The following is a 72,089-nucleotide window of genomic DNA, read 5'->3' on the forward strand; positions in this document are numbered from 1 at the left end:
CAGCGGCCTTTTCTTTCCAGGTTAACTCCCACTGCTGGGCAAGAGAACACATTTGCAACGGCTTCGCTCTGCTTTGTCATCCTGCTCCAGAAATCTACCTCCTCCAAGGATCTGCTTGTGCACATACTTCCTCTTATGCAATAACCAAAATCTTAAGCACAAGAAGTCCTGCTCCGACTTCTTCAGTGACGGCCTGTGATGTGGACGTGGGAGACGAGAGAAACCCTCTCCTCCCTAAGCCGTGTTTGGTCTTATCACTGCAACAGAAACCGAAGTAAGATGGTCAGCAAGATCCCCCTGTTTGCTTCTAGAACTTTCAGTTCTCTTTTATCGGTGGTGAGGAGGTCCCAGTACAAAGCCCAGGATGGCCACTTTGAGCTGAGGATCCCTCTGCCTTTGGCTCGCAAGGCTGGGATTACAGAAATTTTCCTCTGTGCGTTTACAAACTCTCCTGGGTCTATCCATGTGGCTAAAAGCATCTGGGTGTTGATGTGTGCGCCTGCCTGTTATCTGGTTACTACCGGATGTATCCTTTGTTGAAAAGACTCTTTCCCTCTGAATTACCTTGGTATCTTTGTTAAAAATCAGCTTACCACATGGCTAGGGTTTCCTTCTGAATTCTCTACTGAAGACACCAGTCAGTGTCTTTATCAGTACCACACTGGCTGGCAGCAGCTTTCAAAGTTTTGAGACCCAGTAAATAAAATAGTTCCTCCAACCATTTTCTGGCTATTTTGGCCAAAACATTTTCATATGCACTTCATAACTACCTTTTTAATGTTAACCAGAATTTCTAAGTATTTTGTGCTTAATTGATAAATTTGAGAAGCCTTTAATATTTTCCAGTATAAGCTCTCTGTTCATGTAATTTGTGTGATGGTAGGACTTAAATCTAGAGCGGCTATAATCAACCCGAAATCCTTACTTTTTATTTATTATCTTTCACAGCCTGCTGTGGAAACCCAGTGTGTCTTCAGTTCAACTTATTCCCAAGATCTAACGTGCTTGGACGCTATTAACAAATAGCGTTATTTGAATTTTTCTTTTTTGTTTTGTTGTTTTTCGAGACAGGGTTTCTCTGCTCAACAGTCTAATCACCCTAGCTGTCCTGGAACTCACTCTGTAGACCAGGCTGGCCTCAAACTCAAGAGATCTGCCTTCTCTGCCTCCCGATTGCTGTGATTAAAGGTGTGCACCACCACTGTCCAGTGAAATTTTATTTTTCTAATTAACCTTTCAAAATTACTTAATTAAAAAAAACTGTTTTTAATCCTAATAGTTAGCTGTGTAGATCTTGAATTTTTCGACATAATTAAGTCATCTTCAAAGGGTTAGCTAGCTGACTAACCACTTTTGCCCAATTGGTGAGCTTGTTTCAGTGAGAGGTTCTGTCTCAGAAAAGGCAGAGCGCAACTGAGGAAGACATCTGGGGCCAACCTCCGGCCTCCACATGCACACATGTGCACATGTACCTGCACACATTGAGCACGCACGCAAGGAACACTATTCTATCTCCATGGGCCCTTTGCAGTCACAGGGTCTGTGAATTGTGCGGGCTGTAGGGCCACATTCTTGCTCTCCCAGCTACTCAGAGACTGAAACAAAAAGGATGATAAATCCTTTTTAAGGCCTGCCTGGGCTATGACAACGTAAGCACCTTAGTGAGATCCTGTCAATCAAATAAAACAAAAGCCTGGCATGGTGGTGCACACCATTAATCAATCCCAGTACCCGGGAGGCAGTGGTAGGTAGGTCTCTGTGAACTCAAGGCCAGCCTGGTCTATAGGAGCTGCAGGGCAGCCAGGGCTGCTACACAGAGAAACCCTATCTCGAAAAAACTGAGAATAAATAAAAAGGGGGTTGAAGACATTGCTCAAGGAAAAGAACTTGCCTAGTATGTAGGAAGGCCTAGGTTCGAGTCCGAGACCACGACAGAAGTAAAGGGCAGTGGCGGACTACAGCTAAGGACTGAGTGGATCCTCTGTGCCTCCACATGGAACACGTGGAGTTACTGCTTATTTCACTGAAACCTGACAAGACTTGCAAGCTGGAGATGTGCAGCTAATAACCTAGGTATTTCAGCACTCACTGTGACACCTTTGTTCTGGTCTTTTGTGTTGTCTACGTGCGTTCTGTTTTATTTCGGAAGCATGCTTTTATCTCCAGTATTTCCCCTGAGCTCTGTCAGCTCTCATGCACTTGCCTCTGTGGCTTCCCCACTCCTCCTTTACATCTGACTTTAGTGTGATGCTCTTCTGTCTTTGCTTCTTAAAACTCCTTCAGCATGTTTTCAAATGCTAGACTGAACCGTACGGTGGTACGGGTACCTGTGGACTAGCTACTGGGGAGACGAATCTGGGCAGCATAGGAACACATTCCTCAAAGACCAGATTACTGTTTGTTCTGCTTCACTGGTCAGCTTCCGCGATGTTCTCATAGTCTGTAGGTTTGTTATAAGAACCTGTGTTTTTTGCGAGCATGCTGGAAGTTGTAGTCTGTTTAACTGAAGACAGTTCCCTTTTTTTTCCCTCAAGCTTCCCGGGCAGGGTGGCGGGGAGTGTGGGCCTGGGCCAAAACTGTTTCTTGACATCACAGTTTTTTCTCTCCTCACTACAGTGCTTTCTTTGTCACTGTGAATTTGGGTTTATTTGGACACTTCTCTCATCAGCACCAGACCCTTTCCTTTACCTGATGAGATGGTTCTCTGCCCAAAGCCTCCCTCCCAGTCATCCAGACATCCCAGCACCACTGTTCCATTCTGCAGATCCCTCTGCTGACTGCCAAGACTGAAGGCCAGGCAATCTTTCCTGACTGACTGGCTATTGAATCCCCCTCATCAGAGATCAATGCCACCATCAGAGGCTCTTAGGACCATCAACTTTCTGTTACCTTCTCTCTGCTGCTCCTCCATGGCTGTTTCCACGTGATCTTGCTGATGGACTTAATAGAAACGACTCAAACGCCAGGATTCAGGAATAATCTACTATAGGTTTTAGAGAGGGTGTAGTGGCAAACTCTCTTGCTTTGCTCTCCGGGTTGCTACATGACGACTTGAGGAGATTAAAAAGTCACCTGCTGCTGCTTCCATCTTGCCCCTGAGCATTTTCTAAACTTTAAAGTGATGTATAATTTTCTTTTTACATTATAACATATTACTATAACTATACTTGTTATAGACAAGACAGTTTATGCTATAGTAATGATTAAATTTTAAGTTTCAGGGACCTGTCTTTCCTGCTTACTCCTGTGACAGTCTCATGCCTCAATCAATTTTCTGGGTGGCTTTCCTTCAGCAGAAATGTCTGTGCCCAGGCTACTTGACTCAGTAAAGACCCTGTTTATAACCAAATGAAGACAAAATCATGCTCAAACATGGCGCTTCGGTGCTGGCTCTGGAATTTACGTAGCGCTCTACATCTCGCTGGCCAGAACTGAATCACCTGTTCCGCACTAACTGCAAAGAGGATGTGAAGGCAGAACAGCACTAAGAATCTCTGCCCACATCTGGACAGCTGCCCAAGCGACCTAAGGAAGGCAGCTGGCTACATGAAACCTTCAAGCTGCAGTCTGTCACGTGTTGGTATGGACCCTGAGGATGTCACTTCATCAAAGTGGTCTTTGTTTTCCTCACTAGCACAGTACTGACTTAAGGACAATCATATCATTTTCATGAACAAGTCTAAAAAAATTTTTTTTCGAGACAGCGTTTCTCTGTAGCTTTGGAGCCTGTCCTGGAACTAGTTCTGTAGACCAGGCTGGCCTCGAACTCACAGAGATCTGCCTGCCTCTGCCTCCTGAGTGCTGGGATTAAAGGCGTGCACCACCACCACCTGGCTCAAATTTACAAGTTCCAGTTACACACACCACTACTTCTACCTTTTGGCACAACGAAGGGTTAAACCCTATACCTGGTGTGAAAAGTAATGCTTTGCAGTATGTAGTTCAGGTGTCCAATCCAGCATGTGCATGGCCCTGGATTCCACCTTCAGAATCACACGAGAAGATTCAAAGAAACAAAGCGTACTGTTGTAATTGAAGTGGGATTCCCCTCTGTATGCTGTAAACCACTGGTTAATGAATAAAGCTGCTTTGGTCTACTGGCAGGGTGGAATAAAAAAAGATGAGAAATACAAGCAGAGAGAGAGGAGAAAGTAGGTGGAATCAGGAAGATGCCATTTAGCCACTGAAGGAGGCAGATGCCCGGGAAGCTTACTGGTAAACCATGAGTCTTATGGTAAAATATAAAATAATAGGAATGGGTTAATTTAAGATGTAAGAGCTAGCTAGAAATATGCTAAAGTCATTGGCCAACCAGAGCTACAATTAATATAGTTTTTGTGTGATTATTTTGGGTCTGGGCAGTCAGGAAACAAACGAGTAGTCTCTGCCTACAGTAATTTAATGACAGTGTTCCCCCACAGGCTCATGTGCTTCACTGTTTTATCCCCAACTGGGAGTGGGTCTTGAGGATTGTCACTTGGATAGGTCTTGAGGTTTTTTAACTACTCAGTCCCCTTGTTGTCCAGTTTCTGCCTCCTTACTGTGGGTACAGTGTGACCAGGTGCCTCACTTTCTTGCTTCCATTCTTCCCCACAATGATGGATTGAGTACCCTGGAATGGTATGTCAAAACAAGCCTTTTCACTCTTAGTAACTTCCTGTCAGGTGTCTGACCAGAGCAACACAAGGGCACTAATACGTATGCCACAGTTTACAGCATAACTACAAGTATCCTAGAAATATAATACACAGGAGCAATGTAGCCTCAAGACAATGATTTTTATTCCTTTTGCTTATCATATTTGACAATATAAATATACTCATTTAAAAAATCCCATATTTAAATAACAATTAAGTTCATGAATGTTTACAAAACACAGCCTAACTACTTTCACTTGTAATCTTTAAATATCTCGACACTTCTAACATGGTCAGACATTTAAAAATATTGTTGAACTATTAATTTTAGACTATAAAACAGTAGCAATTTACTAAGTTCTTTGTTATAAAAATTAATATAGCAATTCTCAAAACTGAAAAAAAACTGAAAAAAAAAATCATTTTGTGAAAGCCATACCACAGCACAGGCAACTATGCCATGTCTTGCACACGACATCTTAGAAAGGCACATTTTAATGACTAACAGGTGGTGCCCTAATTTGATATTCCACTCAAGTTTCCATTACCTCAAACCTGAGCTAATGGAAGGTCGGAAGAGGTAGGAGGACACAGGCTTCCAACTGACCACTCGGGCAGTGGTGCGCTCACTCATCACTTCCCGAGACTAAAGATGTGAAGAGGACTCTGAATTTGCTAATTTAACCACCTAGATACACTTTTCATACAAGAATAGCTCATTAAAAATCCTAAGACAATCAATTTACAAATGAAAGGTTTTGAGCCTGAAGCAAGACACCAATGCTTTCTTTTCTGTAGTCACGTTTTCCTTTTGGGCTCATTTCCAGGTACATGCCTTGGTGACTAAACAGCGCTACAAAATCCAAAGAGCACACAGATGCTCAAGATGCAATGAAGAACAAAGGTTTAAATCAGTGTGAATGGTCCGAGTTACCTTCCTTTCTAATTCAGATGAGTCTACTGTTGCCAAGGCTTTCTGACCCTGGCCCCCAATTGAAATTCAGTATACACTTCAGGGTATGGTTTACTTTGCAGGGATGTTCAACACTAACTGAAGTACTAAACTGATTAAGATAGTATTCTGAAGTACTACTTTTCAATTATTTGATCCCATATGAGAAAAAAAAGGGAATTTTTTAAAGGCAATGTTGTAATTTTAAAATACTAGAGATCTACCTTAATTTCACATTATTTCATTTAACTCTCAGTTATCTCCTTTTTTAAAAAGGAGGGGAGATGTCCTTAGATTTTTCTCCCTCACTACGACAGAATAGTTCACTAGCAAATATATCAAAGTACAAGAATAATACGGCCGCCTGTCTGTCAGGGCCCAGCAATGGCCACCTTTGGGCACGTACTCCAGTTTTAAAACAGCAGCTTTCAAATGAAGCTTCATTCTTACTGCGTCCCTACTGACTGCTCTGTTAAGAGTCTACAAGAGCAGTTTCCAGCTTGGCCACCCTCAAAGACCTTTTGGAATGAATGGAAGAAGAGTCTTCTCATACTTAAAAAGTATATAATATGTTACGGTACTATCTTTCTCTTCTAATTGGAATTCTATGAACCAATTATAGTCATGCTAGCATGTGTAAACCACAAAATTACTTTTTAAAGTAATAAAAACAAAATACATTTTTCTATAAAAATACAATATAGGAGATATATCACTTCTTCCCTGAAATAGAAATTTAATATTTGGACAAAAAATCGTAAACTTTAGATTACATTCAAAGTATAGTATTATTTTGTATATATTTAAAGACGAATTATTTGAGGTTTTGGCAACTAGTGCTCTCAGCAGCAGATTTACATCAGTGTAATATTTTATCAGCACAGTAACACCACACAACTGTTCCCCTTACATCTGCTACCATGATGAGAAGAATGGCTTCCTGCAGTGGACCGTCTGGGTGAAGGAACTGCCGAGGTGTACAACCCGTCCCTGGCCGCCAGTCTTACTGCACTCCACGATCACGCACGGCATCTGCACCAGCTGCACCGGACTCTTGCCACCTCTCAGTGCCTGAGTGAGATTTAAGATCTGTGGAAAGACGAGAGACTCCCATCAGTTTGGAGTAAGTACTGTAAGTATGTACCATATATATGCATTTAACTACACATGGATGCCCAAGATAAGAATTTAAGCGGTTTTGAGCAGCTGGGAAACTACTGCAGACGTCCAGCAGCAGTGAGATCAGAGGTTTCATACGTCCCACTGATGGAGAACTTAAAGGCGGCTTCAAACGTCTGCCTAAACTCCTAACTTCTGTAATCCTTTCCGGGTGGAATTCACACGCTAGCTTTGGAGGTCTCCCAGTTAGATCTGATTTCATAATATTTACCATCACACTACTGTGTATAATTCAATAGTCAGTGCAAAAACCAGACTCATCTTCGATACAACACAGTAGCAAATGGCTGTATTGTATTAAATATATGCTCTTAGGAAGAGGACACTAGTTTGGAGTCACTAAAGGCGGTTTTCATCTCAAATCTTCCTTTTGGAACACAGCTGAACCAGATGGTAGTGCTGTGAGTGAAGAGGACCTTCAGGTCCACACCCACAGACCTAGGGCCTTTATCTCAGGCCCAAGTGCTCAGTGGAGAGTAAGACTGAAATGAAATTACGTGGTCTCTCACTCAGCACCCAACCTTGCTGATGTAACTGCTCTAGAAAAGCCAAGTCTGTTCCAGGTGGAAAATTACCTCCTGGCAGAAGAATCTGATATGGAAATGTTTGTGCAAGTGTTCTGAGGAAGAAAAGGTAGGACACTCAGAAAATAGTCATCAAAAGGGGGACAAAGGGGGCTGAGGATGTGGTTCAGTGGGAGAATGTTTGCCTACATGCATTGTGCAACCCGATTCCACATGGAGTGCTTTCAAGGGGCAGGAGGCAAGCATTTAGGCTGGGCAAACAACTGGTTAAACAAACAGCACACAAGCGGGAAATAGCTAATTTACAGGGAGAGAGAGGTGAACTACTACTAAACCAACACCAGGTATCATCTGAGCTGTCCAGGCTCAGCATTACAGGTAGCACGAGGAGCGACACTTCGTGTCGCAGACATTCTTAATAAACAATATCAGTGACCTACCTGGCCTCTCATCACAGACATCTGACTTTCAAAAGCAGCTCTGTCAAATCCTTTGTCAGTCTGTTGCAGAAAGTAGGGAAGGGGGAGAAGGTTAATACAGTTCCAAACACCAACAGCTTTAAAACAAATACCAAATATTAAAACAAACTCTTCTATGTAGAAAAAAAAAGGCCATAAGAAAGTTTTCCAGTTGAAAACAAATGAGAAAAGAGTAATCTTTTGTTTTTTGAGACTGAGTTTGAGTTTCTCTGTATGTAGCCCCAGCTGCCCTGGAACTCACTCTGTAGAACAGAAAGGATTTAATATGAACAAATGGGTTTATGCTTTTTATAATAATTAAATGCTAACAAGCCCGAAAACATACATTACAATTTAAAAAGTAATTTTGTAAAAATCCAGCTTTGAAAAAGTCTTGATTTACTAGTGAATAGTAAACATAATTTTACAGATGTATGAATTATAAAAACACAATTGCTAATTCTAATTCCTCTCTGATATGTTAGGTTGTGCTGTAAGCAACACAAGTAGTATCTGCAAATGAAGCTTAATACAGCGTATTTTTAAAAATTGCATTTTCTTTGACAATCAAAACTAAGTAAAAGTAGTATATGGATAAATGTTTGCTTAATTTTTTCCTCTAAGAACTAAGTATACATCTGTACTTCTGTAGCCAAGAGTAAGTTATTAGCACGCAATGAAAATAATGCTAGGGCTGATGACTCAGTGATTAAGAGTCCTGGGTGTGCCTGCAGTTTGATTCCTAGCACCAACTATCCCAGGGGATCTGACACCTCTTCTGGCCTCCTCTGGTCTCCATAGGCACCACACACAAGACTTGTATGCAGACAAAACACCCACACACTGACAAAATTTTTTTTTTTTTTGAGACAGGGTTTCTCTATGTAGCTTTGAAGCTTGTCCTGGCACTAGCTCTGTAGATCATGCTGGCCTTGAAGTCACAGAGATCCTTCTGCCTCTGCTTCTCAAAGTGCTGGGATTAAAGGCATGCACCACCACTGCCTGGTCTAAATAAATACCTCTTAAACACTGGTATATGTTTATATTCCAAATCTGGGCAATGAATTTGACTTTTCTCAACATTAATTTCACCAAGAATTAAATGATAAAAATAGCACTGTAGGAATGTTATAAGTTTAAACTTAAATACGAATAAGAAAGCATAGTGTTTATTATGAACAAAAGGCTTATGTGTGCCCAATGTGATGAAATCTCATCTCTGCTATTACGGCATTTGGACATGAGGTCTCTGAGTGGTAATCAAGTCATGAAGGTGGACCTCCTAGGAATGGGGCTAGTTCCCTTGGAAGCAGCAGTTCCAGAGCTAGCTTGCTTTTACAACACGTGAGAATGCAATAAATGAGAAGTCAATGCTAGCTGGAAGAAAGGCGCCCAGAAGCTGACCATGCCCCCCAGCCTGACCTCCGGCTCCAGCCCCTAGAACTGTGAGGAAGGCGTGGGCACTGCATGCGTGGCCCCGCCTGTGGCTGCTTCTCAGAGCAGCCTGACCTACAGTCCTAACATTCATTCGAAACCTCAGTGGTCAAACGCTTGTCAGCATGCTCAGGATCCCCAGTTCAGTCCTTAGCACCACAGAAATAAAAGTGAAAAGTAAAATTCAATGTGGAAAACAGTAATTGTATGCCCAGGAAGTCAGAACACCCTCCAAATTAAACCTTTACCTTGAAGAGTTCATAAAGATCTTCACACAAATCTTGTACAAAGTTCATGTCAGAGATATAGGGTAGAATCAAGTTTCGGGTTTCTTCAGAAAAAGGAACTTTGGCTTGAGGAAGCCAAGCCCAGTGAAACGGGTCTAGTGGAAAACAGATGTTAATGAGTAATGTGTAACAGCTTGTTCAGGCTCACATTTATCCCAGTCTTTCCTACAATTCCCAGCTTTTCCAATAAAGAAAAATGAAATTCGTAAAATACAATCATCCTTTACAACACAAGCTGTTCGGATTCCAGACTCAGATGGCCAGTCAGAATGACAAGGTACAGGATGGTCTTGTCTGAAGGTGTTCCATTTCTGGGTTTCACACAGTAAAGAGATGGGACTTGATAATGAGTTTAATTCAAACAGTCCTATCTCAAAAACCTGTACAAATAAGAAAGCATCATATTTGGGGCTATGAAACTGGTGGGAACCTGTAATCATTCACACACCCAGATCAAGTCCCATGGATCACAGCTCCTGCCTTCTCAGCTAAAAACGACCAGGAATTGAGGAACTTATAGTTAGAGGAAGCTCTAAAACTTTAAATAATTAAGAGGTAAATAAATGGCTTTAAAGGATAAAAAAGCATTCATGAGTCTGAGACTGGGAAGCAGTTTAGCAATAGACTAGGAAAACTCGTAGACCAGTGGAATCTTCTGGAAAGGGAAGAGGCATAGGTAGATTTCAGAATCACCAACTGGATACCTCTGCTTGTCCAGGGAATGTGAAATGCCCCTCAGAGTCCTGTCTGAACACCAGGCATGTGCTGGTGATGTCTGAGAAGCTGTGAAACCTTCTAGACATGGGGCTTATGAAGCTGATGTAGGGCTACAGGACTGGGACAAGGGAATTATAGTCTGCAGCTTTTTGATGGGTTAAAATGTGAAGCATCTGTTCCCCTCCCCCACAGAAGCCTCTAACTATATAGCCTATCTAGCCTGGAACAGTCATATAGACCAGGTTAGCCTTGAACTCAGAAATCTGCTTGCTTCTGCCTAAGAGTGCTGTGATTACAGGAGGACCGCCTCACAGGGACTGGCCGGCCTCATGCTTTTAACGTTTCCTCCACCATCCATTCCCTGTTAGGGATGAACTGAATCCCCTTAACTATGAGCCAGAATAGATTCCTCCCCCTTAGACGGTTTCAATAAGGCATCTGGTCATAGCAATGAGGAAAGTCAACTGCCCTTAGATTCATCCCTTATTTCTATCTTTGGCTTTCTTAGTACAGAGTGAGACTTAAACTGTGAGTTTTGCACATATGGCCCACATTCCTTTAAGCCGTTTCTTCTCTCCATTCTCTTAACAATTTCATTTAAAAAGCTCTTATTCTTTGTCTATTTCTCCTTCTAATACCTGTCCTTCAACTTCCACCATCACCATTCACCTCCACCACCTCCACGTTCCTGAGCCTGCCTAAGGGACTCTCACAGCCCAAAGGAGTCAGAGTGCTTAACCAGAGAGAAGCCATGTCTCGTCTCTTTTGTGAAGTTCTTCCATTGTGGCTTTGTGGACACTATTTTCTCAAAGTTTTTTTTTTTTCTGTCTTGGAAGGAAGGTATTCCCCATCTCTGCTGGCTTTCTCTCCCTATTTTAATGCTACTATTCCCTAAGACTCTATTAGTCCTTTTTCCCTTCATCCACTAGGTACTCAACAAACTTTATTGAGTATTTCTTTTCCTGGCATTGTGTTAGGCAACGGTGTTTGCTCTTCATGACTTCCCTGGATGACAGTAAATAAAGCCAGAGCTTCCACTATAAAGACAACAGTTAAAGCATCCCCACACCCTTAACACCAATTCTTCTGCAAACTCCAGACCCTTGATCCCCAACCACACATTTGGCAAAACTTCCCTGATGTTTTATAGGAAATTTACAAACCTACTACTTTAAAAAAGTAATTTGCATATAGGTTTCAAATGGTTAGTGGGAAAAATAAAATGCAACCAAGGCATTTCAAATCAGTTTCACAAAACACAGGAAAAGAAAAAAAAAGAAACAAATTAGAATTTATGGTAAATTAAAAAAAAAGTAAGAAAAGTCCAAATTTACTGACACTTTAAGCTACCCACTGAAAGACTCAGACTGGGTTAAAAGAAACCATCTGTTGCGTTATGTTATATAACTAAAACAAAACGGTAGAAGTTAAAAAGTATAGAATAAATACCAAGTAAATGCTAACAAAATGAAAGGCAGTACAGCAACACTACAACAGAAAAAAAAATAAAAGCAAAAAACAGAACAATAAAGTGTATTACATCTCACACAAAAGAACCCAGGAATATTAAACCCTGGGCCCTTTGCATATGAAACACGAAGTCACAAGATGGAAGAAGAAATTGATTTTTAAGACCTCTCAAAAGTTAACAGATTAAGTGGTTAAAGCCAAATGGAGGGCATTCTAGGACAATAACTAACAAGTTTTAATGAAAAAAATAAATAAAATGTTGTACCCAAACATATTCTTTCAAATATAGCCCTTTAAAGGAATCATGTTTATAATAACCAAGAAATTAAAAGTGAGAAAATATTCATATAGGTCATATTTATACATCATAGTACAGTACACTGGAAAACAGTACTAATAAACACATGCCAAGAATCTACTTATTCAGAATGTTTTATTTTGTTTTCAAGACAGAGTTTTTCTGTGTAGCTGTGGCTGGCCTTGAATTCAGAGATCTGTCTCCCTCTGCCTCCCAAGTGATGGGACTAAAGGTGTGTGCCACTACTGCCTAGCTAGATATTTTTTTTTATATAGAATCTTGAGATTAAAATATTTTTAAATGTCTACAGAGTGAGTTCCAAGTCAGCGAAGGCTACATAGAGAAACTCTGGCTCAGAAAAAAAAAAAGAGAGAGAGAGAGAGAGAAGGAGGAGGAGGAGGAGGGGAGGGGGAGGAAGAGGAGGAGGAGGGGGAGGGGGGAGGAAGAGGAGGAGGAGGAGGAGGAGGAGAAGGAGAAGGAGAAGGAGAAGGAGAAGGAGAAGGAGAAGGAGAAGGAGAAGGAGAAGGAGAAGGAGAAGGAGAAGGAGAAGGAGAAGAGAAGAAGAAGAAGAAGAAGAAGAAGAAGAAGAAGAAGAAGAAGAAGAAGAAGAAGAAGAAGAAGAAGAAGAAATTGTTCAAGATATGAAGATATGGACAATTTTAAATACAACCGAAATGTCCCAAATTGGCTTCAAATGTATCAAAACTAATTACCTGCAGCAGGAAGGGCAACTAAAAGTGACATGGGAAGACTGACTCTTGCTAAAGGAATGGAGCCCAAAACATCAACACACAACTCTATTAAGACATTCTGTTAAATCATTCTTATATTAACACCTTAGAAATCACAAGTTATCAAACCCATTTCCAAGACTAAAACCAAACAAGGCCATTCGAAAGTATACAAACAATAAGTAGCAAGACCCAAGCCACTCATACCTTAAAAGTCCCAGGGGCTAGAGAGCCCTAACACGTGATCAGACTTTACCATGTTTCCTCTGCTATTTCCATCTGTCAATTCTGTACCCTTTCCATCTGGGAGAACTCTAATACTTACATGCTCTCCATTCATCAGGATGTTTAAAGGGAAATGCTAGCCCATTATCAATTGCAGCTATTTTAATAAGCAATTCTTTATCATCAATCCAGTTTGAGTCCTAAATGGGAGAAAAATGGCAAATAATAGATTCTACAAAAATATTTTCAAAGAATCAATTACTCACAATTATTACTGAGGCTTAAGTGCATGCTCTCTTGGAAATTTATAAAATTAAAATCAGATTTTCATAAAAAACAATAATCATACAAGAAAGGAAGAGATAATATAAACAGTAAACATTTCATTACTGCTATTTTTAAAAGTTGGAATTACAGATTTACTTAGTAAATGATTTTTTTTTCCATTCAGAGAAGACAGTTTGAAAATACTAACTTTAGAGAAAGAAGCTTAAATGTTTTATATTTGTCTACTGTCACTCTCTTAACAGCATTATTTGATTTTATGCACATGGGTATTTGCCTGCACACACGCCTGGTGCACACAGAGACCAGAAGAGGGCGGCAGATCTCCTGGAACTGGAGCTACAGAGTGGGTTGTGAGCTACCATGTGGGTGCTAGAATTGAATCCACGTTCTCTGGAAAAGCAGCTGTGATCTTAACCACTGAGCCATCTGCAGCCCCCATCATAGCTTCTGTTGCTTAGCAGACCTTTAAGATGCACCTATGTTACTTTATGATATTGCTAAGTACTATGAATACAAAATTTTCAAATTTCCTGGATAAATGCTTAAAGTATAAACATTTCAAAGTGATACAATAGCTTAAGTGATAACTTGAGAACACAAAGATTAAATATTGAAGAAGTTATTTAGACATTCTACAATATACATTTTTAAGCTTAAAAACCTATCCTAAAAGTGTATCTTACATAAATGTCTAAAATTTGAATTTGTGAAGGTTTGAATGAGAATGGCCCCCATAGGCGCATGTTTGAATACTTGGCCCCCAGTTGGTGGAACTGTTTGGGAAGGATTAGAAGGTAAAGCCTTGGAGGAGGTGGGCTCTGAGGTTTCAAAAGTCCATGCTATTCCCAGTTAGTTCTCTCTGCCTTGTGCTTGTGGACCAGGATGTGAGCTTGCAGCAACTGCTCCAGCACAATGCCTGCCTGTTGCTATGCTCCCTGCCTTGATGGTCATGAACTCTAATCCTCAGGAAGTCCCTAATAAACTTTCTTTCTATAAGGTGCTTTGGTCATGGTGTCTCTTCATAGTAATAGAAAAGTAACTGAAGCTGGGCAGTGGTGGCGTACGTCTTTAATCCCAGAACTTGGGAGGAAGAGGCGGGCAGATCTCTGTGAGTTCAAGGCCAGCCTGGTCTACACAGCAAGTTCCAGGACTGGCCCATAGTGACTGAGAAACTCTGACTCAATCAATCAATCAATAAATAAATTAATTAATTTTAAAAATTGAGACAGATACCCAAGGTTAATAGCAATGAAGCTGAACTATCTGATTCTGATACTGTGGAGCATCTATATAATCTACTTTGTAAGCTTAACCCAGTTTAAGTAGAAGTACTTTTTAAAAAGTTCAAAGGAAATGATTCACAAGTAAAACACATTCCATTTTATTATGTAATGTTGTATTACCTAACACTGAATCAAAATACTCAGAAGAAACAAAATTAGTAGATAAAAACATGTCCCTAGATATCAGAAGGTACAGACAGTATTTCTACAAATGTCAAAAGCTTTACAAATCCTGAGTGGATGTCAGACTTGGTCTCCAATACATAACAGACTCAGGAAGGGAAGGAAAGAAGGCAAGAAAGGGTTTTGCTCTAGAGGTAGAGTGCAGAGCTGTGGATATGGCTCTGTTGGTAAAATGTTTGCAGCACAAGCCTGAGACCCTGAATTTCACATCCAGGACTCACGTGAAAAGTCAGGCATGACAGTTACACCTGGAAAGCCAGTGCCAAGGAGGCAGAGAACTCAACAGCCAGCCTAGCTTACCTGGCAAGCTCCAAGGAAATATCATGCCTCAGAAACAAGGTGAAGAACAATTTCAAGAAATGGTATATAAGCTGAATACATACTTTTTACTCACTAAGTTTTCCTTACCTTACTTTTAATTTTCTTTGACTTTTCATATTTGATTAGCCAATTATCATTTCCTCTGTCTTTCAAAAGAAACAAAAGTTTGTTAGTTGATATTTACAGATATTGTGGCTTCATACTAAGAAAAACATCTAAGCCCGCAGTTTTTTGAGATCTTTGTTGGTTTTCTGTAGCACAGATTCATCACAGATGTGCTGGCTAGTCTTAGGTCAAGTTGACACACAAACTAGAGTCATCTGAAAGGAAGACTCTCAATTGAGAAAAATGCCTCCATAAGATCTGACTTTAGGGCATTTTCTTAATTTAGTGATTGATGGGGAGGGCCCAATACATTGTGGGTGGGGCTACCCTGGGGCTTGTGGTCCTGGGTGGTCCTGGGTTCTATAAAAAAGCAAACTGAGCAAGCCATGGGGAATAAGTCAGCAGAGCCTGTGTGTCAGCTCCTGACTCCAGGTTCCTGCCCTGCCTGAGTTCCTGTCCTAACTTCCTTCAGTGATCAACAGTGATATGGAAGTGTAAGCCAAATAAGCCCTTTCCACCCCAGCTTGCTTTTCAGTCATGGTGTCTCATCGCAGCAATAAAAACCCTAACTAGACAACAGAAAGTTCTGGTTTACAACAATTTTAACAACCTGGTCAATATAACCTGACATTTACTAAACTTTTCCCTGTGCCAGATTATTGTTCTAAGTGCTTCACCTACATGAACTGATTTGACCCTCAGAACCGCCCTGTACAGTAAGGGCAACGGCTAGATCAAGGTTAGTTAAAATCAAAGATAACATCTTTTCGCTTGGGGAAGAAAGCATATTTACTCTGCCTGCTACACACATTCAAAGTAGCCTCACCCAGTGTAAACATCTGACTACTCTGGGCCAGCTTTAATATTAACCTAAGACCATTTAATTAAGAAAGTCAAATTGATAAAATTATATGATGCTAATATAAGTAATGAAAAACAAACTTGAAAGTAGTAGCTCCCAAGCTGTAGAATACATAGGCATCACCACGAGGCCTTGTGAAGCACAGGCCTGGCCCCAACTTGTAATTTCTGTAGAGTGTGGTATCTGAGAAGATGTATATTGGATACGTTCTCATGAAATACTGACCTGAGAGTCTAGGGAACCACAGTTTTGTCCCGTCTACACCACTGTTCCCTCACAGTAGAGCACAAACAAAAAGCTTAATGTTTCACAAACAACATAATGCAATATTAAAAGAAGAATCTTTTTGGGGACAGCAGTTCTAGTCTCTGGCTTTGTTCTGCTTTTAGGCAACTCCATCTGAGGGGACAGGAAGTGTCTCTGTGGCCCTGTATGAATCAGACCCTCAACACAGGACTACGTGCCCAGGAGGGTCAGAGCTTCCTCAGTTCCCAACACTGCAGAGGACTCTCGAAGCAACATTTATGGCTTTGACTTCAGTAACAAGAATCTGGCTTACAACTAATGAGATTGAACAAATGAGAGACTGTTAATACCTGTATTTCTGATGATGTAATCCAAAATCACTAATCTTTCAAACTGTGACTGAAATTGCTTTCTAATGTTTTCAGGCAGAGGCTCAGCTTCAAACTTCCTAAGCCAATACTCAGCCTCCTTGTAATCTTCCACAAACAGCTGAAAGGAACCAATCTATAATTTCAAGAACTATAGTTAGAAAGGAAAGTACAAGCACAAAGGCATTATTTTTCAAATTTCTCAGCAGTACATTCACAGAATGCTACACAAGCACATAAGAAAAACAGCATTTAATACTAATCCAGATAAGCCACACTTATTAAGATCATTTAACAGCTTAAGTAATCACAAGAACACACAGCAACAGGCTCAACCCAAGACCTTTAGGGAGTTATTTTAGGAAATTGAAAAAAGAATAAATATATGTCCTGAAGGTGACACCTGAAGAAGGCTACTTCCTAAGAATAGGTATCAAAGTGACTTTAACTGAGAGGCCACACTGTATACTGTCTTGGTTATTTTATGACAGTGCAATTTTATCACCAAGGTAGCGTTTTTGTATTTTTTCCATAACATCAAGTACAAAAAATAAATTTTAAAGTACAATGGATTCTTTAGGCAGATCAAAGATCATATAAATTTTAAAGATTTAATCAACTGATTGTAGCCTTTCTAATGACTTTTTAAAGAGTCTTTTCCTTGAAGATATGCCCATTGAAAATGCATTTTTATTATTAAAATTACTAGTTAATACTAAAGAAGCTGATGTCGGAATACAAATTTCATCAGTAGATGACAAACAGGTAATGAGCAACCTATTCTGCCTCACAAATGCAAGCAAACAAATCACCATTAAAAAGTTTGTTCCTTAGCTTAACATGCTTGTTAGAAACTTTAACAACTTCCTAAAGGTTTCTTTTGAGCAGTCTTGCTTAGTCATATCTATTTTAGCACATCCAAGAAAATAGAAAAAATGTTCAAAACTGACTACCTGGAATGCAATTAAATAGAAAAATCAGTTAATTTTGAGTTTCTACTCAAATTCTTTAGATACTTGTATAGCAACAATAAAATTCTAAGTCAAATATATTTAAAAAAATAAGTAATGTAGAATTTTATAGAATGCCTCTTCCATTAGTTCTCCATACCCTTGCTTAGCTAGCTGCCAAAAGGCCCTTAGGTTTTAATAAATATTAAATCTGGATAGTAGTGAACACATGCAGAACTACCATTTACTAAGTCTTCACTATGTGCCAAGTGACAAGAATTTCTTCAGTTTATCCTTGCAACCTAAAAGGGAATCATAGTTTTTCACCTCTTTTATAAAAACTGGGATTGTTTTCAGAAAGGCTGGAAGTGGGACCCAGCTCTAACTCTAGACCTGTGCTTTTCACAGGAATTTTACAAAGTCTTTCAAACCACATCTTGACTCCTCCTAACTCAGTAAGTTCCACCCCACCCCACCTCAGAAAGGACTAGATCCAGAACCTTGCATATGCATGCCAGGCATGTGCTTGCCACCAAAAAGAACTCTATTCTAGGTATCCTTTTCCTATCCCCTCAGAGCTCCGTGGACCAGCTTCATCAAACCGCACTGAAACTGCTTGTTACTATGAGCTCAAGAGGAAAAAGTATTCTCTTTTTTAAAGATTATTTCCAGTCTACAGCAGGATGCCCAATGTCTAGCTACACGCTTCATCCCCGGAGTTTAGGAAATAAATGTCCAATTGCCCTGAAAGCAAAGCTTATTAGAGTAACTTACCTTAGGAGGAAGTCCTATTCGATGAAACTTTCTACCTACTTTTGGCACTATCTCTAAGGCATACTTTTTGCCTCTTGATTTTGCACGGTCAATTGCACTGTAGTTAAATGTCTCACTGACAAGCCAAACCACCTAGAAAAATGGTTAGAGTTTGGATTATGGTATTTCTATTCACATGGACCATCAAATTCACTCTAATGCTGTAAATGAGCAAGGTCTAACCCTATAACAAAGCTCCTAGAGAATCTAAAATCTTTACAAGAATTTTAAATGGCATATATTTCTTTTAAAAAAGATATAAAAGCAGTCCAAAGTTTCTAGTGGAAAAAAAATAAAAGCCTTCAAATCTAGAGCTAGGATGGACATTTTAAGGAAGGGATCAAATAAAATTACATAAAGAAGACAAGGGCAGCATTGTGGCCACTTAAGTAAGCAACTGTCAGCAGGATCAAAGGGTCTCCAGGATCTACCCCTGGTTCTTTCCCCTTTCCTGTGACCTCACAGAAGCAAGAGACATCCCCTTGGCTGCTGCATGGTTATATACCAGAGTGCATGAAACCAGCTGCTGCTCTGGGTTCCTGACTTATCACAAAGGGAATTCCACTAGGCTCTACCATTGGGAGTTATCGCTCAAGTGTCCACAAATAAGTGAAGTCTAAGTGCAGGCTCAGTCTGACAGCAAACTCTCCTTTACCTTCGTTTTAGGTACAATGCCCAGCTGAAGCTTTACATCTACCAGGTAGGCACCAGCTTCAGAGAGGTACCCCTGGTTAGGAAGCAGGCAGCCTCTGCCAAAGCAGCAGGGACAGCAAACCTTATGGACATACTTGGTCCACTTTGGGTTCAGCTGGCCGTAAGGTTCTTCTGATTTGGGTTTAAACACACCAATAATATGCTAGGGGGAAAAGGAAAGTAGAAATCCAATTAGACTTTTATGGACAGGTGGATAACAATCTACAAAATGTATTGCAATAAAAAAGATTTACACATAACCTTTAAGTGCTAAAATGACTGATTTCAATCACACTGTAAAAACTATGCTCAATTTAAAATCATTATTATCCTCTATCAGTACTTTTTAAACTTTGCTCTGACAAACCTTAGAAATTGAGACAAGGCTTCTGCCATTTAACCAGATTAATTGCAAGTGTTTTGAATTGCAGCACTTTCAAATTAACACTGGAGTCTGCCCCACTCCCCAACACCATCCCACTTCTCTCTTTATGGCCAGGTTGTCCAGGCTGATTTCAAACTCACAAGAAGAGTTTCTTCTGCCACAGACTACATTTCATGTAAGCAGTGTTGTGTATTACTTAGGATCTACTAAACATTCAAACATACACTTGCTCACTATCTCCTTTCCTGCTGTGCTAAATATTTTAAAAAGGCAAGGAATTCACTAGAGTTTACCTCCAGTACTCAGAACAGTGCCTGGCACATAGTAGGTGCTCAACTAATTCTTAAGCACACAAACAAATAACATAAACTGAATGACTATGCTATCAACAGTTCAGACCTAGGATTTTTCCCATTATATTTTTCTTTTTTCTTTCTTTCTTTCTTTCTTTTTTTTTTTTTTTTTTTTTTTTGGTCTTTGAGACAGGGTTTCTCTGTAGCTTTGGAGCCTGTTCTGGAACTGGCTCTTGTAGACCAGGCTGGACTTGAACTCACAGAGATCCACCTGCCTCTACATTATAGTTTTCATGAATCTATCTTAAGCCTCTCCTAGAAAGAAAAGCTTTGGCCATGGTAGTAGAACACCTGTAATCCCAGCACTTCCTGGGTTACCTAAGACAGGGGGATAGTGAGTTCTGGGCTAGCCTAGGACATGTAGCAAAATTCTTCTTGTAAGAAAAAAAAATAAAGAAGAAAAAAAATTTTATGGGTGTCCAAAAGTTTCTACAATCGTTAGTACTAATCTAATAAAATATACTCATTAAATTTATGGCTCAATTATCTCAGACAAGAAATAAAAATATAATTTTAAACATTATTTATAATGCAGTAAATTCTAAAAAAAAATTAACTTAAGCTAAAGAAGAACAAATTAAAAACTCAAGCCTGTAAGTTAGGCTTGTTACCTGATTTATTATTTACTATGATCCCTACCACTTGAGAGGCTAAGACAAGAGGATTCCTGCTGTACAATGCGTTCTAAGCCAGCATGAACTACAGAGGAAATCTGTCTCAAAACCAAAAATTATCATCAACAACAACAAAAACTTGGAATAAAGACTGACAGTGCCTGCAAATGACAAATATGTATACTTTATTTTTTAAGAAATGGGGGGGGGCTGGGGCTGGGTATAACCCAGTTAGTGGAGGGCTTGCCTAGCATGCATGACGCCTTGGGTTCTAAACCCGAAACCACATAAAAGCAGGCAATACAGCCCCATCAGCTCAGTACTTATGCGGCAGAAAGAGCAGGTTTTCACCAGCACAGGACACGAGATCCAAAATTTCTTACTCCCCCATCAAAGAAATGTAGGTCTGATCGTGCATATACGTCTATAACCTCTTTTTTGTTATTTTTTTAAACAAATAAAATGATGCTTTTTTTAAAAAAAAATCACATTTTTGTTTTTCTCTTGAGACAGGGTTTCTCTGTGTAGCCCTGGCTGCCCTGGAACTCACGGTAGACCAGGCTGACCTTGAACTCAGAGATCTGCCTACCAAGTGGTGGGATTGAAGGTGTGCACCACCACACAACAGCTAAAATCACTTCAATTATGGGGGTGGGGGCTCATGGAAAAAGAATGGTGGGCTGTGTACCACACAAAAAAGTTTTGGAAAAGACACCGCACAAAAAAATTTTAGAAAAGACAACACCATTTCTGAAAAACTCTGGACTCAGTGGAAGAAAGTGAATACCAACTTTTCTTTTCCACTCCAGAATCAGAGTTCATTTTGCTTTGCTACACTCTAATGCCTTCAAGCTTTGCCTTGCCTCTTTTCCTTGGCATAATACCAGGGAAATTTTCCTGGGGCAATAAACTATACCTTTTTAAAAAAAATCAAGTATTGGGAAATGACATTAGGCAGGTTTTAAAAATCTCAACTTCCACGGTACTTGGTTAATATGGTAACAGAGCTATAGAGGGGGACTATGAAGGTGCATTAACAGATTCACCTGTAAATATGGGTATACAATAAACGTTTGATTCAACCAACAGAACCAAATAGAAAGCATCAGAGCAGAAAGTTACAACTGGAAACTAACAGCTCCGTTTCTACATTATTTAGCAATTAGTAAAACAAAACAGAAACCACCGACCTTTATTTTGGAAAAGGAGGAACAAACAGATGTAATAGGAAAAATATTTCCAGAAACTCAGACATTTTACATTTAAAGTCTTGTCTTCCAAAATGTGCATAATACATGTGAAGTTCTCACCCTTTTAGAATCCTTCACAAAGTAACTTCCACTTGACCCTTGAGAGATTCTTTCTGGGAAAATTCCATTTTCTATTGCTTGCTCTGCTCTCAATACAATATCAGCAAATTCTGGATCTTCCAAGAAAGTATTTATCTCTGAAATAATAGCAATCACTGTGTTAGACCAGCTGTGTGGATGCACAAACCATGGACCTGTGTAAGTGGCTTCAGGACAGTAAGGTATGGAAAAAGGAAATCAACATCAGATAGTCACTGTGTGTGTGTATTCATGTAGGGGTACATGTGTTTGCATTCAGGTATATACACATGACAGTCAAAGTTCAACCAACCAAAGGACTGGTATACATGCCCTCCTTTTAAAAATTTTTATTTGTCGCTGGGAAGTGGTGGTGCACACCTTTAATCCCAGCACTTGGGTGGCAGAGGCAGGTGGATTTCTATGAGTTTAAGGCCAGCCTGGTTTACAGACTGAGTTCCAGGACAGCCAGGGCAGTTACACAGAGAAACACTGTCTTGAAAAGTCAAATAATAATAATAATAATTAGTAGTAGCAGTTTTTTCTTTCTCTCTTTTCCTTTTTCTTCTTCTTTCTTTTTCATTTGTTCTTTCTCTCTTCCTCCTCCTCTTCTTTTTTAATGTATATGGATATTTTGCCTGCACATACCCTTGGAGGCTAGAAGAGGGAATTAGATCACCTAGGATTAGTTACACACAGTTGTGAGCCACCACGTGGGTGCTGGGAACTGAATTCAGGTTTTCTGGAAGGTCAGTCAGTGCTCCTAACTGCCAAGCCATCTCTCTAGCTCCCTCCCTTTAAATATTTATTTACTTATTATTTAGTATGTGTGCATGCTCTCATGAAGTCAGAGAACAACTTCAGGAATCTTCTGTTTCCACCACATGGGTCCTGGGTATTAGACTCTGGCGGTGAAGCATCCTTAGGCTCCTGAACCACCTCCCAAACCCCAAATTTTTTTGGGAGAATGGACAGGGTCTCTCATTGGGAATGGGAGCCTGTCAATTAGCCTAGGCTGGTTTGCCAGTGAGCCCCAGGGATTTGCTGTCTCTGCCTCCCCAGCCCTAGGATTACTAATGCACTTACACCAAACCCTTCTTTCACCCTCTTTCAGCAGATGATGGGAAGCAGTAGATATATCACCCAGGTCTAGTTCATGCTCCCCTCTTCTCCTTTATCAATACTCACCGTTCCCAGCTACTGCCCTGAACTCCCACGACTATACCCAACATCTCTTCTTAGCTGCTAAAAGACAGCTCAAAGTTCACTACCCTCAAAACTCAGTTCCTTATCTCTACCACCTCTCCCAAATATAGTCACTCTGCCCTATTCCATTCCAGGTCCAGTTGCTTGGGCCAAAGCCCTTGGATTCATCAATGATCACACACTCTTAATTTCCACATTTGACCTATAACAAGCCATCAGTATCCAAACCACAAACACTTATAACCCCTACTTCTACAATGAAATCAGCCCTATCAACTCTTTCTTAAATTATATCAAACCAACTCACAATCATATCACTCCTTTTTAACAAACAGCCCAAGGGTTTCCTATGTTACTCTAAGCAAAGGCCAAATCCTTATTGCCTCCATTTCCCCTTACTCAACTGATGCTAATCTCTACTTTATTTGAGCATTATCTCCTGATTTGTTTTGTGAGCTCTGAGCAGACAAGGATTTCTTTCACTGCTGTGCCCCCAGAACTTGCACAGTTTCCAGAACATAACAAGCACTCAATAATCACCTGCTTATGAATTAATAATGAATCATTTAGAATGGGAAGACAAGCTGAAAGCCACTTCCATTTTAATTTGGAAGGTACTTCAATTCTCTATGTACATTATTACAAAAATTCAAAACACAATCAACTTTCTTTAATTCAGTCAAACAAAACTGCTGTTTACTATTTTCTAAAATCTTTGCTGACAAAAATATTACAAAAAGGGCTATTTGGACATATTTTACCTACTCAAAAGAATAAGCAAAGTATTTTAATAAAGTCTACAAGACCGATATGCTCATCCAAACAACCCTGTGTAGTATGAGGGGCCGGCTTGTTGGGGTATCTGTCCCACCTGATACCCCACAACCGGCAAGTCCCAAAGAAAATCATACACAGGACTCCATAAGATTATAAACTGATTGGCCCATTAGGTCAGGCTACTTATTAGCTCTCATAACTTATGTTACCCCATTATCCTTATCTATGTTAGCCACATGGCTTGGTACCTTTTTCAGTTGTCAGCTTACATGTTGCTGCTTCGGTGGTCTGCGCAGGAGTGGCAGAGGGAGCTTCCTGTGTCCCAGAATACTCCCAGTCTCTTTGCTCCACCCCTACTTCCCGTCTGGCTTTCCCGCCTATACTGCCTGCCTGGCCAATCAGCGTTTTATTAAAATATGATTGACAGAATACAGACAATTTTCCCTTGAAAATCCTTACGAATGAAGCAAGGAACTTTAACCTTGGTGACTCTGGATCAAAATCAGCATGTGGTGGGCATTTATATTTATCTGAATAATATAGGCACCAGTAACCATTATCATTAGTCAAATGGTATTTCTTACACTTCAGAGATTCATAGGTTCCTTTAAAAAATATTATTTTATTTCCTGGGCATAAGTGTTCGCCTGCATGCCTATATGTGCAATAGATGCATGCCTGCCTGGTGCCTGAGGATACAGAAGACAGTGCTGGATCCCGTTGACTTGGAACTGGAGTGATGACTGTGAGCAGCCATGTGCTGGGAAACATAACCAACAGAACCATCTCTCCAGTCCCAATGGGCCAGTTCTTAGTGATAGAACGATCTTGAAAAGGTATTTATTTGTTCTTAGTGCTGGGTACCTTCCAAAACATATCACCAGCAAGTAATCTTGAGAGGAGTGTACACAAAATGAACTCAAAAGGTATTATTTCTTTTTCTGATGTTTTTGTGTGCATGAAAACAAATACAAACCTCTTTTTTCCAGAAGGGAGTCTCTAGCCTAAACCACCTGAAGCAAATCTCACGTCTACTTACCCATGTCTGTGATAGCTTTTCACACAGTCGAGAATCACTTCGCATTTCCCTAAGCCTTTTCCTCTTCACTACCTTCCACGTCAAAGTGTTCAGACCTAGTTTCCTGCCTGTTTACTGCCTCACTTTTCTTTTGAGATTTAAAAAAAAATGTTGTATTGCTGGGCAGTGGTGGAGTACACCTATAATCCCAGGATTCGGGAGGCAGAGGCAGGTGAATCTCTGTAAGTTGGAGGGCAGCCTGGTCTAAAGAGGGAGTTCAAGGACACGCTCCAAAGTTACATAGAAAAACAGTCTCAAAAAAAAAAAAAGAAAGAAAAAAGAAGTTGTATTTATTTTAAGTGTATTGCTTGCGTGGATGCATGTGCACCAAGTGCCTGGAGCCTGCGGAGGCCTGCGGAGCACACTGGAGCCCCTGGAACAGGAGTCCACAGATGGCAGTGAGTTTGACACTTATGTCTTGGGAACCAAACCCATCAAAAGAGCAGAAGATGCTCTTAACCACTGCACCATCTGCCCAGTCCCATGCTTTGGTTTTCCATGATTCCTCCATAAACAGAGCTTCCAGAACTAAGACATCTATTGCAGAACAAAGACACTCTATTCGCAATACCAACTTTAAAAAAGAGGCCTTCTAATACTGCATTATTTACTTAGGATCCTGCCACACACTACTAATTTATATTAAAATAATTCAACTCTTAGACCACTGTAGTCTTTCCCATATTCAACAGTTCTTTGGCTACTGCATGTACACTGCTACTATTAAATGGTTACTGAATTGATACAAGAGTTATACTTTGGAGTTTATCACACATACTCTCTTCCTTGCTGTCATGGAACCCACAACCTCTCTATTTAGTAGATTATATTTAGTAATTATATATTTAGTAATTTGGTTTCAACCAAAATCAGATCAATCAAGAGGCATTTCTGTACAACAAGCCAGGATGTTTTCAGCCTCTTCATGAGACAGTATCCTCCCCACCAGACATGGTCATTCTCTTATTTGAAGATGACCTGGATTTATCAACACAATCTACAAATGTACTTTTATGTAACAAATGAATCAATGAATTTATAACTGGGCCTAATTATCATTAGAGAAAAGTTTACATATCGACTATTTTCAAATCAAAGCGATTGATTTTCAGTAGCTAATTTTTCATCAGCTGTGTCCTTGGCAATTACTTTCTACAATTCCCCACATTCTAGTGGTTTAAATACATACTGGTAATGGGTTTAACTTGGAGAACACCCACAGATATTACATTGCTTTGTGCCTAATGTGCTACGGATGATTTGCTTTGAAGGCTTGTTGCTGACATCTGGTTTGAGTTCCACTAGTAGAAGACATAATTGAGTGTATTTCCTTTTGGGGAAAAGGTATGTGAGGGACTGAGCTTAGAGCCTCTTGAGTACCATTGTATTATTACACTATACTCCTGGCCCTTGTAATTTTTTTAAATTAAAATTATGTTCATACTTTAAAGGAATAAACTGTTACTTTTATTTGTGTTCATATCAGAAAATCTTCAAAATTTTCTTTTTTCTCTAGAAAAAATTTTTTAATTAAGTATTTATAGGTTTGTGGTGGGGAGTTATGTGTATTTGTGAGTGGAGATGCCTCTGGAGTCCACAAGAGGGCATCAGAACCCTAGTGCTGTGAATTGCCCTACCTGGGTGCCAGGAACTGAACTTGAGTCTACTACAAGAGCAGTGAGCTTCTTAACCACTTAGTCATCAATTTAGTCTGCAAAATATATTTTCTATGGAGAATCCCAATTTTATCTTTGCAACACCATTGTGTCACCTCTATGTGGTCAAGTTCCAGTCTTATTGAGGCTTCTGATTTTCAAAGATGCCCATGCAGTTTATGCTCGGATTGTCTTTACTACCCCACAGAAAACCAAGCCACCTTCCCACAGCTCACAGCCACTGTTCACGTTTAAGACTGGAACAAAATAACCTAATTCTGGGAAAGTGTAGCACCTCCTTCTGATATCTGATGTAGAACAAAGACTAGCACATGGAAGGCCCTCAACAAATCTGTCTAAAAAGTTAACAAAGTATCCATTTGACCCTACCAAAGGCTATTGTGGGTGCTCTGGACAGTACAGATTCTAAAAAAGCTATTGTGTTACCCTTTGTGGTTAGATGAAAGCAAGCCAGCGTGGTAACTTCATTTACATAAACCAACAAGAACTCATCTTATTCCGCTTTCCTACATCTTACTCACAAACTAGAATTCCTCCTAGAAAAAGTGCAAATGAGTTTGGTGATTAAACAAACCTCAAGGGTTCACTGATGCCACTCCCCTGATCTTATCTAAGAGCATGCTCCAGGCCTCCTGGGAATCCTCAGCTTTCTCTGTCAGGACACACACATAGCCCATCAAAACTGTGCTGAGTGACCATAGGCTACAAAGCTATGTGGGCATCCAGCAGTCAAACACAGGCCATCATTTGATATAGGCTACTTATCGTTTTCTCTAGGCCTGCTTGCTATTAGTGCACAGGAGATACTCAGATATTTGATGAACGGTGTTCATTTCTATAATAAATGGATAATAATGGCTGCATATTTTGTTTTGTCTTGTAGGTAAGGGCCTCGCTATATTAGACCAAGATAGCCTTGAGCTCACTATGTAGCCCAGGCTGGCCTTAATCCAGTGTTTGAGCCTCCTCGCCTCAGCCTTCTCTGTGTTCTTATTACAGGAGTGAGTCAGCCCACTCAACTTGGAATAGCTGTATTTTAAGCACAACTGAGCAATAATCTTCAGTACCATAATTGTTTACTTTCAAATCTCAGTTATGGGTGGACTGTCAAGACACAGGAAACGTATTCTTGTAAAACTTGCCCTAAAGAGTTAATTATTAGCCTCTTGATCCTTGATCAGGCAACACCTACCACCAGCTTTAAGAGTTCCTTCCACTGAAACAGACTTCAGGAAGTTACATTTTGACTCTTTATTTACTTTTTAGATTTACTTATTTTATTGTATGTGTGTGAATGTTTTGCTTGTTGAGTATGTATGTTTATCATGTGCATGTCTAGTACCCATGGAGGTCAGAAGACCATATCAGATGTCAAGGAACTGGAGTTGCAGAAAGCTGTGAACCGCCATATGGATGCCGGACCTTTTCTAACTGCTGGACCTTTTCTCTACCCTGTGCTTTCTTCTTTCTAAAACTCTTTTATTTATTTATTTTTCCGTTGGTTTTTTTTTTTAAGAGAGGGTCCTGCTATGCCAATCCTGGCTAGCCTAGTACTTACTATATAGCCCACGCTAGGATTGACTGTCTTTGCTTGTCCTTTGGCTTTGCCCACCTAGGTGTTGGGATCACAACTCAAGCTTGTGAAGCTTGCTTTCCTACGTGGGAATCCAAAGTAGTACTCATTTCATAGGACTAGTTATGATCTATTACATGTGAAGTGCAGGGAACTAAGCCCAGCATGTACAACTGGTACACAGGTACTATCGTCTCTATTACAATCTGATTCCCTGATTAGGGTGACTGAACACTGACTTCACAACACTATAGTTCATGTGACTTCTAGACTTCGCCAACTACATTGTTAATATAAGGATAATAGGTGTAAGGTATTCTCCGCTGGCTTAAATACATAAAGTTCCTGTTTATATCAACAAGAATAGTCAAACACCACAAATGTCCATACTGATCTAAAAGGCAAGAATATCTTGAAATAAAGGTGGTTTCATGGCAACTGAACGGGAGGTAAAAGACCAAAGCAGTTAACGAATACTATTAAAATCCTATTTAAGAAAACCCCACATAACACCCAAAGTAGCAGTCCTTTTATAACACAGAGTTCTACAGCAAAGAGAACAAAGCTCAGGACCTAAAAAACAAAACGAAGTAGGCTCAGTCTGAGTTTGCACTTCTTGGATATTTGACTTTGTGCAAACGACTTACTCCTGAAGTTCTAGGAGCTAACTGGTCGTTACAGTTGTATTAATTTTCAACTCTCATAGTAAAGATGAGGGTCACCGACAACCCCTGCCGTGCTGCTGTGAGAACTAAGATGTCAAAAACCATCTTAACAAACTGTCAACTGTGATTTAAACATCATCACTGAGAATTCTGACAGCCACTTGCATTCTATCACATTCTAGTCTCTTTTGGCTCTTTCTAGCCTTGACAGTGTTTATCACAAATAATAGGAGAAAAAAACAGACCCAACCCTGTCAAACAATAAATGTACTTTTAAGATCTTAGGCTCTATTAATTCTAACACACAGAGTAACTCTGGGGGCAAGACAAGGCACGTAGCAGCCATATGATCTCAGTTCCATCACAGAGCTGATTTTACATCATATATGGCCAAAGTGTCCACTCTGGCTGTTGAGCAGATCCTAGATCACATATGGCCAAAGTGTCCACTGTGGCCGGCTGAACCAGGGTTCGCTTGTGAAAATGAGAAACTTCACATTTCTTTGCTCAGTTCGGTGTTGTTTTGCAAACCCATCTATCAGCTAATGTTATGGGAATGGCAGACGGGCATTTAGTGCATTTGAGAGACGTTTCCTTCAGGATGCGTATTTAGAGTGTTTATGTTTGAACAAAAGTTCAGTTAGAACTCTTGCTCTGTCCAAAATCCTTTCAAGCAACCCAGCACATTTATAGGTCAAGTAAAACGTAGCAACTTCTAGGAAAATAAGCAGTATTAATAAAAACTACCTTTCCTGTGGCATTTCTATAAACGGTCACATGGAATGATGCTCCTAAACAATACGTATACCACTTCTTTGGAACCATCCTAACACCAGCAAGTAGGAGTTTTGTTTTCAGAAACAAGCCTGTCTAGACTCCAGATGGATCCCATACAAACTTACCTCAGTTCAGCCAAATGAGCCAAACTACACTCCACCACCCCAAACTCATCACACAGATATAGAGGCCTGCAACAGCATGCCTAAATTTTAGTTTAAACATCGTTTGTCAGTCTCTTTTTCAAAGATAACCAGTCCACTTAAAATCAGCCCACATGATACTGTAAAGGCGCTTGCTTTTTAAATGCACATATATACTTTGCAGCCGGCGACAAGATTTCGCCAGCCTCTGCCCCCTCTGGCTAACGTCACAATTGCAACATTTAATAGAAAGTTTTCAAACTTGTCTCAGCGGCAACTGGTCATTCTTTCTTTATGTATCTCGACTGTCATCCGCCTTACAGTAAACTCACGACTCCGAGGCGACTGACTTTCTGGATCGTCGGGAGCTCTTAATTCAGAACTTAAGTCCAAACTTGAACCAACAACTTACGTCACGGTCTTGGGTAAAGTTTCCCTCAATGTTTGGTCCCACTTGGACTGACTCTCTCGGGGAGCCTAAAGAGTGAGACTTTACTGGTCCCTGTCCGCCTGCCACAGAGGGAAAGGTGAGAGTAAACTGAGGCAGAGAGCGGCGGGCTGCGCGCGCACATGGGTCGCACCTGAGCCGGAGACGCGGGACCGGTCCAGCTCGATGGATAAGTTCGCGGAGGTCGACGCGTCCCCGGAGGCCAGCGGCGGCTCGTCGGTGGCGGGCTCGCGGCGGACGGCCGCGCCCTCGTCCGCCTGCAGCCTCATAGCGCTGCCGGGCGCGCCCCACCGCGGCTGGGCCCAGGCGACCCGAGGCAGCAGCGGCTCCCGCTCCTCGTCTTCGTCCTCCGAGGAGCGGGTGGGCTCGCAGCGCTCCGCCATGGGCCCCGCGGGCGGCTCGGGCGCTCAGGGCAGCCGGGCTCCAGGATGGGGCCTCAGCATCGCGCCAAACCGCGCCGCCCGACCGCACCGACGCCACCTCACCAGTCCACCAGCCCGTGCCCGCCCCGCCCAGCCGCCGGCCACGCCCCGCCCCTCGAGCCCCGGGACGCCTGCCACACGCATGCGCAGAAGGGCCGGGGGTGGGGCAAGCGAGGGCGGGGCGGGACAGGTCTCGGCGGGCCACCTGTGTCTCCGCCCCGGGAGGTGTTTGTGTGCTGCTGCTGGGACTCTTCCGGGGATCCCGGACCGGTGTCGTTTCTTCGAAGGTGCATCCCCCTCTAACCTAAATAATCCTTCTCTATTGCTATATACATTATATACATTTATTTCACTAACACTTTCCACTAAAAGTTCATGAAGACTGGGAGCTTCTCTTCGGACAGAGCCTAAATGGCCCTGTCCTGTTACAATACTCTTTGTGTTATATATATTTATTTGACTAACACCTTACAATAGAAGACGTCCAGGAGAGCAAGGAGAATCTCTTAGACGTAACGTGGACTAAGTCCTGTTACCCTAATCTGTACATTATGTACATTTATTTGATACTACCACTGAGCAGGGAGTTTCTATTCAGATATTCTTGATAGTGCTAACATGTAGTTTCTTTGGCTTTGACTAATCTAAACCAAGGTGTATCAATGTTTAGAAATCTTTTTTAAAGGCCGTATTTGGGCTGTGTTAATTTTTTGTTTTCTAGTTCACTGATTTTTTTTTTTTGCTTCTTAGTACTCATTTGTTTCACTTTTCTTTTTCTAGTTGTTTAGTAAAGATTAAAATGTTGATGGGGGAGGTTCCTACCTTTTAAATACAATACCTTTAAGGCTATGAGTTGCCCTCATAGCTTGGCTTTACCTGCGCTCCACTGTTTCTAATACAGTGTGCTTTCATTTTTGTCTCAGCTGAAATAGTTTCTAATTACTCTTAGGATTTCTTCTTTGCCCTACTTCTTTGAAATATGTTATCTTCAAGTATTTAAGGGTTTTCTAGAAGTGATTATTTCTAGTTTAGGTATTGTTCTGGTTACTTTTTGTCAACGTGGCACAAAACAGCATCCCATGGGGAAAGGACCCTCTATTGAGAACTTGACTCCATCAGATTAGTCTGTGGGCATTGGGGCATTTCTTAGTGATTGAAATGGAAGTGTCCCGCCCACTGTGAGTGATGCCATCTCCTGGGCAGGGGATCTTGGGCTGTACAAGAAAGCTGAGCAAGCCATGGAGAGCAAGCCAGTAAGAGGTATCCATGTATGATCTCGGCTTGAGTTCCTGCCTTCAGATTTCTGTTTTGAGTTCCTAGCCTGACTTCTCCCAATGATGTATTGTGATGTGGAATTGTAAGCCAGAGAAACCCAGTTTGCTTTGGGCCATGGTATCTATCACAGCAGCAGAAAGCCCACTAGGACAAGTGCACTGTGAACCACAGAGATGCTGAAGTATGACCTTCCTTAGCCCAGCACATTGTATGACTTGGCCAACATCCTGTGTGCACTCCTACAAAGAACATATATATTCTAAAGTTGAGGGGTTTTTATCTCCCAGTCGATTCTATAAATAATTTAAGTAATGACAATGTTGTTAAGGTCACCAATATGGCCACAGACGTTTTCATCTGGGTGCAGTATTGAGAGGAAGTTATCACAGTCTTTATTATTATGTACATGTCCTTTTTATTTTGTTAGCTTTTATGATTTCCTAATAATTTTACTTTTTAATTAAAAATTACATTTGTGTGTGTGTGTGTGTGTGTGAAAGTCAGATAACAACTTGCAGAAGTTAGTTTTCTCTCTCCAGCCTGCTTGTCCTGAAGAATAAAACACAAGATTAGTGGCAAGCCTTGCACTAGTCCTGATTTGGCCTTCCTAACAATTTTTCTGAACTCTTTTTCTTATCTCTAGTTACACTCCTGCCCTGAAGTCTATTTTCTATATTAATATAATAAGCATTCCACCTTTCTAAGGCTTACTCTTTGTCTTAGATAAATACTTTTCCACTTTTCATTCAAATATGTCTATTTCAATTTTGATGTCTCTTGCATATAGTTTTCAGTTAGTTTGTAGTTTTTTAAATTTAGTCTGGTAATCTCTGTGCTTCAGTTGGAGCTTTTAGTTCATTTACATAAAATGCAAAGATGACACCGATGGATTTAAATCTACCACTTTGAAATTTGTATCTTGTTTGTTCCATCCTGTTTTGGTTAAGTCTCCTTTAGCTTTCTTTGGTGTTAATCCAGTATTTCTCATTAGCACATCCACATCTTACCCCTGGTTTTCTGCTAGTACGTTTATTTTAACTTTTAGTAGTTGTTCCAGGGCTTAGCGCTTACATTCTTAAATTATCTTCATGTATTAAGAGCTTATATTTTACTAATTGTCATAAAATACAAGAACCCTGCAAAAACGTAGCTCCATTTATCAGCCGTCTTTTTTTTTTATTGCCATGTAAAATGCACCTGCATACATTACACACCATGGACATTTTTTGACATTAAACAATCATTATTTTAAACAAATTAAAAAAATTATTTCTAGTATTTTATACTTACTATTTCTAATGTTCTTCATTTCTTATGGGCCTCATGCTCTATCTAGTACCATTTCCCTTCCCAGCGAAGAACTTAACAGAATGAGTTATAACGCAGATCTGGGGATAATATCTAGGATTTATTTATTTGGAATGATCTATTTCACCATCACTTTCCAATGGTATTTCCTGTGGATAGTAGATATCAAGTTGATGTATTGCTCATTTTTCTCACTGCTGTGAACACCTGACAGAAACTCCGGGAGAGGAGGGAATCATTTTGGATTATGGTTTCAGAAGTTTAAGCCATCATAGTGGGAAAGGCCTGCCAGGAGGGGCCTGAGGTAGGGACTCCTCATTAGGAGAGACACAGAGAGCAGAAATCATGGTCCATACCAGGAGCACCGCCACCTTCAGAGGCCCTCACTTCCGGTAGCCAGGCCTAACTTCCTAAAGGCTTGACCACCTCTCAAACCAATGCCACCAGTCCGGGAACAAAATATGAGCTGCGGAGAGTGACCACATGCCAACCACAACAGCTGATATTGCTGTCTGCATCTAAGTTCAGCCCTAAAAATGTCGCACCACGATTCTGTGGCCTCCGTTATCTCTGAGTCCACCTACCTGTCTAACTTGTACTATGTCACTATTTTTCTGGGTGGCTTTAATTGTCTCTGATTTCAAACAACTACATCATGGTGTGGTTTCTCTTTAACTGTATCCTGTTTGGGTTTTGCTAAGGTCTTTGGTGATTCACGGTGTGGATGCTGGGAATCGGAACCAGATTCCTCCAAAAGAGTAGCCAGTGCTCTGAATTACTGAGCCATCTCACCAGCCCTGGCTGAGATTTTTTATCTGTCGATTTATGTTTTAAAAAAATTGGAGAGGGTGTCAATGTCAGTTTTTTTCTCTCATTTTATCTTTTCTTTCTGAAATGCCTATTGTGTGTATGTAAGACTTATGAATATTGTCCCAAGGCTCTGCCTACATACTTCCTTTTAAAATAGCTTTTAATCACTTTCCTTTATTTTGGAAACTTCCCTTAATCTATTTCACATCCACTGACCTTTTAGTTAGCCAATAAAATAACTCTTCAACTCATTACATTTTATTTTGCAAGGGAGGGGGTTCAAGATAGGGTTTCTCTGGGTAACTTTGGATCCTGTCCTGGAACTTGCTTTGTATACCAGGCTGACCTCGAACTCACAGATTTGCCTATCTCTGTGCTGTTATTGATTAATGGTGTGTGTCACCACCGCTTGATGAGTACATTTATTTTTTTAAATTCAAACCTTATTTTTAGGGCTGGAGAGGTGGCTCAGCGGTTAAGAGCATTGCCTGCTCTTCCAAAAGTCCTGAGTTCAATTCCCAGCATCCACATGGTGGCTCACAACCATCTGTGATGAGGTCTGGTGCCCTCTTCTGGCCTGCAGGCACACACACACAGACAGAATATTGTGTACATAATAAATAAATAAATATTAAAAAAAACCAAAACCCCTTATTTTTAGTTATAGAATTTCCATTTAGCACCCATTAGCTCTATTTCTCTGCTGAGATTCCCATGTATTCTTAATTAATCGCAACTGGGTATTTTCTTAAGTCCTTGAAAATGTATAATAACTGTAAATGGCGTCTGGGTCAGGTTGGGTCAGTTTTCTTGCCTCTACTTCTTGACTACAAGTCAAAATTTTATAGTTCATGTTCTTTTATATATGTTAAGGTATATAATATGTATGTATGTATATGGTCCAGTGGGTGATATGCTACTGAGCCTCTGCATTCTGTCATCTCCCTTAATGAGTGTTGTTCTAGCAAGTAAGCAACTTCCCTGGAGTCAACCTTATGATAATGTCTTTCAATAATCCCAATAATCCCACTGCTGTTTTCTTGGACTCCTTGCATAGTCTCCCCATGCAGCAAGGATTCGGGTAGAGAATATATGCAAAATTTAGGGGCCCTCTACCTCAAGAAGTCCTTTCTAGAACTCCCCTCCTGTATTTCTAGCTGCTCTGAGAACACGAACCACATCCCACGCGTCCTCAACCCAGTGAGACGGTAGCTTTTTGACTGAGTGCCAGCTGTCTTGCACAGGGCACAGTAGGAAGTGCCCTCAGGCAAAATGTTTGAGCATAAATCTCCCTTGTTAGGTTAACACCCTCTAAAGAGTAGCCATCCCTTCCCTTCCTGCCTGCCTGCTTCTGGCTGGCTGCCAGCATATTCAAATCATTGTTTTTAGATTTTTGTCCAAAGTTTATAATTTTGATCTATAAGAGGGTGAGTCTGATATAATCTCCTATGACATATTTTATTATGAATGCATCTTTTAGTGAAATGAATAGTGTTGTAGTTGCCTCAGCTCATGGGTTAGTAGAGAAGTATGATCTCTTAAATGAGACAGGATGCAGTAGAGAAGTATTACCTCTTAAATGGGACAAGATGCAGTATCAGTTTTGCTCATCATTCTATTTTTTATAAACTTATGCACTGAGAAAAAAGTCTTTCCAAATAAATAGGTGGATTATGGAAAATATTTTTACTAGCAAAATAATGACAATTAGCAGGGTGCTGGTGGTGCGTGTCTTTAATTCTAGCACTTGGAGACAGAGGGGGGTGGATCTCTGCTTTTGAGGCCAGCCTGGTCGACAGAGTTCCAGGACAGCCAGGGCTACACAGAGGAACTCTGTCTTGAAGAAGCAAAAACAAAAACTAACGAACAAACAAAATCATGACAATCTTTGTAAAAAACAAAAACAAAAAACCCAAGATATCTGTTAAAAATTGCAGTGATTTGTTAAAAAAATATTTTTGATCTGTCATCGGCCCTGTCTCTTGGCTCCCTGGACACTAGGCATACATGTGGTACACATGCAGGCAAGACATTATATACATTAAATACACATTTTTAAAAATTAAACATTGAATGAGTAATAGTCTCACAGAAATATTAAAATTTCTATTTCTCAACTCAGTGTTAAGAAAATAAAGTGTCTTGAGAAAAGCTATAGCATAATTATTAATGATTTGTTAAATTTTGTTGCTTGAAGTTTAAAAGCCTCTCATACATTCAAGAAATTGAGTAAGTAAATAAATGAAATAAAAAGAATGTAGATGAAGGAAACTAGAATTGCAGTTGGTTGTGAGCTGCAGTGTCTTTGCGTGCTGGGAAGCAGTGGAAGAGCAGTGCTCTCAATGCTGAGCCACCCTCCAGCCCCTCATTCAGCATCTTACTTTTGCAGAAGTGCTTTTACCTGATAATAAGCTTTACACACATTTTTGTCAAAGCCTTTGGAATCACAGATTTGTGTCATTCCCTGTAAGGAAAACATCTAACTTGTAAGTTAATTAGCAGTTCTAGTCTATGCTGTCAAACCAGCCAACCAGGACAGACTCGCTTTCTGTTCAAATGAGCATGTTAAATATATCCCAGTGTCAGACTATGGCTACATCCTGGTGCTAGGGCACTTGCTTAGATTGTATGAGGGCACAAATTCAATCACACACAAACACACACACACACACACACACACACACACACACACACCCCTATCTGCCTGGCTCATTGTGTCAGCATCTCATATTTGAACTCCAAAAATTCTAAAACCTTTAGTTATTCATATTGATACTTTCACTGCTTTGTTCCCATGGAATACCTCTTAGAAAGGAACACACTCTTTTTTAAAAAAAATATTTATTTATTATATATGCGGTATTCTGTTTGCATGTTTGCCTGTAGGCCAGAAGAGGGTGCCAGATCTTATTACAGATGGTTATGAGCCATCATGCGGTTACTGAGAATTGAACTCAGGACCTCTGGAAGACCTCTTAACCACTGAGCCATCTCTCCAGTTCCAGGAACACATTCTTTATCATAGTCAAGTTTAGAAATTATGCAACTGTTAAATGAGTTTATCTATTATTTCTAAGACCTCATTCTGTAATGCATTATAATGCATATTAGAAATTTTGCATTGCTATAGCTAAAATATCTGACAGAAACAACCTAAGGAACAAACAAATAAACAAAGCAAGGTTCATGGTGCCAGAGGACCAACAACAACAAAAATTTCAGTTCATGGTTGCTTGGTGCCATGAGCTTGAGCACAACATGATGATGGCCAGACCCCTTGGGAGCAGTGAGCAAAAGAAACAGCCAGGATAATATAATCCTCAAGGACCTGCCCCATTTACCACTTCTTCCAATTAGGCCACACCTCCAAAAGTCTCCAGAACCTTCCAAAATAATGTTACCACACGGGGAGCCAAGTGTCTAAAACATAAGCGTGTTGTGCAACATTTTAGAGTAAAACCAAATACCACAGTAAGGAAGATCATTGTCTTAAACATGGCGGTGTCCATAAGGAGAAAGGGCAAGGTCAGCATCTATTCAGATTCGGGGGTAGTTTAAGGGAATATAGAGCACTCATAAGAATTAAGATGGGCAGAAAGAGCAGGGTGAGGATTCAGAGCAGGGTGGCAAGAGATTGAGAGACTTTAGGGCTCTGACTATCTTCAGATTGGATGAAAAGAAAAGGAAGAAATACAAAGATACAAAGGAAAAGAAACATGACTGCTCCTAGATATATGGGAGGAGAAAGTTTATTATGAACATGTGGGAGAGCATAACCAGTGGCAGGAACCTCTGGAGTTCAGAGGTTCAGAGTCCAGAGTGGACATGACCCTGAGCTGGACCATGTGGGGAGAGGGGATAGCAGAGAAAACAGGTACAGCAGCTAGGAGGCCCATAGCTACAGAGTTAGTTTATACCTGAAATTTTTTAAGGAAAATGAGTAGAAATTAGTTCTTTGTTCTTCAAAAGTATGCAGGAACTGGATTGTGCTCTTCCAGGAATTTGACCTCTAGTTTTCCACTATTGTTTTCTGAGAATGACATCTTCGAACTAAGTGAATGTGTTCTGATGTGAAATTAGATTGGAAGAAAAGGAGAAATGCTGAGTAGTGTCTGCATTAAGCATCTACAGAGTGGCTTCTGTAACTGGCCCTGCTTGATTCATGTCACCTCTGTCTTTACCCGAGCCCTGAAAGGTTTCTTTTTAATCACCATAGCTTTATAGATATGTGAGATAGAATAGTTGTTTATGTAAAGATGTGCTGTGTTTGTTTAATTATGTAAAGATGTGTTGTTTTTTGTGTATGCTGCATTTGTTTAACAATGGAAAGATGTGTTGCTGTTTCAGCTTGCCTGCCTAAGGCACCTGATTGGTCTAATAAAAAGCTGAATGGTCAGGCCAATAGCTAGGCAGTAGAGGGATAGGCAGAGAGAATAAGTAGGAGGAGGACTCTAGGCTGGGTGAGGAGAGAATGAGGGAGAAAGAGAAGGAGACACCAGGGATCAACCAGCCAGGCAGCCACCAGCCAGCCAGGTAGAGAAGAAGCAGGCAAGTAGGACATACAGAATTAGAGGTAAAAAGCCCCAAGGCAAAACGTAGATGAAGAGAAACAGGTTAAATTAAGTTATGAGAGTTCACTAGAAATGAGCATAAGCTAAGTCTGAGCATTCATAACTAATAAAAGTCCCTGTGTCATGATTTAGGGGCTGGCTGTTCGATATGAGGATCATATAGATATGAGGATTCTAAGGTTCAAAGAAGCTAAATAGCTAAATAATTCATCCATCTTTCCATAGCTGGCGAGAAGAGCTGGGATTGAGCTAGTTTTGTGGCCTCCAGAGCCCATGTTATATGGTTCCTTTCTATCACCTGAGAGAACTTAAAGTTTCCTGGTGTACTGGTTAGTTTTTAATGTCAACTTGACACGAATTAGAGTCACCTGGAAAGAGGAACCTTGACTTGCCTTCATCTGATTGGCCCGTGGGCGTGTCTGGATTTATGATTGATGGTGGGGGGAGCCCGCCATGAGCAGCACCTCACCTAGGTGCACACAGCACCTAGGCAGATGAACCTGGGCTGTATAAGAAACCGAGCTGAGCAAGCGAGTAAACAGCATTCCTCCGTGGTTTCTGCTCCTGTCCCTCTTCTTGCCATGATGAACAGTGACTGGGATGTGCAAGGTAGTTAAGCACTTGACTCCTGTGTAGGTTTTGGTCAAAGTGTTTATCATAGCAACAGGAAGCAAACTGAAACACAAGGGTACACACACACACACACACACACACACACACACACACACACACGTGCGCGCACACACAAAATCAATCTAAGCTCTGATTGGCACACTGACCTACCATATTGTGTGAAAGGGCACCTGCCTCAGTTTCCTTTCCTCTTGCTGTGACAAAACACCCTGACAAAGGCAACTTAAGGGAGAAAGAGTTCATTCGGCTCCTAGCTCCAGGTTACAGTCCTCCACTGAGAAAGTGAGGTGACAGGCTCTTGACCATGCTTAGGAAAATGAACGATGTGTTATACATGCCTGAGCGCAGCTTGCCTTTTCCACCCTTACAGTCTAGATCCTATATCTAGGGACGGATACCACCTACATTCAGGGTGAGTATTCCCACTGAAATTAATCAGATTGAGAAAATATCTTCGTCTGGACTTGACAGTCAAGCTTTTCATGAACTCACAGCAGTTGTGGACGGCACAAGACCGGCAGAAGATCAAGGTTCTAGTCAACATCACAAGACATGAGCCCCCACCCCTAGCTGAGGAACTGTTTATTGGTAGTAGATGGTGTCTGGGAAGGGAGAGTGAGTTAGGTCCCCATGGATGGATGGGTCTATACCCCTAAGTGTACAAGCAGCACAAATTGGACTAGTGAGCTATGAAACGAAACAAAAAGAGGACTTGAAGTTGGAGAAGTGGGAAGAGGAGTGGGTCTCGGAGGAGCTAGGGAGAGCAGTGGGAGTGGGATCAAAATACATTCACACATGTATAAAATTCTCAAAGAAGCCATACAATTTTTTGTAGCAAGAATTCTAATTCTTTTTAATGGTAAAACTTGGAGTCAGCTATGAGGGGTGAAAGCAGAAGGATCAGAGAAGCAGAGCGGCTGCCACTAGAGTTCTTATCTCTACCAATGCTCAATAGCAATGCCCACCCAAAGGGGGTGATCCTGTCCTACAAATCCTCAGAGTGTGTCCTCAAACCGACTGCATCCTCAGACTGCATCTGGGCTCCTGTCTCCTCCCACTTTATATTCCTCACCCCCCCCCACCCCACATCACTCCTATCTCTGCCTCCCTAGTGTTGGGATTAAAGGTGTGGGATCCTAAGGGCTGGGACCATCTTTGCGTGAGCTCTGTTTCTCTTTTAGACAGATTCAATCTCACACAGCCCAGGGTGGCCTTGAACTCACAGAGATCCGGCTGCCTCTGTCTCCCAAGTGCTGGGATTAAGGTGTGTGTCACCACTGTCGGTTCTCTGTGGTTTACTAGTGCTTTAGCTCAGTACTCTGATCTTCAGGCAAGCTTTATTTGTTAGATTACAAACCAAATATCATCACAATTTAAGAAAAATAATTTATAACTTTCTTTTTAAAGGAAGAAAATTCCTCACTGGCAGGCCTACAAGACAATTCTTCATTAAGCCTCTTTCCCAGATGGCTCTACGTTGTGTCGATAACAGTGACACGATGCTACAAAGGAGGGTTTGTGCTGCTCTGAACTAACTGGACGGTCCGCTGATGCCGCATGTCAAAGACTTGGTCATGGGTTTGGGATGTAAGGCTGTGGTTAAAAGCATATGCTTTGAAGTCCACTCATGGTGAATGTTGAGATGAGAGGCTACACGGTATGCTATCAGACTGATATGTAGCAGTGGAAATTCTCAAAACACACACACACACACACACACACACACACACCTAATTAAAATGTTCCAAACTTCTAACAGTCAAAGTTCTTTGTTAAAAATCTACCCATGAAACACCACATACTAAATATATTGAATTCACACTTGAAGGTCCTGGGCCTCATCATCGGAATCCCTTCCTCAGAGTGAGTCTGCCTGGACTATGCAAGGATGCAGTGTATAAACTTATCCACATATCCAGACCTCTCTGAACCTCCTAGGGAGTTGCCCCAACTACAGAAGCATACCTGGCATAACACCTTCTTGGAACTGCTTCTTTGCTAGGTTTTCTCAAGCTGGCCTCCATGTAAAGGTACTTTGTTGGTCCAAGGAAGTTCTGCCGATTGGAAGGTATCAGTTCTGGCTCCGTGGAGACACTTGAGCATGAGTGAATGGTAGTTTCTAGTCCCTGAGTTCAACCTTTGAACTCTAGTAATATTATAATAACTTTTAAAAAGCCTCACATGCAGATGCTATTTTTAACTTCTCATCTCAGAGATGGGGTTGTTGGGCAATAAATGAGATGCAAAAGAGCATCAGAAGTACCGCCAGAGCCCTTCCTGCTTGAAGGAAAATTGCAAATGTCATGTTAGGCTATTAAGTAATTGTCAATGTGTACTTGACTCTGCTAATGATTTAGTTTACACATCCTTCCATTACTCCATCCTTCACCTCATTAGTCCTACTTCTGAAGTGGCTCTTAAATCATCCACTTTTCCTCCTTTGTACCACTCCCACCATAGTCTACACTGTCGTGTTCCCTGAGAGTCATTTATTATCATTATAAAAGTACTTACAGCAGTCCACTCTCCCCAGATGTGCGTGCGTGCGTGTGTGCGTGTGTGTGAGAGAGAGAGAGAGAGAGAGAGAGAGAGAGAGAGAGAGAGAGAGAGAGACTCATGTAGCTCTATTGGTCTTGAGCTCAGTATATCAGCATATAACTGAAGATGGCCTTGAACTTCTGATCTTCTTGCCTTCACCTCCTAAGTGCTGGGATCATAAGCATGTACCCTCATGCCTGGCTTTTGTTTCTGGCTCCCCTTTGCCTTATGAAGAGGGTGTTTAAGCTTCAGTCATCTGGCTCCTCCTTGTGAGTTTTGTGCCTTTGGTAGCTACCATGCATGTGCACGTATTGACACATCTTTGTGTCTTTCAGCATGCTTTGCTTTCCCGCCAAATTCTCAGTGGGTGTCTGAACTTCCACACTTACTTAGGCACATAAGGCCCTCTGGCCTTTGTCCCTCATTAGTGAAGCCAGTTCCTCTGGTCTCCTCCTCATTTTAGGTCTTGGATGTACTGCACCTAGACTGCATCTGCCAAATTCTTCAAAGAAACGAAATGATAAGGTGCACAGGGTAGTTTGGAAAACGTGGCTGTGTAGGTGGGAGGGCCTGGAAAGTTGAGAGGCTCTAGGAAAGGCCTGTAGGCTAGACACCCAGGAAGAAGTAGGCACCTCATCTAGAGGCAGAATTGTTTCCTTGGGGAATATCAGTCGCTCTTTTGACCCTTCAGCTAATGGCATGAGGCCCACTTACCTTATTGAGAACAATCTCCCTTCCTTCAAAGTTAACTGATTGCAGATGGTAACCACCTGTTCACAATTTCTTCATAGCAACATCTCTATTGTCACTTTATCAAAGGAACACTGTAGCCAGCCAAGTAGGCATATAAACTAACTGCTGTACGGACCACTTTCCCCTTCCCTTCTTCAGCTAGAACACACCTACTCTCTGTATGATGGGCCAACCTTCCTCATGAGGTCTTAGTATTCTCTAGGAGTCTGTAGCGAGGAGCTTCTGCCCAAACCAGACTAGACATACTTCTTTTGGCTAAGTTTCTCTACCTCTAACATAGGTGTGATGGTGTTAATTGTCAACTTGATAGAATCTAGAATCATCTTGGAGACAGGCCTCTGGATTTGCTTGTGGGGGAATTCGCACTTACTACATTTAGATGGGAATACCAGTCCACTTTAGGTGGCCCCATTCCCTGGCTGGGATCCTGAGCTATGTAAATGGAGATAGGGATTGGAGCAGTAGCGTGCACTTGCTCTCCTCCCCTCTTCCTCCTCCTCCTCCTCCTCCTCTTCTTAACATTCGCTGTTATTATTGGAGATTGACTGTGCATTCCACTGAGCAAGTGTGGGAGTTTGTGGAGTTGGCTCTCTCCTTCTACCTTTTTTACATGGGTTTCAGGAATTGGACCAATGTTATCAGCTTTGATTGACAGTACTGATATCCTCTAAACCATCTTGCTATCACCCATTCTCCTCTTCTTTTTTTTTTTGAAAGTAATTTTATTAAATGATAAAAGTTTCCATTTCCGCCCCTCCTCCCACCACCCTCCCACTCCCCCCACTCCCTCTCCTCCTCCCTCTCCATCCCTAAGAGCAGTCAGGGTTTCCTGCCCTGTGGGAAGTTCAAGTTCCTCCCCCCTCCCTCCAGGTCCAGGAAGGTGAGTGTCCAGACGGACTGGATCCGCAAAATCCAGTATATGCAGAAGAAACAAGTCCCAGTGTCATTGTCAATGGCTTTTCAGAAAGACTCCGGGCCAGCCACATTCAGAGAATCCGGCCACATTCAGAGAATCTGGTTGGATCGCGTCCTCGTTCAGTCCCAGTCCAACTGGCCTTGGTAAACTCTCATTAGATCTGTCCCCTTGTATCAGTGGGTGATTGCATCCCTCGCAGTCCTTATTTCCTTTTTCATTTTCTTCATCCTTCTGCTCCTCATTTGGACCTTGGGGGGCTCAGTCCGGTGCTCCAATGTGGGTCTCCGTCTGTATCGCCATCCATCGTCGGATGAAGGTTCTCTCTGGTCTTGCCTTCTTTGCTCACGTTCTCTTTCCTTCTGCTTCTCGTTTGGACGCATTATGACCAGCTGCTGCAAGTTCCTGCTGCCTTGTTTTCCCCCATGATAGACTATGTGCTTGAGCCGTGAGCCAGTGTAAACCCTTTCTCTCTTAAGCTGCTTTGGTCAGAGTATTCTATTACAGCAACAGGAAAAGAGACTCAGACAACAGGTTAGCATGATGCAATTGTAGAATAATCTGCTTTCCTCTCCATATTATCAACAGGGTCCTAGGAACCAAAAACTGGTTAGTGCCCCGCTGTCCTCCATTAGCCAGGCCCAGACTTCTCACATAGAGGGTTCTCACTAAACATCAACTTAATGCCTCTCTTTCAACTTTTGTGGTCAAAGTAGTGGTGTTAGTGATGTCAAGCCCTTTACTCATAATTACAGTAGTGGAGCTGGCCCATAACACTCGGCTCCTGTCTGTAAACTGGGGTCCTTTCCACTCGATGCCCCTCCCTTCTTCACAGAGTCTCTACATGGGGTTCATGCCTTAGAGATGTGGGGACTCAGGGCCAGGTCACAGGGGATTTTCTTATTTGTTGTAACAATGTTTCCCTATATGGTGTAGAATGCCTTAGAATTTATAATCCTTTCTCCCACCTCTGCCTCCTGTGTGCTAGGATTACAAGTGTGGACAGCCATACCTAGTTTGCGGGATATAATTGGTGCTGCTTTTGTTTTGTTTCTCAATTTGGTTTTTTGAAACTTTGTGTCTTGATCATAGCCATCCATCCCTTACTCTTCCCTCCGACTCTCCTCATCACATCCCTTCCCAGCTTGAGGTCCTTCTTTATTCCTTTTCTTTCTTTCTTTTTTATTTTCTTTTTAAAATTTATTTATTTATTTATTGGTTTATTGTTTTGTTTTCTGACACAGGGTTTCTTTGCGTAGCCTTGGCTGTCCTGGAACAACCAGGTTGGCCTTGAACTCACAGAGATCGGCCTGCCTCTGCCTCCTGAGCACTGGGATTAAAGGCATGCTCCACCACCAGCACCTGGCCATGTCCTCCTTTAATAATTAATTATTTACTTATTTATTTAACCCGCTGAGTCTAGTTAGTGCTGTCCATATGCGCTTGGCTATGGAGTCTTCCACTGAGGCACTGGTGGCCAATGCTCTCAAAGAAAAGGTACTTTTCTCTCCCCTGCAGGCATCAACATTTTATGAGACAGGGCCTCAGGTAGCCAGGTCTGGTCTGGAACTCACTGTGTAGCTGAAGGCGACCTTGAACTTCTGATCTTCATGCTACCAACTCCCAAGTGCTAGGATTTCAGTCACGTACCACCACACCCCGTTCATGCTGTGCTGAGGCTCAAACCCAAGGCTTCATGTATGTGAGACAACATATATACTCTTATATACCCAGCTGTTTGCTTTACTATAGGCCAGCATAAGAAAAATAGCAAGCCCACATGCCCCAGTTTTGTCCTATCACCAGTGCTGCTCCTGTTTGTGTCCACCAGTGACCTTCCCCCATACATGTCATCTTGAGCTGTGGCAGTTGCTCAACTGTAATGGGTCATTCACGCCTTCTCTTTGCAAGTTCCCACCTCTCTTCCTGCTACTCAACTGATTCTTCCTCCATATTTTCTAGGTCTGGGTACTGTCCAGGCAGAGCTGGACATCACTATCCTTCCTTTTTGGTAAAACTTGTCATGCCTGACTACGTCATAAATTAGCCCACAGACTCTGTGTGTGTGTGTGTGTGTGTGTGCGTGCGCATGCACACATGCACATGTGCAAATGTTTGTGTGTGACCAGAGAACAGTCTTTGATGTCTCTCTCAATCAACCTCCACCTTTTTTTTGAGCCAAGGTCTCTCACTGAACCTGGATGTTGACAATTTGGCTGGATTGGCTTGCCAGCAAGCCCTAGGGATCCACCTGTCTGCCTCTCTGCACTAGGATTATGTGCACTTGCCTCTTAATCGGGCTTTCTAACCATGTCCTAGGGATTTAATTAGGTCCCCATGCTTGAAAAATAAGTACTTTCTGACTGGGTCATCTCCCTATTCCCAAAGGGGCTATCTCTACTGTTAAGTGATAATGACAGGCAAGGGCAGGAAGCAGGTTGATCACACAGAGCAGAATATGCTTTTTGCAAAGAGACTGGGGGGCATTTTTTTCTCTTTCCTTGTTCCATAGTATAAGGTAGCTAATATCACTGGACCACCCAGTATAGTGGAAAAAGATAGCCAGAGAGTTTTGGTAATAGTCATTCTTAAGCTGTGTTCTGTTCCTGTAGTAGAATACCATAGACTGATCAATTCACGAGGAACAGGGGTTTATCTGATGTATGGGTCTAGAGATTGAGAAGTTAAAGAACACTTGGTGACAACTTTCTTGCCACGTCATAGCATGGCAGAGGACATGATATGTGACAGTGCAGGTGGAGTCTCTCTTTGTCCTACCAAGCAACTAATACGTCATCGGATCCCCATCTTCACGACTTCATGGATTCCCTGTAATCCCAACCCACGTACCATTAATGTGAAGTTAGGGATTAAATTTCTAGCACATGAATTTTGGAGGACACATTCAAATCATTTTGATGTCTAAAGCAATATCCTAGGCAGGCATAGTGGTATTCTCAAAAGGCTGGAGCTCCCTAATTTCTGGCTTATGGTAGTTCCCGATTTTCCTCTTCATGTTAAAGGGCAGGGGGTAAACCATGTTTGAGACAGATGAAGAAGATAGAGAAAAGCAACCTGAATAAGATAGGCACTGAGGAATAAAATAGCACTGAGACTGCAGCCTAATCTGGTTGGACAATGGCAAATGAGTGAGCTCGAGGAGGGCTCTCAAGTGATGTCTATAGAAACAGACAACTCAGTTTTGCTCCCTCTCCTTGTTCTTAAAAAGATTTTAATCTAATCTCATAGAGTAGAAGAAAATAACTCCATGTTCTGAAAATAAATTTCCCCAAGGAGGCCATTAAGGCAGCCCCTTTGTTTCCTGTCATACTCTGAATCAGTTACAAGGACAAACTCTATTTGTTTGGGTACATTAATTTTGCTCAATGGCCTTTCTCTAAAATGAGCATCAAATTGATGGGACCGGACCTCAGTAAAGAAGAAGTTCCAATTTTCTCTGGATGGATTGTTCTGGACGTGCTGAGGGAAATTATTATTAATGGTGATTCATGTTTACTATCCAGTGAGCATGAGAGGAAGATGGAGCTTGGAAAGGCATCCGTGTCCGAGTCAGCATGGAGTACCATGAGCAAATCTGAGCAATACCCAGTCTTTGACTCCTGTTCTGGGGGTCCCCTTGGGCCTTATTTGGCAACTCCTATTTGGTTTTTCTCAGACTGTGTTGGGTTAGAGACTTCAGGAAAACAAAGAGGGTTTTCATTATGAGTCAGTCAGAGTTGTGTCCCTGTAAGCAGCTTGTGCTTGTGAGCTCGCCAGTTTCTGCTCTGTGTTTCTGTCGTTGGACCCATAGGGAGCAGTTCAATATATCTCTCCCCTAGTTGAGTTGATGGTTGAGGCCTGGAGACCTGGCCACTCCATGTTTCGGATAACATTGAGATTTCAAAGGACAAATGAAAGAGATGTATGTGTTAGGTGCAGAGTCCCCTTTCCAGGTTAAAAGGTTGAGCAGAGTATACTGCAAATGGGGATAATAAAGGAAACAGAAAGTGGGGAAATGACTTCCCCTCCCCGTGGCTCACTTAGAACCCTGCAGTGAGTAGACAGTGGGGGTTCACAGGGCAGTTTTCTTCAGCAGTTCTCCAACATGAAAGGCCTTAGCGTGGTATCCTTTATGTTAATCCCAGCCCTTAGTCCTTCCTCTCTCTCTTCTGCAGAAATAAACAAGACCAACTCATGAAAATAAAACAGGGCTGTCTGCTAACTGCTGCTCTAGCAACAGAGGATGGCACTGTCACTTAGGCTTGATGGAGACTTGGTGGCAGCCTAGGACCAGAGAGCTCTGTGGTGGTACAAAGGCAGCAGAAGCAGCCAGGCTGGAAGGTACTGGTCAGTGGGAGCTGTAGGTGGCTGACTCCAGGGCAGGGAGAGCATCCTGCATAACTGGTTTAGGGAACATAACTGGCTTTCTCTGATTGTAGACAAAAACCAGGGAAGATGTCAGTTATTAATAACATCCTGGCTGTTTATCTGCATGGATTGTTTGCCTTTGAAGTCTGTTTGCTAGAAATAATGTGCCCTTTTCTATGGACAGTGGGCCAGAGTTCATCGTCTCCTGTGGTGTTGCCATTGTCTGCTTGCTTATTTAGTCTCTCACTTCCTTTCCCTAGGTGGTTCTGAACATGTTAATTCGGAAGCCCTCTATCTTAAACTCTTTCACTAATAGCCATTATTTCTGCAACCTTCACTGTACATCACCACAAACTTTTCATTACGAAATATCGCACAGGCATTAACAACCAGCTGGGGTTTTGGCCAGACTTGTGTGGTGTGCATGCATGTTGACATACATGTGGGTGCATTCGTATGGAGGCCAGAGGGTGATGTTCCTGTCCTCCCCAGTCATTCTCTGCCTTATATAGCGAGGCAGAATCGTCTCTTGAACCCAGAGCTCACCAATTTGGCCCGCAGGGATCTCTTTTCTCCATCTCTCCCAAGCTGGGCATTTATATGCATGCTGGGGATCTGAACTCTGGTCTTCCCATTTGCATGACAACATCTCCCCAGTCACTGTTAAATAAAATGTAGAATATAGAGGTAAGTAAAAGGAAGCAGTTTCCTAAGTCCCCACCAGCCACATCCCTGCTGACAAGTTGCTGCGTTCTCTGCAAAGATGACAGTGTGATCTGAGTGCTTTGTACATCCAGAACTCTCCTATAAACAGTGTCAGTATGTGTTTTTACCATCAAGGGTTTGCAGAAAGGGAAAAGTATTTTTCATCCAACCCTTACTCCCCAAAGCTCATGGGGTGTGTTCAGCATATCAGGTTGATTAATCATTAATTGAATAATTTATACTGAATCACAGGAAGCTACCTTTTATGAAGGCCAAAAATGATCTAATAACGGCCAGTTTGTAAAGTTAACCCTGTGGGTGTATGGATGGGAAGGGCGGGGGGGGGGGGGAGTGTGATGCCTTTAACTGTTGTCAGTTCCAGTCTCTGTGACTGTAATGATTTAAGCATCAAGGCTCTGAGTGAACGTGTGTGGCCTCTTCACTATAAGGGGAAAAAAATCTGACTTTTTCTCTCAACTTAGTTATGCCATTCATTCACTGATGACTTCTTTAGCCAATTGCCACATGGCATTGTGGGTCCTTTCCACTCATGTGTCCATCAGCTATTTAATGAAACAACAATCTCTACCACGAGTGGATGGACCACTGTAATTTTTCAATTGGGCGGGCTTCAGTTTAGGACTTTGGTTAATCGTTTTGCAGTACACTAGAAACATCTTTTTCTTTCCTGATTAAAAACATGTATGGAAGAGCAGACCCTGCACCCCGCCTGGGCAGCACCCTAGAGCTGATCCTGTTGTTAGGGGCACAGGTGACCCAGCCCTGAGTTAGAAGAGCAGACGACCTGACCTGGCCCCCAACCTCATATGCCCCCTCCAGCATTCTGGAGAGAGGAGAACTTTGCCTGGGCAAAACAGTAAAGTTGTCCCTCGTGGTCTGAGTGTGGTAACCCGGATCTAAGAACCTGAGCGCAGGAGAACTGGCCCTGCTTCTTGCTGCAGGCTGCATTGGGTGAGCTAGCTGAGGCAGTGCTGGAGAGCTCACCCAGGCAGTGATGGTGAGGGAAAGCTGGTGAATGGACAAACCCAGCTACCACCCAGACCCAGAACCAGGGCTATGAGTTGGCCTACCCCAACATCCTCCTCATCTATAAACTGTTGGAGCATGTGAAGGGGAAGAGCCTATAGATCCAAAACAGCAGGATCTCCATGACACAGGACAACAATAGGGTATCCAAGAAGAGCCCGAGTGAGAGCCCATTATCGGTGTCACGGAGCAGAAGGCAGAGGCCTCGAGCCAAACCAATGACTCTTAGCAATGAACACTTGCAAGAAAACATGAATGGACTAAAGGGTGAACTGTGTAACTCAGTGGGACACACGACAAGATTTTCTTCTCCTTTTTCTTCTCTTTCTTTTCTTTCTTCCTCTTTTTTTTTTTTTGTTTTTTTTTTTTTGGTTTTTTTTTGTTTTGTTTTGTTTTTCAAGACAAGGTTTCTCTGTGAAGCTTTGCTGGAACTAGTTCTTGTAGACCAGGCTGGCCTTGAACTCACAGAAATCCACCTGCCTCTGCCTCCCAAGTGCTGGGATTAAAGGTACCACCACCACCCCGGCTCTTTCCTTTATTTTTAAATTTTGTTTTGTTTCTTTGTTTTGTTTTGTTGCAGAGGCAGACAGAACTCTGTGAGTTCTCTGTGGGCTCCACTAGACTGATCCAGTCTCAAAGAGAAACAGAGCCAGGTGGTGTTGGCTCACACCTTTAATCCCAGTACTGGGGAGGTGGAGACAGGAAGGGATATGGCTGGGCAGAGAGAGGAATATTAAGGCAGGAGGAGACAGGACCTCAAGATATTCAGTTTGAGGATTTATAGAGAGAGGTTACCCCATTCAGTCTGAGGATTTCATAGAACTAGTAGCTGGCTACTCTGCTTCTCTGATCTTTCAGCTTTCACCACCTAATATCTGGGTCTGGAGGGTTCCGATGTGATAGAGGGCTGACAGATTTGTAGCATGATGATGTTATTGTGAGGCAGTCTGGGTAGGAATGGGCCTGCTCAGAGGAAATAGGTCACTGAAGGCATGTCCCTGGAGCCTGTTTTTCACCCTGACCCCTTCCTGGTTTTCCTTTTTCTCTGCTTTTTGGCTGCCATGAGATGGACACTTTGTCTCCTTCACTTAGTCCTCTCTATGATGGACAACCATCTCTGGAATCACAAATCAAATCTTCCTTCCCCTAAGTTGTTTCTGAGAAATATTTGGCTTTCGTGTCAAGGATCCAGTCACTGATTAACACAGGAAAATGATGCAATCAAAAGATATAAGAGGCAGACATGGTGGTGCACGGCTTTAAATCCCAGCACTCGGAGGAGCCCTCTGAGTTGAAGGCCAGCCTGTTCTACAAAGCAAGTTCCAGGAAAGCCAGGATTGTTACACAGAGAAACCCTGCCTCAAAAACAAAACAGAAAAAGTTATGAGATAGCCAGGCATGGTGGCAGGGTGACACACACCTCTAATCCCAGCATTCAGCAGCAGAGGCAGAGACAGTCCTGGTCTACATAATGAGCTCTGGTCTGTGGCTACATAGCAAGACCCTGATGCCAGTATACCACGACATGCTCTTTTATAGTAAACTTTTTTTTTAAATGAGCGGGAGAACACCTGAAAATACTAATGAAACAAATAGCAAACATACAAACCAGTAGCATAATAGATGTGTAATATCATTTGCAGTGTATGTGCTGTACGTTTACAGTAGGTTTGTTCACTCCAACATGTGACACATGTGACATTGCCATGACTATCACATCACTACACAGGGAGTTTTCAACTTCATTACAATCTTATGGAACATTCATGGTACATGGGGTTCCCTTGATAAAATGGTACACTGTGGTACATGACTGGAATGCTGTCTAGTCTATTGTCCAGAACTGCCTCAGCAGTAACACCTGTTCACAGTTTACACCAATTAACTCAATTAAATGAAACAATCAAAAGGCATTAGCTCCTGAGTACCTTCTGTAAACTGTAAATATATCATTGTACATTAAATTTTTTCTCTTTCTTTTTTCTTTTCCTTCCTTCCTTCCTTCCTTCCTTCCTTCCTTTCTTTCTTTTTTTAAAGGCAGGGTCTTTCTCTATAGCTCTGGTTAGCCTGGCTAGGCTGGCCTGGAACTCATATTCACCTGCCTCTGCCTACCAAACACTGGGATTAAAGGTGTTTGCCACCATGCTCAGCAACATTTTTTATTATTATTTAAAAAGATAAGGAAAAGAAGAGGAGAAGAAAGAAGAAAGAAGAGAAGGAGGTGGAGAAAGAGGAGGAACTGGAGGAGGTGGAACAAGAGGATGAGAAGGAGGAGGAGGAGAAAGAAGAAAGAGGGGGAGGAGATGGTGGAGGAGAAGGAGGAGGTGGTGGTGGAGGAGGAGGAGAAGAAAACAACTCAGGCAGATTCAAGGAGATAAATGTAAAAAAGCAAAAAACAAAAAACAAAAAAAACCAACAAAACAGTGAGCAGTGTTTCTTGGGGAGCGAGTTAAACCAGAGAAGTTTTGTAGCTCTTTTGGGCAGCTGACCTAGAGCACTTGTCTACAGCATCAACGTAATTCTCTCACTTACTAATGCTAATGTATTGGCGCTAACCGAGAAACATTTTTAAAAACACCCAGGCATGAGTCTTACCTGAGGCAACTGAGTTGTAACCTTTGGGGTGGGGCACTAAAGAATGAAACTCCCTCCGGAATTCTGAAGCACAGCCAGGGCTGAAAAGCGAAGCCCCGAGAAATACTTTCCCAGCTCTGCACCTGGAGTTCTGCCAGGGAAGCAGAACAGTTGCTCTGCGTGGGTGGTAGTGGTTCACCGAGCTTCCCTCCCTCTTTCTGGAAGGTGCCGGGGGTGTGAGCTGAGTGCACTGGCAGGTGGATAGCGGATCCGCCCTCTGCCACTGCAAAATGGCATGGCCAGCATTTAATATCTTTTACAGTTGCAATAAAATCGCTTTTATAATTGAGTACTTCTCAGGGTACGGAGTGTCTTCAAGAGCATTGTCTCCTTGAAATAAGTGTACATGCAAATGCAGATTAAAAGAAACGAATGCTTATCAGGGGGATAGTAGAAAACATAGAAAAGGGTAAGGAGGGCATTTCAAACCCAGCAGTTTCCCAGCAGGAGGCTGAGGAGGAAGGATTCACTGAGCCCAGGATTTCAGGACCAGCCTAGATAACGTCCCAAGAACCCTGTCTCTTAAAAACAACACCAATTTGAGTTTGAGACCAGCCTAGTCTACATATCCAGTTCTAGGCCAGCCAAGGCTACACAAGAAGCTCTGTTTCAACACCCCCACTAAAACCCACTAAGTTTAAGAAAGAAATTCTCAAATCCTATTACCCAAAGGATGCCATACCTAATAGTTTATCTAATTCCAGTTGTTTGTAATGGATTAAAAATTTTGTTGCAAAATTATGTGTTCATTGTCAAACAAAATCCCAATATGCATTACTGAAGACAAAACATACCTGGGTTGCAGAACGTAAAGAAATCCTGGAACTAACACGGAAGCTTCCTCCTGGCTTGGCAGCTGATCCTGGATGGTGTTAGGTAGGCTACTTGGGAAGAAAAGTCATCAATGGTCTTACACAGCAATGGCCCCTGAATGCTACAATACTGACCTGCCGGCCAAGCTGATCCCACTGATGCAATATTGTGAAGGTTATGGGCTTAACCAACCACTCTCTAATTAGATTAGAGGCCTACTAAACAGTAGGGAATTCATGCCTGGTACCGTAAAAAAAACAAAACAAAACAAAAAAAACTGTCAAAAGTGCATGGCTAAGGAGGTTGTAGGCCCTAGAGGGGAACCTATTACTGTTGTTTTGCTAAGTGGACATGTTGTTATAAATATGTGTGTGTGTATATCCATAGAGTAATGCTACTCTCAGCTTTGGTCAGAGACACGTCTTTTACGGTGGGCAGTAGTTAGTGCAGATTGAGAACTGGTAAAGATGCTGAGATGAAATGCTTATCTCTAAAAGAGACCACCTATGCTAAACTCTAGAAGACTCGGGACTTCTCAGCGTGGGGGGACAGGAAATATCAGAGCTGGAGGAAGGGGAGGGGTGGGTGCTGCGAAGCATGTCTTCTGGGCAGGACCAGGCTCTTGTTCTCGTGCACTCATGGTAGCTGATACCTTCATAAAAGTCAGTAAGCATTCTAGCGCCTCACCCCTAGCGGAGGAGATATTGGTGGCTGTTTGGGGAAGGATGATTTTTTTTTTTTTGAGGGCTTGTCTGTTGTCGATGACCCAGTGACTGGCCCCATACCCGTGTGCACCTGGCCAATACTAACTGGACTCAGTAGGTTAAAAGGATGTGGAGGTGGGATGAAGTAGTTCTGAAAACAAGAAAAAGGAGGGGCGGGGAGGTCCTCCCAGTGGCCATGCATTTCATTTTGTGTTATGGCAGAAATAACTTCCCAACTTCTCAGCATGCTTACCTTCTGTGTCTACTCACTGGGCGGCGTGATCAGTTCAGGCCCCAGCAGCAAGGATGGCTGAGACTATAGACCAGGATTTTGGATTTCTGGAGTGAGAAACACCATGAAGCCTGTAGGGAGTAGGGAAAATTGTTATCAATCCACACCTACAGTGCCAGCCATAACTGCTGGCAGTATTTTAAACTTGGGTAAGTAATTCTCTCCCATTGCAGCTTTCCCATTAGAAAACCAGAGTAACACTTGCTTTGAAGACTAGAGTCAGTATTAAGTGAAATGACTAGCATTGGGTGTGTGGGGCACATAATAGGTATCAGTGAATGCTAACCCTCTTTCTCGGTACTCATCCTATGTCCATGGTGTTCCATCTTCATAGAGACTTCACTAAGAATCACATAAACAAGAGGCCAGGGGAAAAAAGCAAAGGGAGACAGAAAATGCATTTCATGTTACAATACAAGTCTGTGCAATTTATTGATGATGTGGCCAGAGAAATCATAGTTTATTAGTCCAGGATGCCAGAGAGAATGTGGACATTTGAGTCAGTTACAGGGAGATGGATTGCAGTTAACCAAATTGTGCTGCTCCACATATACATAAAAAAAATACGACCGGGCAAAGGATATCGGATACCAAACGGGCTTTATTTTTAACTGTTTGTTTTAATAGTTCATGAAAATATGGTGGTGCTTTTTATGGCTGTCATGAATTTTAGGCATATGAAACTTCATGGTGGTTTCTAGTGCTAAATCTTTTTAGTGAAGCAGTAGGAGACTTAGTGTTCAGTTGTCTCTCTGTCCCTCCTGGCTGCTGATTCCTCTTGCTTCTGAATTCTGCAGAGTGTGCGGGTAGGTGGATGGGGTGACTGGTTCAGGATGTAGGGTCTGGGGAACAGGTCAATCCCTAATGAACTTTATTTGCCCTCTTTGGATTGAGTCTCCTTTCTTCTATGCAAATCCTTCCCCTCTCCTGTGTAAGGCACATGGTGGGTATTTTGGTTTTGGGATGTCTCAAGGGCAGATGATATGTGGGTCACAGAGTAGGTAAATACTTAGCACTGGTAGCCAAGTTCTTTATATGCTAGGAAGACACAGATTTGAAAGGTTATAGTCATTGATCTGATTTATAGAGTGAAGTTTCATGTGCTGGAAGCTTGGAGGTGATTGGCTCTTTAAGAGAGGCGTGGTTGGAGGCAGTTAGGGCATTGGGAACATTGCCTCTTTGGTTTCAATATCAGAAATCCAGCTTAACTTCTTGACTATAAAAAGAGAATTGATTGGCCCCAATGACTAACGATGTCTAGGTCACACTGCCTTCAGATACGGTTTGATCTTGAAGAGTGGTTCTCAACCTTCCTAATACTGCGAGCTTTTAATACAGTTCCTCACGTTGTGTTGACCCCAACCATAAAATTATTTCATTTCTACTTCATAACTGTAATTTTGTTACTTTTGTGAATCATAATGTAAATAAATAGCTGTGTTTTCTGATGGTCTTAGGTGACCCCTGTGAAAGGGTCGTTCAACCCCCAAAGAGGTCGAGACCCACAGATTAAGAACTACCTATCTAGAAGGGTTAGTTTGCATGTCTCCTGCTTGGCCTGATTTTTTTCTATTTTCATCCTCATAGAAGCCAATCCCTAGTTCTGACAGGATGCCTCTCAGCACTTAATCTTAGCAAATTCAGCAGGAATAAAACAAACATAAACAAACACACACCATATAGGAACTTTTTCAGTATTTCTGGGAAAAAGTATTCACTCTAGTTAAAAGCAGGAAGGTCAAAGCTGATGATGAGGCAGCCATTGTCAGTGTAGGGGGCCAATGATTGACAGCTGCCTTCAGATTGGCAGTGCTATGTCTCGTTCTTGCCAGCTATTTGGAGGGGAGAAGTGGCAACTGTCTGGTCCTGTTAGCTCTCTTGTAGCATCTTGTTCCCCCTCACCCTTTATTTCCCTTCTTTGCCCCGGAAACTCTCAGACAGTGTCTGGGTGAGAGGTGATGTTGCTTGGGGGCAGTCAAGGCTGGTAGAGCGTAGAAGATGAACCTGTACTTGAAGTGACAGAGGAGGACGTGTGACGTGGCACTTTCTGTCTAGTCAGTGCTCATTTGTTAGAGGCCATGCTGAGCTGCTTGGAGGCTTCTGTCTGAAAACTGAGGGAACAAATGTCCCCGCATGTCCTCAGTGAGAGACAAGAACGCTGATGAGGTGATGGAGTTCAGTTTCACCCCGGAGGGAAGTCAGTGAAAGAGGTAAGGTGGTTCCCACGTCAAAAGAAAGGTCAGCCCCTAAGGTTTTCAGAAACAAACCTATAGGACACCAGGAATCTCCTCCGAAAAACACCCCCCCCCCCAAATCACCGGGAGGGAAATATCTCTGAATTGAGGCAAAGGTGTGGAAGTCTTCTGGACTAACGAAAGGCTGTTTGTATTTTGCTTAGAATTGGGTGTTGATCCTGAAATTTGTACACTACAATGGGTCTAAGGAAAACCAGCATTGTGGTCAGTGTGGAGGTGGCCAGGATGAGCCTTAATATATACTGATATGTCTGTGTTGTAGTTCATTGTCTAGAGTCTCATGGGACCAGGCACTTGCCTAAGGGGTAGTAGTGAGTAGGTGGTAAGATCTTTGGGAGATGGTCTAAGTGGAGGTATGCCAGTCAGGGAACTCCACCTTCAGAAAGAGAATGATGCTTTCCCATGGGTCTGGGTCAGGCCTTGTGGGTCTGGATTAGTTACTGAGAGGATGGACTGACAGCAAGCCTGGTATTTCCCTAGGACAGGTCTTCTTACATGTGTCTCCGCTATGTGATGCTATCCTCCACGAGATCCACACCAGAGTCAAATAGATGTTGGTGCCAGGTTTCTGAACCTCTGGATCCTTTCTTTTACGAAGTACCTAGCCTCTAGTAGTTCATTATAGCAACACCATGCAGGCTAAGACAAAGTATTTGTAAAAAGGAAAAGATGTAATAAGTATGGAAATAAGGAGATGCATGATGTTAATTTGTGTGATTGTAGTAATTATTTTGCTATGAATATTTATTAAAGCATTGAATTGTACATCTAAAACATTTACAACTCAAAAAGCTAAAAATACTATATATTGCACATGAGCCTCAGGATAGTTGTAAATGTGACCCAACATAAACCTGGAAGCTTATTTAAAACATTGATATTTTGTTTTGTTTTTTTCTTCTTTTGCTGTTGTTTGTTTTGCAGTTCTTATGCATGAACTTTTTAGATGATGTATTGCAATGTCAATAGGTTGGACACATTTGCTTTACTTTTAAGAGTACAAGTATTTGCATAGAAAAAACATTTTGATGGCTCTACATCAAAGGTAATAACAGAGGGTATTACCCTTTGGGTAGTGTTTTCCAAGATACTTGTTTTCTTCTATATATGTCATTTAATATTTGATTTTTCAGCAATAGGCATATATTACTTTTATAAACAGATGAAACAAACTCTCTTTAGTGCTGATTCGAAAATATCCAGAAATATCAGTCTCAATAGATGGACTTTGGAGCCTGGTAATAGGTTATTCATGACACAGGTAAGTCAGACAGCACAAAGGTTATCCCAGATAGCAGGGCAGCAGTGTTTGTTTACTGTCCCAATTGACCTAGCTAGGTGCTTGTGCTGGTGTCCTGTGTTATGTAGAAGTCAAGGGGCTTCCTAAGCCTGCCTTGCCTGTTGAATTATTATGGGCTTAGTCCCTCACCCCTAGCCCCATGCTGTCTTCAGAATGTAATTTTATTTGTATACATACACACACACACACTATATATATACATATACATATACAATATACTATATATACATATATAGTGTGTGTGTGTATGTATACAAATAAAATTACATGTACATTATATGTACAAATAAAATATGTACATATACATATACAATATACTATATATATATATATAGTGTGTGTGTGTGTGTGTGTGTGTGTGTGTGTGTGTGTGTGCGCGCCACATGTGTGCAGGAACCTGCAGAGAACAGAAGGGGAAATGAATCTCCCCAAAAGCTAGAGTTTAAGACAGTGTGAGCTTCCCAATGAGTCTTCTAGAAAAGCAGCAAATGCTATTTTACTTGTTTGTTTGTTTTCCACGTGTAGACCAAGCTGGCCTAGAACTCAGGGAATATCCCTGTCTCTGCCTCTCGAGTGCTTGAATTAAAGGCATGTACTACCATGCCTGACTAGCAAATACTCTTAACTGTGGACCATCTCTCCAGTTCAGGAGACAGACGTTTAAAAAAGTGTTAGCTCGTTAGAACAACACTGCATCGAATCTGACAAGTTCTTCTATAAGAAGTTCAGATAGGCAAAAAGTCCCAAAGTATCCTCGTGTGAAATAAAAATCACTGGAGTCCATGAGAATAAGCAAGGAGAGAGGACATCAGACAGACTGATACCTTGACCTTGGCTCCCCAGCCTGAAGAACTGTGTATTTCTGTTGTCAAAGCCAGCTGAGCTATGACATTTTGTTACAATTCATTCTAGGACATAGGGCACCAGTACAAAGATAATCACTTTCTTCAGCGTTTGCCTGATGAAATGTGGAAATAAGTCATCTGGTCATTGTCACAAATGATCTCTTCTTCATTCTGAATACCTTTCTCCAACAAGTCATCTCCTAGACAAAACCGTCTCTGTTAATAATCTCATGTAACTAACTATATGCCTCCTCCATTTCAGTCCAGTCCATTTCAGAACACGCATTTATTCAATTGAAAATCGGCGCTTAAGTCAGTGATTCATCCTTGAAGCTGAGACATGACAGCAACCTTATGGTATGCACCAGCTGAAGAGCCATCAGTTAATTTGTTTGCTATCTCCTGCACGCCTAGTGGGCAAGCCTGGGCTTATTTATTTTATTTTTATTTTTGGATGATGCCTTGAGCGTTTTAGGTAAGCACTGTACTACTGAGCTATGTCACCAGTTTCCCTATTGACAAATCATGTCTTATTGACTTTTTTGGCACTTTGCATGCTGAGTAATTGATAGGAAGAGATGCTCAGTTCTATTACTTAACAGGAAAATGACAACTCAAATCCACAATATCTCTATACAGTAGAATGGACAAGTCGAGAAGATGAACACTACTAAACGCTGACAAGGATAGAATACAACTGGAATTCATCATACATGGCTGATGGGAATGCAAAAATTGCAGTGACTGGCAAACTACATGACATTTTTATTTAAGGCCTGTGAATTGAACCCAGAGCCTCACATGTGGTAAGCAAGAACTGAGCTACATCCTCAGCCCTGACATTATTCTTTTTTTATTAATATTTATTGAGCTCTCTGCTCTCCTCCCTGCCTCTCCCCTCCTCCTTCAACCCTCCCCCAAGGTCCCCACGCTCAATTTACTCAGGAGATTTTGTCTTTTTCTACTTCCCATTTTTATTAAATCTATGTAAGTCTTAGTGTCCTCATTGTTGTCTAAGTTCTCTGGAATTGTGGTTTGTAGGCTGGCTTGCTTTGCTTTATGTTTAAAAACCACCTATGAGTGAGTACATGTGATAATCGTCTTTCTGTGTCTGGGTTACCTCACTTAAAATAATGTTTTCTAGCTCTATCCATTTTCCTGCAAAATTCAAGATGTCGTTATTTTTTTCTGCTGTGTAGTACTCCATTGTGTAAATGTACCACATTTTCCTTATTCATTGTTTGGTTGAGGGACATTTAGATTGTTTCCAGGTTCTGGCTATGACAAACAAAGCTGCTATGAACATAGGTGAACACATGTCCTTGTGGCACGATTGAGCATCCTTTGGGTATATATCCAAAAGTCGTATTACTGGGTCTTGAGAAAGGTTGTTTCCTAATTTTCTGAGAAATCGCCACATTGACATCCAAAGGGGCTGGACCAGCTTGCATTCCCACCAGCAATGCAGAAGTGTTCCCTTTCCCCCACAACTTCTCCAGCATAAATTGTCATCGGTATTTTTGATCTTGGTCATTCTTACAGGTGTAAGATGAAATCTCAGAATTGTTTTGATTTGCATTTCTCTGATGACTAAGGATGTTGAACATTTCCTTAAGTGTCTTTTAGTCATTTTAGATTCCTCTGTTGAGAGTTCTCTATTTAGGTCTGTACTTCATTTTTTTTAAATTGGATTATGTGTTCTTTTGGTGTCCAATTTCTTGAGTTCTTTGTATATTTTGGAGATCAGACCTCTGTCTGACGTGGGGTTAGTGAAGATCTTTTCCCATTCTGTAGGCTGTCATTTTGTCTTGTTGTCTGTGTCCTTTGCTTTACAGAAGCTTTTCAGTTTCAGGAGGTCCCATTTATTAATTGTTTCTTTCAGTGTCTGTGCTTCTGGGGTTATATTTAGGAAGTGGTTCCCTGTGCCAATGTGTTTAAGTGTACTTCCCACTTTCTCTTTATAAGGTTCAGTGTGGCTGTCTTTATGTTGAGGTCTTTGACCCATTTGGACTTGAGTTTTGTGCATGGTGATAGATATGGGTTTATATTCTTCTACATGTTGATATCCAGTTATGCCAGCACCACTTGTTAAATATGCTTTCTTTTTTCTATTTGATATTTTTTGCTTCTTTGTCAAAAATCAGGTGTTCAAAGACGTGTGGATTGATAACTGGGTCTTCTATTCATTTCCATTGGTCCTCCTGTACTTATACCAATACCAGACTGTTTTCAGTACTGTAACTCTGTAGTAGAGTTTGAAGTTAGGGATTGTGATGTCTTCAGAAGTCCTTTTATTGCCCAGGATTGTTTTGGCTATCCTGGGTTTTTTGCTTTTTCAAATGAAGTTGAGTGCCATTCTTTCAAGGTCTTTGAAGAATTTTGCTGGGATTTTGATGGACATTGCATTGAATACGTCCTGACATTATTATTTAGAGTTGGATTTGTTGCCATCCAATCTGGAAATTCTACTTCCAAGTACCCAAGCAAGGGAGATGAAAATGTATGTCCAAATAAGAATTCATGCATAGCAGCTTTATCATAACAGTCCCAAGTGGGAGCAATCAAATGTCCATCACTGGTAAGTGGGTAAACTGAGTGTAACAGATCCATGCTACAGAAAACCACCCATCAGCAGCAGAGGGCAGCTCAGTGACTGAGCAGGAACCAAGCAAGTGCAAAGCCAGACTCCATCAGCAGAACTGCAAATAAAATGACATCAAGAATTACTCCCAGAATAACAAACAAACAAATAAAGGCTGTAGTGACATAGATAAAATCAATACATCTCAAAGCTATGGTTTTAAGAGACAAGTCAATCTCGAATAATAGGCTCAAAGACCTTTAATTATGGTTAGAATCCACTTATGAGTGAATACATACCGTGTTCCTCTTTTTGGGTCTAGCTTACCTCACTTAGTAAAGCGTTTTCTATTTCCATCCATTTGTATGCAAAATTCAAGATGTCATTGTTTTTTACCGCTGAGTAAAACTCTAATGTGTATATGTTCCACACCTTTTTTAACCATTCTTCTTGAGGGGTACCTAGGCTGCTTCCAGGTTCTGGCTATTACAAATAGTGCTGCTATGAACATAGTTGAACAAATGCTTTTGTAGTATGTTAGGGAATCTCTAGGGTATATTCCCAAGAGTGGAATTGCTGGATCCTGAGGGAGGTTGACTCCCAGTTTCCTGAGAAACCGCCACACTGATTTCCACAGTGGCTGCACAAGTTTGCATTCCCACCAACAATGGATGAGTGTTCCCCTCATTCCACATCCTCTCCAGCATAGGCTATCAGTGGTGTTTTTGAGTTTGGCTATTCTGACAGGTGTAAGATGATATCTCAAAGTTGTTTTGATTTGTATTTCCCTGATCGCTAAGGAGGTTGAGCATGACCTTAAGTGCCTTTTGGCCATTCGAAGTTCATCTGTTGTGAATTCTCTGTTCAGATCAGTACCCCATTTTTTAATTGGGTTAATTAGGGTTTTAGTGTCTAGTTTCTTGAGTTCTTTGTATATTTTGGAGATCAGACCTGACAATGACGCTGGGACTTGTTTCCTCTGCATATACTGGATTTTGGAGACCCAGTCTGCTTGGATACTCACCTTCCTGGACCTGGAGGGAGGGGGGAGGAACTTGAACTTCCCACAGGGCAGGAAATCCTGATTGCCCTTAGGGACGAAGAGGGAGGAGGAGAGGGAGTGGGGGGAGTGGGAGGGTGTTGGGAGGAGGGGCGGAAATGGAAACTTTTATAATTTAATAAAATTACTTTCTAAAAAAAAAAAGAGAGAGAAAAGTCAATCACAAAAACCTCTGTAAAATATAAATCCTTTTATATATAAAACTATAGTTGCTGGGTGTGGTGGTGTATGCCTGTAATCTCAGCATTTTGGAGACAGAGGAAGGAGAATCAGGAGGTAAAGGTCATCCTTAGTGTGGTGATTTAAATGTAATTGATTCCCATAAGCATAGGGAGCAGTACTATTAGAAGGTGTGGCTTTGTTGGAGTGGGTATGGCCTTGTTAGAGGAAGTGTGTCGCTGTGGGGGCAGGCTTTGAGGTTTCCTATGTTCAGGAGACTGCCCAGTGTCTCAGTCAACTTCCTGTTGACTGCAGGATGTAGGACTCTCAGCTACTGCTCTAGTAGGATGCCTACTTGGATGCTGCCACGTTCCCCCATTATGATGATAATGGACTGAACCTCTGAAACTGTAAGCGAGCCAATCCAATTAAATGTTTTTCTTATAAGTGTTGCTGTGGTCATGGTATCTCTTCACAGCCATAAAAGCCCTAAGACACTCAGTTACGTAGTGACTGAGGGCTGCTTGGGCTACATAAGACCTTGTCTCAAATTAAGCCCGAAAATAAGCAAATAAAAACCTTACAATAACAAAAAGCAGATCAGTAGCTGTCCACAGCCAAAGTGAGGGGATTAAATATGTTCTAGTCGGGTTTGTATAAAAAGTGCCTGAAACAAATTAATTTATTAAGATCAAACACATGGCTCATAGTATTGACGGGTTCAGTTCACGAGCAACCAGCCCCATTGCATATGGCTGGGCAACGAGAAAGAACAGAGAAGATGAAGTGACGGGTATCCCACAATTCCCTTTGAGAGCACTCCCCCAGTGACCTAAAACCTTTTAGTAGGTTTCATATTTTAAAGGTTCTGAAGGAAGTAAAAGGCCAAAAGTAAGAAGCAAAGCCATCCAGTCCCTGACCTTCATCAGGCTTTAACAGCTCAGGCCTGACCCAGTGACTGCGATGCCCTATATGATCAATTGCAGCCCAACTTCCTTTGTCCCTAGTGCCTCACCCCAAATGGCCAGTCTCTGGAAAGACAAATGGAGTCATAAAATTTACTACCTGACAAGATAGAGAACGTCCCATATCTTCCCTGTTCAAATAAAAAGCCCAGAAGTCAATGACAGGTAACTTCATTCACTGCTATAAAAAGGACCCCATTCCCTTCAGGCAGGGGTCTCTCTCTCTCTGTATTCTCCCCTTCACTTCTGTCCATAGTGTCTATTCTTTTTTAAAGCTTTTCCCTCTGTTCTGGTTCAGTAAATACTCTTATTCCTGTGCCTTGAACTTGTTCCCAGCACAAGTTCTAGCATCTTCCAATAGCTGAAGACCAAGCATTGACTACATGGACCTTTGAGGGACTGTCTAGATCCATATAGATGTGGATGTGAGCAAAGTCTCTTCCCAAATGTGTCTGTGTGTGTGTGTGTGTGTGTCCATGTGCATGCACACAAATGTATGGAGGTCAGAGGAATAGGTTCTCTTTTTCTACTTTGTTTGTTTGTGTCGTAGGATGGCTGCTTGTTGGTTCCTGGCTGCCCACACTCAAAATAATCACACAGAAACTGTATTAATTAAATCACTGCTTGCCCTATTAGCTCTAGTTTCTTATTGACTAGCTCTTCATTTTAATTTAACTGATTTCCATTATTTTATATTTTACCATGAGGTTCGTGGCCTACCAGCAAGGTTCCAGCTGGCAGCTCTGTGTCTTTCTCCTCTGGCGGCTACATGGCGTTTCCTGACTCCGCCTTCTTTCTCCCAGCATTCAGTTTGGTTTTCCCCACCTACCTCTATTCTACCCTGCCAGGCCCAAGACAGATTCTTTATTCATTAACCAATAAAGCAACACATATACAGAAGGACTTCCCACACCAGGTTTGAGAGATTAAACTCAGGTTATCAGTCTTGGTGGCAAGTGGCTTTACCTGCTGAGCCATCTTGCTGGCCCTGAAGTATACTTTAGTGTGCAGCATCAGCATTGTCAGAATAGTTTTTGATTCAGTTATTCTGCACATGTATAAAATTATTTACACATTGGTGAGTTACAGTTTGTTTTGGATAGCTAAAACTATGATTTTTGACAGAATGTGATTGTGAGTTAGATATGTACCACGTCCAATTGCAGGCCTATCAAGTAAAAATGACAAATTTGTGTTTGTATTAGAACCACAAAAATTGTTCATTTTCTTCACTTTTGAAGCTTTAATTGATAATAGTGTTAACAATCATAATGACTCCATTCATTTAAGCTTCAAGAAGTTAAATTTCAAAAAACTTCAATTTTACGGACTGGGTGAGAAAAAAATGCAGCGATCAAGGTAAGTTGGTTTTCTATCTGAAGCAAATGATAGTGGCAGACAGCTAACACCATTGACCTGTGAGGGGCTTTTGTTGTGCTTACTGTTTTAGCCTAGGTTGGCTTTGAACTCATGATCTTCTTGTTCCTGCTGCCAAATGCTGGCATGCTCCATCATGCCCACTAGGTTTTCCTTCTTCCCATATATTCTATCACTCTTTTTACCTGAGAGTAAAGTGGGAGACAATAACAAAGACATATAACACAGAATGACAGACAAGTTCTCCCTCTGCAGCTACCCATTCTGGATGCCATATTGGAGGTCTTTACATATTCTGAGTACAAGTCTTTGTTAGATATGTGTTGCAAATTTTTCTCCCAAACTATGGCTTTTCATTTCCTTAATTGTGTCTTTTAGAGTAGAAGTGTAGAATACTGACAAAGGTAAATATGTTAGGTTATTTTTACACTTAATACTTTTGGTGTCCTGTTTAAAATGAGTTATCTTCTCTAAAAGAAATCTTTATTTTATTATTTGTGTGTATGTGCATGTGTGAGCATGTGTAGACCACCAGAGATACCTCTGAATTAAAGGTGACTGCAGGCTGCCCAACATGGGTGTTAGGCACTGAATTCAGATCTTCTAGAAAGAGCAGCAAGCACTTTTGAACTGTTTCTTAAGCCCCCAAAGTAGGTTACTTTCTCAAAAACACTTGGTAATAGGAGTATCAATTTTGATGGAGTCTAAGGTATAATTTTTTTCTTTTAAGGTCAGTGCTTTCATTTTTTTTGCTGAGAATTTTTGCCTACCCCAAGGTTAGAAAGTTGTCCTATCTTATTTTCTAAAAGTATTATAATTGTAGTTCTTATGTTTGGGTGTATGATTCATCTCTAATTACTGTTAGTAAGTAACGTGAAGTCGGAATTGGAATGGTTAATTCTAACCTATACCAAGCAGCTTAGTTAATGTTTGTGTCTCACTTACATGTCTGCAAAGTATTAAATGTCTGCCTCTGAGAGCAAACATGGAGTTAGATAGGTCAGTAGAATTTGTCACATAGTGGTGTTCAATAAGCAGTTCAATCAAGATCATTTTTTATTTTTGTGCATCTCTGGAAAAACGCTGCAAAATCATCTTCCTGCCCATTTTTTTCCCTCACGTTCCCATTACTAGGCAAGACCGCCAACTAAGAGTAAGACCAATCCTCAAGCTGCCCTCCGAGTACCAGGACGGCCCTTAGTGTACTCCGCATCAGCTTTTGGAGGCAGTTCAGTCTATACTGTTAAGGTAAAGCTCCACGAGAGTATAGGACTAACTTGCCCAAGAGGGTATCCAGCAGGTATGGAGACTTGGTTCTTAATTAGACCAAGTTTAGTGCTCAAATCCTTTCCTAATTTCATATTTGGCCTTGACATTTAACCTGGACTTTCGGAGTCCTTTGCACATGCCCATCTGTGCCTACCTCTACCTGGAGAGTGATGCTTGTCAGTGCTCCTTAAGCTCCTCCATCACATCATTTCTCACATTCTCCATTGCTGCCCACTTGTGGTTCACACCCAGTGAAGTACAGTCCTCCAGGGGTGTTTGAAAATAAATGCGTGGGTGGAGGAGAGGGGCAGTTTGTACCAACAGGTACTTGGTGGTTAAGGCTCAACAAGGCTAAAAGCGTCATGCAAGACCCTCAGGATAAATCCTCCAGGCCTGGGTGTTAAGAGTTCTCCCTCCAAAATGCTGACTGAGTCCTGATTATGTCTAGACTCATTTCAGCTCACCTCCTCTGCCAGGCTTTGTGCCCCAGCCCCAAGTCACCTCTCTATAGATGACCCTCCCGTTGCCCTGCCTTCCTTCTCTTTGTGGTGTAAAAGCCCGTCGTCAAGGAACATTGCAGGCACTAGGCACTCTGGCCTCAGAAAGCCAGTCTGCTGGTGAACTCCATCCAGCCCTCCAAGAGCACAATGCTTCGTTTGCTGAGCCACTCAGTCAAAAGATGATTTAACGAGGCTTCAATCAGGAGAGCTATCAGGATTTCTTTAGAGGTTGTATCAAGAGAGAAATGAACAGTGGCTTTTCTGTTGGACTGAGTATAAATATGTATGCTACAGATGCCTGTGAGAGAGCTGGGGGCAGGGGGTGTGGGATGCATTGCTTCCCTGGTAGCTGTCCTTTGCCTGGGGCTCAGGACGATGACTGAGTCAGGAGAGAGCAGAAACAAACCTCCGGTCAGCACTTCATTCTGCTCTGACAGTCACTGTGATTCATGTACCAGACCATTAATCCAGTAAGAAGGCACTAAATGGGCAGACGAACAAAAACAGGAGGGCCCTCTGGGAACTGTCAATCACCTCTCCCAGCACCTTTATATACTTGAAAGTGAAGGGTATTCCAGGAGTATGTGGAAAGTACCCAGAACCCCAGTCTGTAATAGGAACCTGGGAAATTTGATTCAACTGCTTATAAATTGAGGGCTTATTTTATACAAGTAGTTGGGCTGGCACAGGGATGGATAGAAAGACTGGGGCTGATCTTTCAGGGGTTCAAAACTGGTAAGAAGTCTCTTGTTCTGCTTTTTCCTTGCTTTTCTCCCAGTCAATCCTAAGAAGCAACCCTTCAGGCATCCTCCAGAGCTTGCTCATTTCCTGGCCGGTGCCTCTTCCCTGACGTTTGGAGGATGGTTGCCTCAGCCTCTCACCTGCTATCCTCACTGGGAATGAACCCACAGCATCTTGCACACACTGGGTATACACTCCACCACTGAGCTGCAGCCCAGGCTTTCCTGTCTCATTCTTATCTAGAAGAGAACACCAGCATGTTCTTTTTCCCTAAAAGCAATATGATCCTGTCACTGTAACTGGCAGGAAGTCTTTCTCTGGCTCCCTCTTGTTTTAAGGAAGAAACTCAAGCTCCTTACCAAGGCCCTTCCCCTTCCTTGTTCCTGTTGGCTCCCCCAGACTTCCCATAGTGGAATTCTCTAATCCAGACAGCCTCTCGCTGCTTTCCAGATGTCTTAGCTGCTGTTCCCGTCACTGTGATTAAAAACCCTGACCGAAACAACTTAAGGGAGAGTCTATTCTGGCTCACAGTTTGAGGTCAGTTCCAGTCGCAGGAACTTCAGACAGCAGTGCGTCGTCAAGAAGCAGAGAGCAGCGAATGCTTGCACTTAGTTCACCTCCGCTGTATACAGCCCAGGGAATGGTATTACCCTCAGTGGCAGTGAGCGAATCTCGTTTCAATTAACCTAATCAAGATAATCTCCCACAGGCACATCTGGAGGCCCATCTCCCAGGTGATTCTAGAACTCATGGGGTTGACAACGGAGACTAATACCACACCAGACCTCTATTTCCAAGCAGCTGCTCCCCCTACGATGTACCCCTAAACCCTCCTGCTGCTAGCCAAGCTTTCAAGGTACCCCCACCCCACCCCACCCCACCCCATCCCACCCAACCTTTTCCTACTGCATCCCAGGTGAAGGTGTCTCCTACCTGTGCTTTCTCTTCTATCACATGCACTACCCCTGACTCCTACTTGTCCCTCAGTCAACCATAACTGTCCCGGGACTGTAAGAACTCTGATTTCTCTTTGCCCACTCAGCACCTGGTAGAGCCTAGGCACCTGCTAGACGCACAGTGTTTGCTGACTGTACTTGAATGAGTGCTTCTGCAAGGTCATCATAAATAAGACAAGAAAGGCTTCTTCAGGGACAACGGTAATGTGCATTATCTCTGTATAATCTCCACTCTGCTTCTAATACTGCACTTAGAAAAATTGTCATGGGCAATTGGATACCTCATTGTTCCTGACTGATGGATGGGAGTGGTTTGTTCTCAGAAAGGAGACAAGATTTATCATCTGTGAAGAAATCAAGATGCAAGTCTTCAGTATAATGCCGCCTCTCCATGCCATGAACACCGGCACATGTAGAGAAGGTCCATGTCTGAACAAGTAGACTATTTACATGCATGCTTGATTTCAAATATTTGTGATTTTACTAAACGATCTGCCTTATTTTGACTCAGTTTTACTTAGTAGATTGTGTATCAGTTTCCAGGGTCTGCTATAAAAAAAAAAATGCCAGGGATTGAAAAGATGCCTTAGTGGTTAAGAACACAACTGCTCTTCTGGAGGACCTAGGTTCAATTCCCAGCACCCAGGTGGCAGCTCATAATTGCCTGTAACTCAGCCTCACACATACATGCAAGAAAAATGACAATGCACATAAAATAAAAATAAATAAATTTAAAAAAGAGCTGGGCAGTGGTTGCGCACGCCTTTAATCCCAGCACTCAGGAGGCAGAGGCAGGCAGATCTCCGTTAGTTCAGGCCAGCCTGGTCTACAGAGTGAGTTCCAGGACAGCCAGAGCTGTTACAGGAAGAAACCCTGCCTCAAAATACAAAACGACAAACAAACAAAACCCCACAAATTTGGTAAGTTACAAACCTATTCTTTGTTTGAGGCTGCAGAGATGGCTTGGCATTAAGACTGCTTGGTTGTTCTTCCAGGGGACCTGAGTGCAGGTCCCAACACTCACGTGGAGCAGTTCATTATCACCTGCAGCTCCAGCTCGACAAATCCAACATCCTCTGTTCTATGGGGCACCCACCCACACATAGCAGATACTCACACATACACACATGTGCGCACACTCAAACAAAGACAAATAAACCAACAAATAGACAAACTGTCCTTTCACAATTCTGGAGGCCAGACACCCAATACATCAAGGGCTGGCACCCTGTCTTTTCCCATGAAGGATCTGAGAGAGAAATTTCCATTGCCTCTTCCGGTCTTGGTGGCTTCAGGCAGCCTTTGGCCTATGACTGAATCAACCTATTATCTGATTCTGCCTCTACAGAACATTCTATTCTGCTTTTACAGGGACACGTGGCACTGGACTAAGGCACTTACCTGAAGAGTCCAGAGTGACCTCATCCTGAGACAATTACACCTGCAAAGGTTTTTCTCCAAGTGAGGTCACACTGACAGGAATTAGCATGTGAACATATTCTGAGGGCCACATTCCTCTACCAACATTAGTCATTTTGTGTGTGTTTATTTTTTGAGACGTGGTTCATAGCCCAGGCTGACCTTGAACTCCTGTGTATATGAGGATGACTTAAGCTGCTGACTGTCCTCTTTCTGCTGGGAAATATTATTGGAAGGGGTGTGACTTTTGTTTATGCTGCATTTGTTTGACTCTGGGAAGCTGTGATTCTTGGTCTGTCTAAAACTCCTGATGGTTCTAATAAAGAGCTGAATGGTCAATAGCGAGGCAGAAACAAGGATAGGCAGGGCTGGCAGGCAGATGGAGATGGAGAAAAGATCAGGAGAGGGCAGGAGAGCACAGGGGAAGGAGCTCAGGGGCTGGCCGCCCCGTCACCCAGCCAGCCAGTCACGAAGAGTGAAAGTAAGATATACAGAAATAAGAAAAGGGAAAAGCCCAGAGGCAAAAGGTAAAAGGGATAATTTAAGATAAGAAAAACTGATAATTTTAAGATAAGAAAAGCTGACAAGAACCCAGGCAAGCTAAGGCCAGGCATTCATAACTAAGAATAAGCCTCAGTGTGTGATTTACTTGGGAGCTGGGGGGTGGCTCTCCCCAAAAGCCAAAGGAGTAAAACAGGGCACAACACCTTTCTACTTCTCAGGTGCTGGAGTTGCAGGTGTGTGCCTCCGTACCTGGAAAACAGTATTCATTTTGAATATTATGCTTTTGTCGAGGCTGCTGGGATGATGACCGTTTGGCTTCTTATTCCTCTTAACTGTGAAGAACTACCTGACATTCTTGAGAGTGCTGTTCCTCACTTTAGAAAGGGCCACCAGTTGGGAAGGATGTAGCATAAATATTAAATACAGACACCACCTACTGGTTGCTAAGTGGTGCGGGAGAATTGTCTGTATTCTGTCAATCATGTATTTTAATAAAACGCTGATTGGCCAGGCAGGAAGTATAGGCGGGTCAACCAGACAGGAAGTAGAGGTGATGCAATGAGAACAGGAGAACTCTGGGAAGCAGGAAGCTCCCTCCATGACTTCTGCCCAGATCACCGAAGAAGCAACATGTGACCTGCCAGCTGAAAAAGGTACCAAGTCATATGGCTAAAATAGATCAGAATAATGGGTTACCGTCAGATGTAAGAATTAGTCAATAAGAAGACTAAGCTAATGGGCCAATCAGTTTATAATCTTAAGGAGTCCTGTGGGTGATTTTCTTTGGGACTTGCTGGTTGTGGGGTACTGGGCGGGACAGATACCCCAACAAGCCGGCCCTCATGTTACAGCTAAGAGTCCCACATGGCAGCACCTCAAGATGACTCTGCAGAAAAAGGACAGCAGCACATAAAATAAAGGGGAGCCTGTGGCACCGACCAGCACATACAGCAACAGCGCAGTTCAGATACAGCTCCTTTTCATCCTTGAGCCTCAGAGTGGAGACTCTCATGTTCCTTCAAGTATTGCAACACTGATATTTGTTCCTCTTCTGGGTGATAGCAGTTGGGAATACAATGGCTAGCCAGCAGGACCATGGTCCCTTCCAGTTATTAATCCCCCCTTTCTATTATTGTGTGAGTAGAAGGCACGAATTCAAATAAAGGGTCTCCTCTAGTAGTTGGGGTATTATTATTAGCCTTAAATTCTGTCCGGTCCAAACATCTAATTACAGCAGGATGCTTGGCACTTGGTCTCATCTGTTGGAGATCTCCAACTTTGAGGTGGCCATGGGACTGCTGGTTCTTACATTCTGCTATTTTTTTCTGTCCTCATCTAGCTTAGGTAACTCTTCACATCTAAAAAATTACCAAGTCCCTGGATTTTCAAAGCCTAAAGAAGGAAGGGGTTCTAATCCTTTTTCCATCTCATTCTAGATGCCCCTTGGTTAGTGCATTCCAGAAGAGACTTGCCTTGTCTTGGTGTTACGGAATATCATCTACACATTGGATAATGTGCTTAATCTAGAATGTTCTAAATCAAGGGACTGGTGTCCTGAAGACTCAAAGAAACTCCAAATTCTAATTCTAAAAATGAACCAGACAGACCTCAAAGTCTCTTGGTCAAATGCTGTTCTTCATTGGGTGTTGGGGCACCATTGTCTAGCTCTCAAGATTAATTTTTTTTTTCTGTGAGTGACTGTTTTGCTTCTATGCCTGTGTGTATGTGTACCACCTGCCTGCCTGTGGAGGTCAGATCGAGAGAGGCATCAGATCCCCTGAAACAGGTCGTAAGCCTCCATGTGGATGCTGGAATTGAACTCCCTGGTCTTCTGCAAGAACAGCAATGCTCTTAACCATGAAGCCATCTCTTTAGCCCCAGGTCTTAGGAGTTTTAAACCCAAACACAATTGCTTCTTCTCCTTTCAGCTAAGGTCAAGCATCCTTCCAGTTCTTATCTGCTGTGCCCTCTCTCCAAGGGCAATATATTGGAAGGGCTAGAAAGACTTGCCCTGATACTGATGTTTTATAATGTTTTTTCTGAGAACACCATACCTATAAATACGCTCCATTCTGATGTATAAGTTTAAAAAATTCCAAATGCAACACAGTTCCACAGGGGCTTGGAACTCTCTTTGATGTGTATCACTGGCCTATGAGCTCCGGCCACATCCATGCGCCTCTGTACATCAACTCCACTCCCCTGAACATCGAGAGATGTTTCTAAGCTGTAAAGCACTTGGAATGTAGTTTTCAAAAGTACACTTTCCAACACTGAAGAAATTTCATGAGCCTCACGGTTTGCCTAAGGGCAGATGATTTAAAG

The 72,089-nt window shown here is 42.0% G+C and overlaps 1 protein-coding gene across 1 annotated transcript; it reads right to left on the bottom strand.

Annotated features, from left to right (window-relative positions):
* Positions 1–4,759: 4,759 nt before the first annotated feature.
* On the bottom strand, positions 4,760–30,545 carry Pi4k2b (phosphatidylinositol 4-kinase type 2 beta). The gene is made up of 10 exons (XM_048415297.3): positions 30,181–30,545; positions 21,687–21,823; positions 18,987–19,187; positions 18,293–18,424; positions 16,551–16,704; positions 15,075–15,133; positions 13,013–13,112; positions 9,433–9,566; positions 7,733–7,792; positions 4,760–6,678 (listed from the first exon to the last, which is right to left on the bottom strand). Exons 1-10 carry the CDS (start codon positions 30,428–30,430, stop codon positions 6,505–6,507), a joined length of 1,401 nt encoding a protein of 466 aa, XP_048271254.2. The 5' UTR covers positions 30,431–30,545; the 3' UTR covers positions 4,760–6,504.
* Between the last annotated feature and the right edge of the window lie 41,544 nt (positions 30,546–72,089).

The sequence above is a fragment of the Myodes glareolus genome, chromosome 8, assembly GCF_982192425.1.
Source record: "Myodes glareolus chromosome 8, mMyoGla1.1, whole genome shotgun sequence".
NCBI lineage: Eukaryota > Metazoa > Chordata > Mammalia > Rodentia > Cricetidae > Myodes > Myodes glareolus.

Bases quoted from the DNA above. Each gene is read 5' to 3' on its own strand.
- Pi4k2b (XM_048415297.3), bottom strand. From the start codon at position 30,430: ATGGCGGAGCGCTGCGAGCCCACCCGCTCCTCGGAGGACGAAGACGAG. The intron at 9,567-13,012 runs GTAAGTATTAGA...GTTTTCCACTAG, and splicing joins TCCTGATGAATGGAGAGCAT to ACCCGTTTCACTGGGCTTGG. The intron at 6,679-7,732 runs GTAGGTCACTGA...GTCTTTCCACAG, and splicing joins TGTCTGTGATGAGAGGCCAG to ATCTTAAATCTCACTCAGGC.